The sequence below is a fragment of the Trichoplusia ni genome, chromosome 5 (genome assembly GCF_003590095.1).
Source record: "Trichoplusia ni isolate ovarian cell line Hi5 chromosome 5, tn1, whole genome shotgun sequence".
Taxonomy (NCBI): domain Eukaryota; kingdom Metazoa; phylum Arthropoda; class Insecta; order Lepidoptera; family Noctuidae; genus Trichoplusia; species Trichoplusia ni.
This window is the reverse complement of record NC_039482.1, coordinates 3,495,427-3,556,374: the sequence shown is the minus strand read 5'-3', so window position 1 is coordinate 3,556,374 and position 60,948 is coordinate 3,495,427. Positions and strand designations below refer to the sequence as shown.

General features: G+C 35.8%; 5 protein-coding genes across 6 annotated transcripts in view; 2 read left to right on the top strand and 3 right to left on the bottom strand.

The window, feature by feature from the left end:
• Positions 1-509: 509 nt before the first annotated feature.
• Positions 510-5,352, top strand: LOC113494104 (facilitated trehalose transporter Tret1-like). Its single transcript, XM_026872252.1, has 8 exons — positions 510-627; positions 1,623-1,852; positions 2,277-2,597; positions 2,945-3,050; positions 3,342-3,416; positions 3,709-3,926; positions 4,360-4,542; positions 5,077-5,352. The coding sequence occupies exons 1-8, from the start codon at positions 588-590 to the stop codon at positions 5,320-5,322; spliced, it is 1,419 nt and encodes a 472-aa protein (XP_026728053.1). The 5' UTR covers positions 510-587; the 3' UTR covers positions 5,323-5,352.
• Positions 5,353-10,150: 4,798 nt separating this feature from the next.
• LOC113494102 (sugar transporter ERD6-like 5) lies at positions 10,151-17,232 on the top strand. Of its 2 annotated transcripts, none has more exons than XM_026872250.1 (8): positions 10,151-10,259; positions 12,828-13,057; positions 14,173-14,493; positions 14,855-14,960; positions 15,322-15,399; positions 15,935-16,152; positions 16,459-16,641; positions 16,963-17,232. In XM_026872250.1, the coding sequence occupies exons 1-8, from the start codon at positions 10,220-10,222 to the stop codon at positions 17,203-17,205; spliced, it is 1,419 nt and encodes a 472-aa protein (XP_026728051.1). In that variant the 5' UTR covers positions 10,151-10,219; the 3' UTR covers positions 17,206-17,232. The 2 variants fall into 2 exon arrangements, with proteins under 2 accessions (XP_026728051.1, XP_026728052.1); XM_026872251.1 differs by having other exon boundaries at positions 10,163-10,252.
• Positions 17,233-21,162: 3,930 nt separating this feature from the next.
• On the bottom strand, positions 21,163-27,858 carry LOC113494101 (probable metabolite transport protein CsbC). The gene is made up of 10 exons (XM_026872249.1): positions 27,719-27,858; positions 26,322-26,554; positions 25,631-25,784; positions 24,916-25,085; positions 24,357-24,477; positions 24,040-24,135; positions 23,461-23,519; positions 22,750-22,905; positions 22,040-22,222; positions 21,163-21,454 (listed from the first exon to the last, which is right to left on the bottom strand). Exons 1-10 carry the CDS (start codon positions 27,759-27,761, stop codon positions 21,224-21,226), a joined length of 1,446 nt encoding a protein of 481 aa, XP_026728050.1. The 5' UTR covers positions 27,762-27,858; the 3' UTR covers positions 21,163-21,223.
• Positions 27,859-32,404: 4,546 nt separating this feature from the next.
• Positions 32,405-46,238, bottom strand: LOC113494100 (facilitated trehalose transporter Tret1-like). The gene is made up of 8 exons (XM_026872248.1): positions 45,854-46,238; positions 41,089-41,318; positions 40,227-40,547; positions 39,506-39,632; positions 36,282-36,353; positions 35,717-35,934; positions 34,374-34,556; positions 32,405-34,045 (listed from the first exon to the last, which is right to left on the bottom strand). The coding sequence occupies exons 1-8, from the start codon at positions 45,912-45,914 to the stop codon at positions 33,803-33,805; spliced, it is 1,455 nt and encodes a 484-aa protein (XP_026728049.1). The 5' UTR covers positions 45,915-46,238; the 3' UTR covers positions 32,405-33,802.
• Positions 46,239-51,275: 5,037 nt separating this feature from the next.
• The window catches only part of LOC113494099 (facilitated trehalose transporter Tret1-like), an 11,234-nt gene continuing 1,561 nt past the window's right edge, over positions 51,276-60,948 (bottom strand). The window contains exons 2-9 of the mRNA XM_026872247.1: positions 60,005-60,234; positions 59,323-59,497; positions 58,233-58,378; positions 57,162-57,288; positions 53,600-53,683; positions 52,605-52,822; positions 51,942-52,124; positions 51,276-51,691 (exon numbers count right to left, since the gene is read on the bottom strand). Of these exons, the coding sequence (XP_026728048.1) occupies positions 51,449-51,691; positions 51,942-52,124; positions 52,605-52,822; positions 53,600-53,683; positions 57,162-57,288; positions 58,233-58,378; positions 59,323-59,497; positions 60,005-60,234 (1,406 nt within the window). The 3' untranslated portion in view covers positions 51,276-51,448. The remainder of the gene's footprint in view (positions 51,692-51,941; positions 52,125-52,604; positions 52,823-53,599; positions 53,684-57,161; positions 57,289-58,232; positions 58,379-59,322; positions 59,498-60,004; positions 60,235-60,948) is intronic.

Sequence of the window (60,948 nt, the reverse complement as noted above, 5' to 3'; positions counted from 1 at the left end):
TAATTTTTCAATTTGGACCAGTAGTTCCTGAGATAAGCGCGTTCAAACAAATAAACAAACAAACTCTTCAGCTTTATATATTAGTAAGTAGTAAGTATAAGTATATATTATTAGTAAGTATAGAAGTATAGATGATAGCTAAGCAATTTTTTTTACTAATTTGGGTTGTAATTACTTTACTAATTTAATTTGGGTTGCAATAGAACCACCTATATATTATGCTATGGTTATTAGGTAAGTTTGCCTATAAATTTATTTGTCATCAGACATCCAGAAAAAAATATTTTTCTTAAGTCTATTTGTACGGAACCCACAGATTCGGGAGACAAACTCGCATTAAAATTTTCATAATGTGTACTTTGCTCATATGAGTAACCACAACGCGTAGGTCGTTAAGAAATGATACAAAACATTCGTCAAATCATGGTTACGATCCCAGAAGATTTCATTGCATTTATGTTTGCCTGGTACATAACGTTACTGCCTGATAAGCTATGATATAACCAAAATCTTCATAAATAGGCTGTCAGTCGAATTCTTGTTAGAAAGGGATAACGTTGAATTTTTGTGGAAGATTAACAGGCAAAATGGCGGGAAAACTGTTTCAGATTTTGGGTACAATGCTGAGTGAGTCTCAAATATTTTTTTTTTCTTCCCCTCAATGGAACTTTTTTTTTGTTTTCATATAAATGCACATTCAGTTGTTATAAGTGTGAATTTAATTTGTTAAAAATTGTAGATTTTTTTTTAAATAAATTGTAATTGTAATTTTGTCTTTAGAATGACTTAAACTTTCAAAGTTAGATTAGGCATTTTACTTTTTTTTTCATTTTATTACAATTAGGGAATATGCTACAATGCCAGCAAGTATCAATGTGACGTTTTTCAACGTTGTACGTAATTTTAATTATTCTAAGCCACTACAGACAGGCGCGCCGTAACGGCAAACAGAGAGGAAACCTGGATACAAAATATTGACATGTGACATTGCAAACCCTTAGTGAGCTAGCGTGGTAAACAAACCTTCTCCATAATGAGAAGAAACCCTTGGGCAGAAGTGGGATGTAGATATTAACATGGCGTTTTTGGACTCAGAAACTCATCTTGGAACTAGTTACTTCTCATTAAAATTATTATCAGAACTTTGTACTTCCAGCAAATTAAATATTTATCTCTCGTTCGACCTTGGAACTCTCTCTGAAATTTTAAATTTATGTTATGTGAGTGATTATTAACATCCCCGTGTTTCAGATAGCACCTTTAGAGTCAACGCCACTCTTCCAGACAAGTTTTTGAGTCCAAAAGACTTTGTTGCAATTGACAAATCAAAGCAAATTGTTTTTTTTTTTATTGTTTTTTATAGTTTAATAATGGTGACTCTACATTTTATCTTTATCATCTTTTATATCCCAATTTTGCGTGGTTCCAAAGTCGTATGGAAAATAACGTCATTAAAATCATGGCGCTATACTGGTGATATTATTAATGTTACGACGTCTAAAAAAAAATTGTGCTTCTTATTTCAGTAAATAAACAACAACTGCAGATCATTTTTCAATCTATATGATTGAGTGGGCTGAAGATTTGATAGTAATATTAATATTTTTCCATTTCTTCCTCAGTATGCACCACGACCGTCAACATGGGGGTCATCTTTGCCTGGCCAGCCTTCACGATAATGCTCTTTCAATCCCCGAACACCACTCTACATAGACCCATGACGGACACTGAAATATCTTTGTTCAGTAGTATGGGGATGATAGGAGCCCTAATTAGTATTCCTACATCTGGATACTTGTTGGACAAGATTGGAAGAAAAAGATACTGTTTATTGAACTCTTTCATTTTATCTGTAAGTATGGACGAAATACTTTGAGTGAACTAATTGTGGAATGCAAGGCCCAAGAAAGTAAAAAAAACACAATCTGGTGTAAAATCAAAAAATTGGTTAGGAAATTAAAATGGTTGCTGTGCAGTATTTTTTAAACATCAAATACGATATAAATTGTCCAGCTACGGTGGACAGAGAAACTTAATTACTTCTAAATCAATTCTTGTCTAAGACTTGACTCTCTAAATGTTAAAACAACGGTTGATCTGTTTCCATACACGAAAATTATTTCAGGGTTGACTGAATAAAGGATCCCAAATTCGGGATAATGTAATTCATTATTGGCTCAAAACATTAATTTAGCAGCTGGAGCGAAGTCGGAAAATTCATCATTTTACGCCTGTCAAGAACATTTACATAATTCCGAATACTTTCATCCTTCCAGATGGTCTGGTCTATATTAACGTTCAGCAGACGCGTCGAAATGGTTCTCACCGCGATCTTCCTTTCCGGACTCAGCTTCACAGTCTTCGTGGTGGCAGGAACCTTCATCAGCGAGATTTGCGAGCCTTCTATAAGGGGAACGATGACGGCTACCAACATGGTTGCTTACGGAATAGGAATGCTCCTATCATACCTCCTTGGAGGATACCTACAGTATGAAGTCATGTTGTACGTTGGATTGAGTTTGACCGTTGCTGCTATGTGCCTGTTGTCTATTTTGAAGGAGTCGCCGATTCACCTTATGAGTAAAGGGTTCGAGAAGGTAAATAATTTGAAAATTAATAGTTGATGATGAAAGTAACTGATTTAATTTGTTATCTTGGTACAAAGCCGACCAAAATATTGCTGAGAAAAAATGCTAGGATGATAAAGGTACCATTGTAATTTAGTAATCTTAAAACGATAAAAAACGTATGGATGTTTGTTCTTCTTTGCTGTTTTTACGAGAAAAAAGAACAACGGCTTTGTTTTGAATAAATGGTACACAGATGGTTTGTAACCAGCATTAACACATAGGATAGTTTTGACTATGAGCAACTGCCAGTTTACTTTAAAGGTATATTTAAAAAAAAATTCATTAACCAATTTTATTCGGTGTTTATTTTGCAGGAAGCCATGCAATCAATCGCCTTTTACAAGAATTTGAAGCTCGATTCGAAAGATATCGTAGAAGAAATAAATAGCATAAAACGGTCCCTCAATCCCGATCTGGATGGTAAGAGTTTGAGATACTTTCTAAAATAATTATTTTATTTCTGGTTAAAACTTTCATACGTAAAAATATTTTTTTTACTTGCTCAACTAAATATATCAATGCGAATTCATCATTTTAGTGAATTCTGTCTTAATATTTGAGCAAGCAAAACTATTATTGTAACGTTTCTTTGACAAAATTGTTTGGCATAATGTTTGATGGAACAGACTGCTAAAGCAGAGGTTCGATTACCACCCAAAAGATACATAATGATAATTGATTTATTTATTTAACAATGCTATATATCCTCAGAGACTACACCAGAAGAAGAAAAATTGAAGCCAGAACTGAAACCAGTTGAAAAATTATCTCTATGGAAGTTTATAAGTAAGTTTTTGTTTTTATTCAGTCTCTGCCAGAGTTAAATATGACACTAAAAAGATCCGAAAATTGCTAGTTTTTTAATAAATAAATTTTTCGGTTTCTTTTCCATAGAAAGTACATTTTGAAATGATGCAATCGAATTCATGTTTTTATTTTTTTACATTTTGATACTTACAAACAAACATTATTTTCCGGTTTTCGGGACTATCCTTATGTACCATCTGTTATTGAAGAAACAAATTATACTGGAATTCGTATAAATAACTCAATACTTGAAACAAAAATTTTTTCTCAGAGAAATCCCGATCATCACGCAAAGCATTCTTCACAACTTTCTTCTTGATGACAGCTGCCATCTCCCAAGGTTTAGTTGTAGTACAAATACATGCAGAGCGTTTGTTCCATGATGCTATACCAACTGTGGCACCAACACTCTTGAGTGTTATATTGGCTGTGGCAGTAACTGGATCCGGTATGGTTGCTGCGTTCCTAACTGATCTGGCTGGTAGAAGGGTGAGGACTCTTTTTGTTTTATACTGCCCTGGTACTTACTCATTATTTCAAACTTCATCGTTATTAATTGGTTTTCTATTTCTTTTGTTCATCCCGTTTTTTGAAAAACATCTACCGCTTTATGGATTTTAATTCTTGGGTTTCACAAACATTCAAGTCACATGCACAAAGTCTTGACTCAAAACAAGCATTCAAATGAAAAAAAAAATCTTGTCCTACACGGTGGTCGAGTGTTCAGTGGGTTTGGCGTGATGACCTCAGCCACTTGGCTGATTAAACTCTCGTAAATTAAATTCGTTATTTCTTGTATAGTAATTTATTTTTACAATTCTATGTACTTCATTGAAAGTTTCCGTGAGTTAATCATAACCAGACTAATTTATTCCATTAATATCATTAGTCGCAGTGATGTTTCAAAACCTTTCTTTTTCAGCCTCTGATGATCTACGCGTCTCTAGGCACTGGTATCAGCTGTATGGTACTAGGAACCCAGTTGCAGTTCCACTGGGGCCCGACCTGGATCACGGCGGTGTTCATGTACGTCTACCCAGTGATGTACACGTGCGGCGCAGGGACTGTTCCCTTCGTGCTTCTTTCGGAATTATTCTTACCTGAAGTGAGTCACATTGGCCATTGTAAGAGTAAATACACAAAGAATAAAACTAGAATTCTTTTATTAAAGATCCGCTGTTAGTCAGTCTTTTACCAGACAACAAGAAACAGTCATACATTTGCTGGGTGAAAATTTTTTTTTTCGAATTTGTTTCTTTTAGCATATTAACATGGAATCCTATGTCGCAAAGTCGACTTGCACTTGAATGATTTTTTTTCTGTTTTTGGCATTGCTAGAATGAAATTTACATCTGCTGTCGTTCTCAGTTTAATTAATAAACACAGCATGTCGTTTCATTGCTTATCCATCCGAGACAATAATATACTACTAAAAACAATATCGTTTGAACATTCCACATATTATAAATTCTCACACTTATGGGTTAAAATATTCCAATGGGAGTGTACCCTGTTTAATGAGCATATGTTTCAAACTCTTGTTTAAGCCTGATATACGTAGATCACAAAACTCTTTAATATCCACGCGATTCTGAGGTTTCTTAGTATTTATTAAACTTTTGCCGTTTTCTCTTTTCAGGTCAAAAGCATATTTTCAATGATCTTGGTGGAATACGCCTGCCTTTGCAACTTTGTCATCCTTTTCATCTTCAATCCCCTCCTGAAGGCAGTAGGATGGGGACCCGTCTTCTACATCTTCGCGACCCTCAGTTTCCTGAGCTCTAGCTTCTGTGTTTTCTTTTTGCCTGAGACAAAAGGATTGAATGTCGAAGAAATACAGACAGTGTTTGCGAGAAAAAGGACGCCAAAGAATGTAGCAGCATAGGATACAATAAACCTGTTTATTTTTATACTATATTTGTGTTTTTGTTTCTCTGCTTAAATCATTCAGATGATTTTAAAGGATTCATTTGGGCAAGCTCACACGCTCCTTGCAATTTTTTTAAGCAAGTGTCTGCAATGAAACTACCCAATCCCACAGCGAAACCTAAATTATTTTTGACCAGTGAAACGATTGACAGTTTTGAGACACGCTTCAAAAACAAATATGTGTATAAATCGACAATATAAACACATCCCTAATATATAAGCTAAAAAAATTCTAACATACAAAATCCAGATCTGGAATAAAAATAATAATTACCATACATGATAAATGTCAGACAATGATATAGAAATACCATATTATTATTAGCTGTTGCCTGCGACTTCGTCCCCGTGGGTAGAAGATATAAGTTATGATTTATACCTGTCCTATTTTTTCACATTTTCCTTTGTATCTTCGCTCCTATTAATCGCAGCGTGATGGTTTATACCCTAAAGCCTTCCTCGATGAGAGGTCTATTCAACACAAAAAGAATTTTTCAATTTGGACCAGTAGTTCCTGAGATTAAACAAACAAACAAACAAACTCTTCAGCTTTATATATTAGTATCGAGTATAGATAACGAACTAAATCAATTGCTTCTCCAATTATCAAAATACGTAAAATAGATACATATTAGAAGTAGGTATATAGTTTGGGCAGGAGTGTCTACGCAAGATCCAATTATTTTGCACTATCATCACTTTCTTAATACAACGAAGACAGACAACACAATATAATGATGCGACAGATCCTAAAATATAAATGTTCATCAAAGGAAGCAAACAGACTTAAGAGGATTGAGATTAAAAAGATATTTTATTAAGCAAAGAGAAGGCGAAAATTTTCTCCATTACGTCATTTAAATTCATATTACTGACAGTCGAATTTTCACTCACAATTCAATACGATTTTGCATAATACGAAATGCTAGAGTCTTTTGAAATACTGTTGTTCATAAACATTTCAAGACATCACTAAATATTTAACACAAAAAAAAACACCGAGTTTAATGACCGTTAGACTATCGCTTGCTTAAAACGGTGAAGGAAAACATCATCGGGAAACCGTCACATCTGGGAATCAAGGTCGTTCTAATTTACATTAAAATGTCCTAAACAATGAAGGGTCTGTACATCAACTACACGACTAAAAGAAAGTAACACGGACGTTAAGTTTAAAGAATGAAGATGAAAACTGTGACTAAAACAGTCATTTACAAAGAACACACTTTAAATTGCAGAAGAATAAAAATAGGAAGTTTATCACTTACAAACTGCGACGCTTTGCACGTCAGATGTATTTTCATAGATAGAGCTTTACAACTTCAACGTAAATATGGTGATAAGATTTATGTTGGGGAAACCCATAAATAGCTAATCTCTAGAGATTTGATAAAAATGATTTGCCTTAGGCGTCATAATATACTCGTACGCCTAAGAAAAAGATAGGGCCAATAATTGATACCTCTGATAATCCTATTGAAATAGAAAAGCCTCTTTTCCGGGAGTAAGTCAAAATGACATCAACCCACATTGCGGGCCCAGTGTGGGGATATGTCACACTTCCACAGATTAAAGACATCCCGTCGCCATCTATTCCTTAATCCAGATACTCGTGATCGCTCCCGCATTCTCTGCGCGACGCTGGCTGATCCTGGTCCTTAGAACTTGTTTTTGAGGGATGGGTGTTAAGAGCTTACACCATTCACTATAAGAATGAGTGAGCTGTTAGACTCACCCGTCTTCTTCTTGGTCTGTTAGCTATTCAAGTGACAGGGCTAATAAAAAGGCCTACTCTAAGCGTGATGTCTGTCTAATATTAGAACATTCTTCGACTCGCGATCCCGCCGCGTCTGCTCATGATTAAGGACTCCGGTTGGGTCCGAAACTAGTCGGGCTACCCCGATAAATATGAATGAGTAAACCGTTACATCATTTAATAATGAATCAGTCTCACGATAGTTATTATAAAAATATTAGAACAGTAAAATTTATTATTGAAAAAACAGATCGAGATACAAAAGTTCGCTCCTCTATTTGATGTCCTAAGGACAATGCGACAATATTAAATCGTATTAGAAGAGTTTTCTCGAGGTATGTTATGGAATTTCTAGACGGTTATTCTTCATAACAATGATAATCTGACATTAATATTAGCGTTTCGAGACTGCCCAAAAAATGATCACTTGATGATCATTGAACATTGATTTAGAGAACCAATCAAAAGCTGAAATTGTAACCGAATGCCATTTATAGATATAACTCTTAATTATAATAAATAATAATAAATGCGGACAACATCACATACACTGTTCTGAACCCAAAGTAAGTTGCTAAAGCACTTGTGGTATGGAATTCAGAAACAACGAAGGTACCACAAACACCCAGACCCGAGACAATGTAGAAATGTGAATTTTTACATTGACTCGACCGGGGATCGAACCCGGGACCTCAGAGCTAGCGACACCTTGAAACCAGTGCGTACGCCGCTCGACCACGGAGGTCGTCTTATTAATTATGAATTCATTTTTTTTATTTACGACTCCCGCACTAAGGAATTTAATCCTTGTGTTGCAGAGGGATTTACAAACATACAAATCACATGCACAAACACACCCAGACTCAGAGCGATTAGTCAACTTCAACGCTTGGAAAAATAAAGTAAAGACCTTCGACTGATATTGATAATAAATAGCATGCAGTTATCTGATATCATAGACTTAAAATTTCTCTGGTGATGAGCAAGAATCAGTGCTTTTGATATACTACAGAGCTATTCAGCTACACAGCTAGTCCCAAAATTATAAATTAAAGTCGTTACATAAGTACTGTCTTGAACGCACCACAGAAGAATCTACAGTTTCAGAACAATGTATGTGATGTTGTTCGCATTTATTTGTTTCATTTATTTAAGTAAAGGTAGACTGCACAGATAGCCGATTGCTATAAGTGTCTTTGGTTCGACCCCCGCGCAGGACAAGCATTTTTGAGTGATCCACGAATGTATTTGAATGTTTGCTAATCTCACCACACAGTTAATAAAAGCCTCTGGGCAGGAATGATGAATGGCTTATATTTTACCAAAAAATTGGAAAAGGAAAAAATATTGACTGGACTCACATATTCTTTCCGGACCACCAGACAACTTCGGCGCAGAAAACAATTATGCTACACAGATGTTTTAAAATTTAAATATGTAAAGGTTTTTCCAATCTGAAGAAACTGCTCTATCACCACTATTAAGAATATAGAGCGTAAGATAAATTGTACTTACTAAATGTTTTTATTACTTTGAAAGGGGAAGGCCAGATACCCATAGTAAAATAGGCTTATGGCACATACATGTCCACAATTCTATAAAGACGTATCTATCTACCCTTAGAACTGTATATGTCAGCAGTAAATTATAACAAAATTATTGATGAAGTTCATGAATTCGATGATTTTTTACAAATAGAATAAAATATAACAAATTTTAAAATAATTATTGTTCCCATCCATTACAACCCATCAAATTTATGACCATGTGAAACTTTAATTTTTATTTTTCCCTAGTTTTTTCCCACTTTTTATATACTCACTTTTCTTGTTCGATTGTTTGTCGTTCCAGTTGGATTTTCCAGCAGGCTGAAATTTTCAGGGTCGCTTCAAACTCGATGACAATGCAACTTACAACTATGAAACCGGCTGGACCGATTTTGATAAAATTTGAATGGAGTTAAATTTTAAAATGTGGGATTTATATTTTTAATTCTATTTATTTAGCGGCAACAGATGTACATCAGCTGTGACAATCACAACTGTCTCTGTCGGTTTATGAGATGCAGTCTGGTGATAGGAGGAATGACCGATACACAGCGGTGCCCTCAGTAATGGGGTTCCGTTGTTTACTCTTTGGGTACGGAACCCATTATATGACTGTTCTAATCTTCATACAGGTTTTTGTACAATTTGAATGTGTTAAATACCTCTAACATAAGAATTAAATTACTTAAGGTGGGTATCGTTATAGGCGACTGCAAAAGTAGGAAGTTCTCAATTCGGCCACTATTTTTTATGTATGGACACTGATACTCCAAGATTTGCTTGCTTTGATCCTGTTGATATGTGTGAATGTTTTACTCTTCTTCTTTTAAAAAATCACTGTCTCAAAGTCAAATTCTTTATTTCAATTAGACCAGTATATGGCACCAGACTTCCTTATTTGGTGAGGAAAAGCTCCCATTCAGTCCCATAAATAATCATCGAGTTTAGTGTAGTAATTTTTCTCACGTTTTTATACACTCACTTTTCTTGCAACTCAATTTTGAGGCACTTCCCGAGAAGCTAGCAGGCTGAAACTTTTAAGGTAGCTTCAAACCCGATGACAATGCAATTTACAACTATGAAATCGGCTGGTCTGATTTTGATAAAATTTGAATGAAGGGATATTTAAAAACTTAGGATTTAGATTTTTTAGTATAGTATGATCTTTTTTATCTAATGAAAATTATTGTAAATTAAAGCGACGAAATTTTGAAACCATCATATCAAAAAGGCTTTTTTAGGCAATCCGTATCGGAGGACCTAGATTTGCATGTAAAACTGTACAGCTTAATTCTGGAAGAATTAAGCTGTACAGTTCCTGAAATTCGGTTTTCATTCTAATATTTAATTCATCTGTTATCGTCTAAATGAGCAAATCCTTACTATATTGTATTGATGTTGACATACCGTATTATCTTTAATTGCCTTATTGCTCGTGATAACACGTCATATATATAAGTAAAATGCCTTTTTATTTATTAGTTACACTTTAACGTTGTGGAATACGGTTTGGAATTGTTGAAGTTGGTGAAATACTAAATTTTTGGATCATGGGTAGCATCCTGTATCAGGTGTTTGGGACGGTGATAAGTAAATATTTTAATATTTTTTCCACCTTTTCATTCACTCACTTCTCTGGTTTGTTAGTCGGTCCGATTGGATTTTTGCAACTCGATTTTGAGACACTTCCCGTTAAGCTAGCAGAAATTTTCCGGGTAACTTCAAAACCGAAGACAACGTAATTTACAATTATAAAAACGGCTGGACCGAGTTTGATAAAATTTGAATGTGTTGAAAATTTGACATGTAAAGACGAGACGTTTTTATTTTATTATCATTACTATCTATCCATACTCAAAATATCTTAATATAATCTTACCTCTTAGTCCTAAATTAAATTTGATTAAACCCCTTTAGATTCCCTTACAAACGAAATATGCTTCTCGAAGTAAACAGTTGTATCAGGAAGTTGGTGTGCTTAAATCGAATATTATGAATGACAGTATCAGCCTTATCCATTCCAGAATGAATTTTGCCTGTAAAATATCTATAGTACTTTTACCCTTGGCTTTTAATTACCAATAATCGGTAAAGCCTTTTCCCAATATTGTTCAAACACCACGTACATTTATGCTGTGGTGGGCTTCCAGTCTAACCGGATTCAGCTAAGTACCAGTGTTTTACAAGGAGCGACTGCCTATCTGACCTCCTCAATCCAGTTACCTGGACAACTCGGTACCCCTTGGTTAGACTGGTTTTCAGACTTTTCAAGCTTCTGACTACCTGTAACGACTGCCAAAGATGTATGAATAACAGCCGGGAGACACTTTAACGTACCTTCCGAAACACGAAGGAACTCGTTATGACAAAGATGGTCACCCGTCTAACCGCATTAAGCGTAGGTTAACCTGTGATCGACTCACTGATGCAGTTATAGCTTAGACACGAGCTTCTCTCTAAATTACCTTGATAACGTGATTAAACCACTTATTTAGCCAGATAAATGTTTCACAAATGTTGCTCCTTCAGAATCTAGTCCATCCAAAGGTTGTCTGTAAAAGATCGCTTTTAGCGATAAGACCGCCCATTGTGGCACCAATAACTATATACTTGCATCCAATCCTGTACTTATGTGGTGTGCAATAAAGAATATTCTATTCTATATATTATAATAGTGGTATATGTTCTACAAATATTAGTTGTGGTATCACATGCAGTTTGCTAACCTGATAGTTACATTGAAACATATTTCTTAGCAAGTTTATGGTACTTTGACATGGTTGTGTCTTATCTGTTATCTAGAGAGTAATGAGGACGCGTTTTGACATTAAACTCTTCGGAAACTGCTCGACCGATTCTTATGCAACTTAGATGGCAGGGTAGGTCTTGAACCACTCTAATCATTTATTGGATGAATGAAGCCTTGAATAATTTACGTGGTAATACACCGTTTGCTGGTTCAGCTAGTAATATTATATTTCTAAATTTCAAATATCAATCTACTGCGCAGATGAGATACGTTCACAGTTCCTACGTTTTGGATTTCTATGATTATTCGTTCTAATTAGATTAATATTATTAATATTGACCAAATTTTTGGAATATTTCTTTTTACATTCCAATAAAATTTATTTTGCATTATTAGACTGACAGCCGGAAAATGTTTTTGCCGTTTACTATTTTACTATAGATAAATTTGTTCCGCCATTGTAATTTTACAAAGAGTTTTTTTTTACGTATTTCATTTGATCAATTTCGTAATAAAGCTGAGATAGTCATTTTCTTTGGTAACAGCGTTTTTTGATTTAATATAAATTGCACTTGTTGTAAATTTGTTTGTTTGGCACGGCACCTACACACTTATTTTGTTATTGTTCAGTACAGTGTGCTGTTGGGGAGTTTGTTGCGCCGTTTCTTCTCTCACAGCAAAAGCACTTAGGAAGCGGTGTAGGGTGGGCGAAACTGGGTGCTGTCCAATGTAATCTGACCTTCAAAAAGTGCTACTTAGTGGCCTAATTTGAATAAATGACTTTTGATTTATTTATGTTTTGTTAAAGAGAAACCTCAACCACTGGGTGGAATAGCACGAATGTGCTAACAAAGTGGTCTTAAAGGGATAAATATTATTGTAAAGAGAATTTTTTTTTATAAACCATAAACGATTGTTCAAAGTCTGGATATAATTAGTGTGTTTAAGTAAAGTTAAACGTTTGTTTAAATTCTTACAGTCGATTTAATTCTCAACTGCGGAACTAGTTATTTTTAGAGTTCTGGTGCCTAAGATGTAAAACCTTTTACTAATTCTACGCTGTCTATCCGTCTGTCATCCACTAGGCAGTATTGTATAATCACGATATAAGATGATGTATAAATGAACGTGTAATGAATTTTTTCTAGCGGCTCCGCTTCAACTACTTAAGGTAAGCGATCAGCTTGTTATAGCCTTCCTACGTTAGCTACCCTTCACATTTTTTGAAGGTTTGAGCGATTTCAAGTTGAGGTCATTTATGTACAAGTATTTTTAGATATGTATGTTAAAGATCAATCGAGCCACTTAGAAGTAGTTGAACGTTTGAAAAGATTCTATCTGAGATTATTTACAATTTTATTTTCAAAGTTTATTTTCAGTACCTTAACCCCATTATGTTTTGTCCTCAGTATGCACCATGGGTGTCAACATGGGGATCGTCTTCACCTGGCCAGCCTTCACAATAAACCTATTCCAGTCACAGAACACCACTCTAAACAGACCTATGACAGATTTGGAAATTTCCTTCTTCAGCGGCATGTCTTCTATAGGAGCTCTCGTAGCTACGCCGACAGCCGGATTCTTATTGGACAAGTTGGGACGAAAAAATTGCAGTATTTTTAATTCCACTGGATTAGCTGTAAGTATATACAACTGACTGCACGGATAGCCGAGTGGTGGAGGTCACCACGCCAAACCCACTGTGCGCGTCGTGTCGCGGGTTCGATCCCCACGTAGGACAAGAATTTGTGTGATCCAGGAATGCTTGTTCTGAATCTGGGTGTCAATGTGCATGTGATTTGTATGTTTGTGAAATACCCCGCGACACAAGGAAATAAATACCTTAATGAGGGAGTCGTTTTCTTTAAAAAAAAGTCTATTCTACTACACTTTTTTTAAGACTGCCGCAGTAGTGAATTTATTTATTTTATGGCGGAGGTTTCGACAAATATTCATAAAGATACATATCTTTATGCATATTTACATGCATACAGACACCCAGACGAAGTTTTTGGTTTTCCCGACATTGTCCATAATGGTTCTGTATCACTATATTTTTAAGACCATCATTTACATTATGGAACGCAATATATCATTGAGTATTGAGTATCGACTCAGGCTTGTCCTACGCGGGGATTGAACCCGCGACACATCGCGCACAGTGAGATTCGCACGTGATTCAACCACTCGGCTATCTATGTAGTCAATAGTTGTGATATAAAAGAAGTACAGTAAAATACTCTTATGTATCAATCACGTTTTTACAATACTCAGTTTTTAATTAGTTTTGCGATTTATTTAACTACATTAGTAAAACTATTGATTATTAATTGGCATGAAAAGATTACATCGAAATCATAAAAAAAATACTTTATATAGGTATTGTTACGTGATCTACTAACACGTGGCGTGATCGTCTACAACTCCAGTATTAAAGTTGTCACGTTCGGTGACAATATCTATAGCTTCAAATTTCAAAATTCACCCAAAAAATGAAGAAGTCATACATATAACTAATACAACTACTCTCACGTATTAATCGAGATCCCCGATCCCCGGCACGGAACATGGGTGGGTTTTAGCCAATAGAAGTCACACACCCTTCTACTCAACCCAAAGCGTAATGAGTCCTTTGATGATTTACTATCCGAAAGAACTTAGTGCTGGTACGCCCCACATTCGACTTGAAAGTCAAATATTTACACGAATCCATCTCAAGAAATGATAATAAAATCATATCAATTTCCTTTCCAGCTAGTATGGGTCATACTGACTTTCAGCAGGCAAGTGGAATGGGTCCTCGTAGCGGTCCTTCTATCCGGGATCAGCAGCTCCATATTCCTGGTCGCCTCGGTCTACATCAGCGAGATCTGCCAGGACTCCATCAGAGGCACCATGACTGCCACGAACATGGTCGCCTATGGTCTCGGGATGTTAGTGTCCTATCTTCTTGGAGGAACTTTAGACTACGCCAGCACGATTTATGTTGGATTGGGCGTCTCAGTAGCTGGAGTACTGGCACTACTACTGCTGAAGGAATCTCCAATTCATTTAATGAGTAAAGGATTTGAGAAGGTATTTAATATTTTGTATGCTTTCTTTCATTCTTCATGTTGTTCAGTTGATGCTTGTTAAGAAAGTAAAACTGGTAAAGTTTTTGTCAAAATCGACACACAAGGTTCTGCACAAGTTAGGCTGAAGGAATCTACTGAGTGACAAAAGAAAATAGGATTTTTACTTATTTGTCACTCGACTGAATGACCGTAACATCCGTTGCCTAAAATCGATCTTTATTTAGTGTAATATTCATGAGATTAAGCCCTATGACGGATGTACTGTCAGACAGAAGTTGAGATGGACGTATGGACAGACGATGGATTCTTAGCTTTAAATTGTCATTCCTTTAGTGTCTTAAAATGAAAAATCTGTTTTTTAGGAAGCCATGCAGTCAATAGCTTATTACAGACGCTTGGATATCGACTCCAAAGAAATTTTGGATGAAATTAGTAATATGAAAAGAGCTCTTAATCCTGATTTGGATGGTAAGTTATTACAAAACGTTAAGCCATTATTAAAAACTCATGTAATCTTGATTTTACACATATATCTTCGTTTCAAAGACCAACTTTGTGGTTGAAACGAAAATGTACTTTTGTATGGCACACAGAATACAGGCAATTAAACTCATTTTTGCGCACGTGGCTTTATGAAGGTAACCCCTGTATATATACAGTGACGTTGTGTTACAGCTTTCATTTGTGAGTCACTGTCACACACATTAAAGCTTCAATAATAAACAATCGCTGTCGATCCCACGCACACATAGCAACACGCGCACAAATGAGTTACGCTGTTTGGACTAAACGAAATATAATAAATTCTAAGAAATATTTTGTCTTGTAGGAGATACTTCACCTGAAGAAGAAAAATTGAAGCCAGATGTAAAACCAGCTGAGAAACTATCATTCTGGCAGTTTGTGAGTAAGTATCAGAAATTGAATATTTTTTTTTCGAAAATTTACTTGACCTTATTCAAGCGACTAGGCAGAATCTTTGGTTCCAGAACATTTACTATATTACCCGTATATTGCGCAAAAATAACAACTATTTTACGACGTTTTGATGTATTTACTGAGGTTATTGTGCGGTTAGAGAGTTTGTTGACGTTTATTATCGACAGCATACGCCCTTAGGAGTGGCGAATCAGCATGCCTCCGAAAACGTCGTGTCAGAATATGTGCTGCACGTAGGCCCTGGCGGAGCATTACATACCTATACAAAATTCCCAAGATGCTTATCCACCAAAGATGTTCGTGTATGTGTTTCTAAAGAACCAATAGGATTGCTTTAGGATAATTCTGGTGAAAATGTCTCAACGCGGCTAGATTGTATTGTAGTCTCAGTATTTTAACTTTTAACTTTTGATTTACAAGTCTATTACTCAGTGCCTACAATATGTCTTACAAAATATCTGTAGTCAAGTTACCCACAAAATTATCACAAATTTTATTTCCAGGAAAATCTCGTTCATCCCGCCGAGCGTTTGTCATCAACTTAGTGGTGATGCTAGCAGCTATCTTCCAAGGATTAATTGTTATACAAATGTACGCTGAACCGCTTTTTATGGAGGCCTTACCATCAGCCTCACCGTCGTTCTGCAGTGTCATGTTAGCCGTGGCGATGGCAGTAGCTGGTATTGTGGCTGCGTTTCTGACTGATATAGCTGGAAGACGAGTAAGTTCTTTATCATTCTGATGTTCTGGAATTTGGTTAAGGACTTTAAAAACATAATAAACACCCTTTTTTATTTTGCTCGATGTTGGTCTTGCTTGCTATGCTGCTTGGAATTGGATTTTGCACATGTAAATTAGTATCTCTACATTTGTTTATGAAAATAGAAAAAAAGTCTTCTTTCTGTAAAAATTTTATTATAGATTTTCACCTAATTATTCATAGGTGTTTTTTTAGAATTCCCAGAAGTGACTCTTGAATTGAAAATTTTAAAAAAGCCTTTCAACCTAATTTTGTTTTTTTTTTCAGCCTCTGATGATCTACGCGTCTCTAGGCACTGGTATCAGCTGCATGGTACTAGGAACCCAGTTGCAGTTCCACTGGGGCCCGACCTGGATCACGGCGGTGTTCATGTACGTCTACCCAGTGATGTACACGTGCGGCGCAGGGACTGTTCCCTTCGTGCTTATAGCCGAGTTATTTTTGCCAGAGGTAAGTTTGCTAGCACTTAACAACCTTCTTTATGTGAAAGCCGTTGAGGAATTTAATCCTTCGGCCGCGAAGAATTTCACAGACATTCAAGTCACATACGCAAAGTCATCTAGACTCGGAACAAGTATACGTGGATAGAACAGACACTTGTCCTTCGTGGGTTAAGCGAGATGATTAAACCATTACTTTTGTGGGGGTCAGATATTCAACAGTTTTAAACATGGCTCTTAAAAAATAATCTTCAGTATGGATGAATCCCTACCATATAGTTCCAATCACTCTCCAAAATAAATGAAACTCATAAAAAAACTCTCTCTTCAGGTCAAAAGTATCTTCTCAATGGTACTAATTGAATCGATCTGGGTCTGCAACTTCGTCATCCTCTTCATCTTCAACCCCCTTCTGAAAACTGTTGGCTGGGGACCTGTCTTCTACATCTTCGCGACCCTCAGTTTCCTCTCAGCTCTCTACAGCTTCATCTTCCTGCCTGAGACCAAGGGACTCACTGTCGAAGCGATACAAGGACTCTTCGCTAAGAAAAGAAAACCAAGAAATTCAGCCTGATGTTTTAATAAATTTAGTATTTTGGCAGTGATTTGTTTTATTTTTTATTTGTTTTGTGCTAAGTTGAATCACCTTTGAATACATATTTGAATGCAAGTGCATTTGAAATACCACTATTGTAGGGATATTGTACCATAGGTCTATTTCGGTTTGGCACAAATCGAGTTTATAGAAAAATACTCTGCTACTTTTTCGCAACGCTAACCCGGTTGATGAAAAGAAAATTCTACTTTTTATTGTGAGTACGAGACAAATGGTTGTCGTACTAATAGGTATACTTCTTAATGCAAACATAATATAGAATAATAACACTCGGACACAAAACAAATACAAACGCTCCTGGTTGGGAATCGAACCCAGGAACTCTTGTTCACCAGTCACCACAAACTCTACGCCAACGGGACGATAACGTATACACAATCAAGACGACGTATGCGTTTGTTCCATTCACTATGATTCGATCAATTTATATTTTCGAGACAAAAATATAAATACGTATTCATTATTAAACTCTAAACTACAAAACGGTCACTGAAAAAATATTGTCATCATTACTATTCTAATAATTCACAAGCTACTAAAATAAGCTTTAAACCAAACAAATATGACCTCTTTTAGACTTAATACAAATTCTATGGCCTATGGTCCATTCGGCCCCTTTCGTTGGCAATAAACATGTACAATGGAACGAACATTGTTTGCCATGCCGTATACCATTGGCCTACTACCCCCGTTTAATATAATTTCACCTTTATAAGCTTCGGTTTGCATCTTTGTACGTTTTAAGATTTATGAACGCTTAGGCTTCCATTGGTATACCATTTATTTGAAAACCGTTTAATATTGGTTTAAAAATAATTGAATGTTTAGTACCGTTTTAGAATTTTATGCTGTGCGTGTAAGGTTGCATATTTTAAAAGTAATTATTATGTAAATTGAGGGCTAGAAGTTTACATAATATTCGACTCATTTCCTGAAATTCCCGAATTATATTTGCGATTCCTATACATATTAAAAACGTTCCTTCCTTTCTGCTTATGTCCCAGTTTATTTGTAGCGCAACACGTTTAAAAAAAACTTACAATACCTTTGTAATACCTTTTATGTGTATAAGAATCAACTAACTTCTTTAAAGCTTAACACATATTTTACAAAACCCATGTGTGTGTGGTCATTTCACGACATTAGGTGATATGAAACAATTTGGAGATTGCTATAATCCAAAAAAAGTAAACTAAATTCTACTCGAACATAAAAGTATTCATTTCTCCTATACAACAAATAAAGATAAAACAAAACGTTAATTAACGTCTGAATTTCCCAAATAAAAAAACCAGTCACAATACACACTACACAAGCGCGTGTACTAGGCAAACATAATAAATAAGAATGTCGTGTGACGTTACTTTACGCAAGAGTCGAGCAATAAAGCCTAAGCTTTATGTGTTCTGGCATAAAATACTCTTTATTACACCTGATTTCCTGGTACCGTATGTCAAGTTCAAGTGTTTGTTGTATGGGATAATGTGATGTATGAGTTCAAATAGGCGTATCTGGTTTTGTACATACGACGAACAGGTTCTATCTCAATGGAGACAAAACACTTTTTGGGGGTATTGTTCTGTGTATGAAAATAAATAAAGCGGAAGCGTTATAGGATCGTTATGTAGTTCGTCCATAAGTACGCTTGTCTGTTGGTCAGGATAGTTCTTTCAGCGTTTCTTTCTAACGCGTGAAGGTTTGTGAAATTGATGTTAAATACTCAGGTCTTCCGTCAGTAAAGCTATCAAAAAGTTCAACTAATTAGATAATACATAAAGCTGAAGAGTTTGTTTTTTTGATTGTGTGTATGTTTGAACGCGCTAATCTCAGGAACTATTGGTTCAAATTGAAAAAAATTTTTTGTGTTCAATAGACCAATAATCGAGGAAGGTTTTAGGCTATACAACATCACGCGGAAAATGTGGCAAAAACGGGGAAAAATATTAATCTTCGAGGGCTTTCGTTCAAAAATTCCTAACTTATATCTTCTAACCACGCGAATGAAGTCGCGGGTAACAGCTAGTGTAATATGAAACGACTATGGTTTATACAATTTAAACCATTGTTTATTCTAAGACACTACTGCAAAACCATATAGCTAAGCATGAGAATGCCCAGATTACAGATTCAGAATCTAAAATTACTAAAACGCAGTTAGATATAATCTATTTTGTTTACTTATAAAAGGTCTTTATGTTCCACAACATGGTTTAAAAATAAAACGAGACAAAAAACAATTATAAAGCAACAATAAAGATAATCAAATCAAACATATCAGTTGTTTATTTATTTTACATGCGTTTGTACACTCCAAGATTTAGATTATCTGTTAAGAGTGTTCACCTTTAAGTAAATAAACAATTGTATGGACTAGTTCCCTCTGCTTAGCTGTGACACGTCTAAAGCGAAGTGTTACACAAGCAAAGTCTAAATAAAATTTGAAGTTATGTATACTAATATATAAAGCTGAAAAGTTTGTTTGTTTGTTTGAACGCGCTAATCTCAGGAACTAATCCAAATTGAAAAAATCTTTTTTTGTTGAATAGACCATTCATCGAGGAAGGCTTTAGGCTATAAACCATCACGCTGCGACTAATATGAGCGAAGATAGGTACAATGGAAAATGTGAAAAAACAGGACAGGTATAAATCATAACATATATCTTCTACCCACGGGAACGAAGTCGCGGGCAACAGCTAGTTTGGAAATATCGTGTGTAATATATCATAATGATTTTATACAAATTACTTCTTTTTTATTGACATTTTAGTTTGACATCAATAATGATGTTGCACAACTTACGCACAACGCCATGAAGTTTCAAAATAAACAAAACTTGTACATCTCTACTGATATACAATATCATCTACCCGAGCGAAGTCGAGACAGTCAGAAACAACAGAAGCCCTGATATATTTCTTAGTACATAATATAGATAAACAGCAATTAGTATTTCTGTGTCTGGACACTTCCTAAAACTTCTCTGAAAATTTTGTCCCGGGAGGGAATCGAACCCACTACCTATGGTTTTACAGCTAGGAACACTAACCACAAGACCAAAAGGCTTGTCAATGCAATTGCAAATTTGTCGAATAACGCTCAAATGTATGGAAATTACATTTCGTTTTGATAAATTACTTCACTTTGAGTTGTGGTCGCTATACATTCGAATGTTTTCTATTGACGGAGACGATTATACAATTTATATCACTTTTCAAGGTGGGCTTGTTCTTAATGCGTGCAAAAATAATCTGAAAAACTATTTCAAGTAAATCAGTTTGGGAAATAGACTCACGATAAATTAGGAAAATGAAAATAATTTTACTCGTCTGTATAAATTAACCTTTATTATCCTCTGTTATCTTAATCATGTATTAAATTCGTGTACAATTACCATTACTCATTTAACACAACATCAACATTAAAGATTTTCACACTCTATAAAAATACATTTCATTCTCTAGTCCCTAAATTAAATATTCTTTCTCTATGTTGGCCAAAAGGAACATTTGAACACACAAATTTTAATAGACTACGCAACTTGTCCGTTCTTGGTTTAGAAAGAATGGGGTGAGTTGAAGCTAATCTAAACTCCTTACAAAATTAACCCGCAAATATCTTCCCGCGGGATACAAAATCAGTAATCTTGCAAATATTAGCTGCGAGATTGGAAGAGTCGTGCAGATTAACATTATAATGTAAATTCCAGGTTTTGGGAGCCTATCACCATTTTTTCAATGAACATCTATTGCTGTACATAGTTTGCATTTCGATGCAAAATTGTGCTTTGTGCTCCTCGTGATAAAGTACATATTATTATCATCACTCGACATCACTATATCTGTACAAATTCTAATTATAATCAGGTTTTTACCTCTTTTCAGATACACTTCTTTCAAACATTCATTTCAATTACTCACCCACATAAGAAAATCTTAAATCCACTTTCACACTTTCGCTTGATTAAATTACACTCTCAATGCTTCTTTCTTGATCTTAACACGTCTTGTATCTGTTCATTTGAGAGTCCTTTCGTTTCTGGTACGAAAAAGATGGAAAATATAGCATTTAACAAGCTTACAATTGAGAAAATATAGAAGACTCCGTAAATTCCTAACAAAGACACCAGGAACGGGAAAATGGCGATGATCAGGAAGTTAAGGAACCAGACCCACTCTATGATGATCATGGATGCCAAACTTTGGACCTGAAAACAAGAAAAGAAGACGTTTAAGTAAATTTCATTTATTGAAATTACTCTCCTTAGTACTATTTTTTGGATGTCAAATTATATTGGTGAAACTAAAGATGATCGCAGACGGTGATAAATGAGAATCTATACTAATGTTATTAAAATTTTAGTAACTCTCTCTGTCTACATTCTTCGTCCACTGAACAGTTTCAAAGATTGTGATAAAATTGCTATGAAATCGCTCAAGAAAGGAGATAAGCTTCTTTTTGTCATATAATATGAAGATTTAAATACATTAATGCTGGACAAAGACCTCTTCACCTCACTAATAAAAGAAAACTCCCAAATAGTCGAGTGTTCTCAAACTTAACGTCTATTATCGAGTTAGGCTCTGCGTCCAGCAGAGAGATTGCACTCCGACTGCAATTGAACTACACGTTTGCTTTGCAGTTCCATAGCAGTCGCGTCAACTGCATTCAAACCGCACTTGAACAGCAATTGCGGTTGGATTGCAGTTGAAATGCGATGTAACTCGAGCCTAAGGGTTCGTTTGTTGTTTTCTCGAGTACACATGTCTTGTACCATGACATAAGAACTGACCTCAGTGATAAACATCTCAGCCAGAAGAACGTAGGGCATGGATCCGGCGCCAGTCATGAAAGAGAAGCAGTAGACCATGATCAGGCATATGATGAGCCATGCGGGACCAGAGTTCATCTGAAGAAGCACTCCGAGACCTGCCATGCTGATGCACACCAGGAAGGATGAGGAGATCAAAAGAATCTGGAATAACGAAAAAAAAATATGCATATTGTTTTTCTTTTTATTTTTTAATCGGATATCTATGTGCTATGTGTTTAATTGCTGATTGAAAAATCGTGAAAACTGGTCAATAAACGACAAAAAATAGATTTAATATGATCACTTATTGTTGGCTAATCACAGCTTTGTTTTTTTCATTATCTGCAAATAAGTATTATATTATTATCTTTTTTTGAGATTGTGCTTGCCATTAAAATTCTGCAGAGTTATGCCAAAGCACGTAACATTTATAACAGAATTATTAAAATTATGATTATGATGTTTACATTTTTATGTCAACCAGTTATAGATGAAGACCGACCATCGTGTAGTACAAGCACTTGAGATCTAGTTTTAAGTTTAGGTGCCTTTTGTGCATTTGACTTGAATATTTGTGGATCCTTTAGCGATTTAAATCTTACACCTTATATAGCAGTTCAAAGAATCACTTGGCTTTTCACTAGATTAAGACAATTTGAAATAGTTTTCTAATTCAATAATCCACTTACTTTTCGTCCAGCCTTATCAGCAATCAAAGTGGTGACTAAAGTACCAAAGAACTGCAGTATAGAGAAGATGACCGAGTAGAGGTCGGTGTGCGCCGGGTCTGTCTCTGTGAACACCGTCTTAGAGTAGACCTGGACTGGCACGATCCCCATGAACACCTGGAATCAGATGATATGCTGTTTAACATCGGTCAAGTGAGCGTTAGACTTGCGTTACTGTGAGCTAAGTACAAATAGGCTAGAAAATATGGTCATCTATAAAATTAATTGTTACTTTAACTCTTTTTTGTGAGAATGTCTAGCTATGAGATACTTATTGCCTGGTGGCTAATGGTCAGAAAGACAGACGGCGGAGTCTTATTAATAGGGTTCAGTTTTTTTCCCTTTTGGGTACGGAGCAATAAAACTAAAGTTGACAATTGGAGCCAAAATACGACTGGAGCAAACAGAAATTACTACTAGGTATAAAAAGTCTGTTGATACGATCAGATTCATAATGAGAAAATAGTAAAAAGTATTCTACATAAATGAATGAGCTACTCTATTATTTGAAACGCTGCCTATTGGATATATTCTTAAATTTTGGAGGACCTGAAAAAAAAATCATACATGATTTGCCTGCGTCTAGATCAAACCTAAAACTCGTGCATGCAAATCTAGACATAGAACCACAAGGACACCATGAGACAATGAACAAAAACTAAGTTTATTCACCTGCATTGATATAACAGTCGACACGACAACGAATCCTCGACGAGATGAAGGTGACACAACTGAAGATAAAACAAAATATTTACATAAGGATGCAACTAAAAACATACTATCAATGTTGTGTATTCTATGACTAATTTATTAAAAACTAGTTTAAATAAACTAGCTAAAATAAAAACAATAATTAAAATAGGGCATCAACAAATTCATCGGCATGACTGTCGTCTGGGAGTGTGCCTACAAGGTTGGCAGCATTACCACCCCAAATGCCAATGGTTATCCTCTGTGCGAGGTAAAAGCCAGCCTTTGGGTCACGGGAAGTGTCAACAAGAGGCTTTGCGTGGTGGACGAAACAGTAAGCAACACCTAGTTTTGAATAAACAGGATAGACAAAGCTATGCTCAAATTTATCGGGATGACATTCCATTTGATTTCGTTTTTTGATTTAACATTGAGCTAATTTTATCTTGAGAGAATTGGTGGTTTATCGTTCAAATATATGTATAATATGAACACCAATGAGGTAAGTAAAGAAAATCTGCTTAAATAGACGTAGCCTCTGAACCTCTTTTACAAACTTACATAAAAGTTTAATAGCTGACATCTTCTGGACCTCCGGCATCGCCTCTTCCAAGTTCAACTTCTGTTTTTCAGCTTCTTCTGCTTTTGGGTCCGTATCTGTAAATTTTCATTATTTTATACAACTCCTTGAAACAATAATAGTTACAATATAAGCATCTTTGTTTTTATTTAAATCCAAGGCTGGATAGAAAATAGGATTAAAACGATGACTTAAAAAAAATTAATGCCTGCCGGTCCTTTTTGAATAATTTTCTTGTAAGCAGGTCTAGAATTTCTTTATTTACACAGCTTTAATTATTATAATTAAATGTACATACCGGTTATGGATATCATCTCTACAGCCGGCATGAGCTGATTCCTGATTCTTGTCATTTCTTTTATCACTACCGGTGACGTCACTTCTACGCCTCGGAACTTTGCCATTGATTCTCTTGCCTCCTGAAAAATTCACAAAATCTCAGGTTTAATCCTAACTCAGGCAAAGTTATAATATGATCTTTATTATTTACTTTAAAGCACCACTAATAAACAGTACAGGAAAATGTGAAGGAAGCTGGATTTTAAAATTTTGGGATCCGGAATCGTCATACTGCAGTAAGCTGGCCAGCTGATCAATTTTCAAACAATCTCCACATGAGAAGAGTTAATAAATAAGTCAACTTAATCTTGACTGCACGAATAGCCGAGTGGTATAAGTCACCATGCCACGCGGGATCCCTGACTAGCATTTGTATGATCCACAAATACTTGTTCTCAGTCTGGGTATCTTGTGCTTGTGACTTAAATGTTATGAAAACCTCCTACGGCCAGGTGTCGGACTGGCAAGGTAACAGCAGGGTTTTAAATACGAACCGTAAAAACCGAGTTTGAACTTACTTCATCTCTATTATTCTTGAGCAGATACACAGGACTCTCAACAACTAAAAATATAAGCAGAGTCCCCATTGCACTGAGAAGCAGCTGTATCCAGATGATGTACTTGTAAGTCAGGAACCAGCCAGCCATGTATGAGATGAATGTCCCCAAACAATACAGTAGAACGGCCACTGGAAGGAGAAATTAAATACAGTGTAAACAAACTAGGTTAGAGAAGTCACTGACCAACATGTCACACTTCTTAAGACGGTTTGTAAAGCGGCTGGCACGTACAACCAGGAGTCACAGGTTTAAGTTCGGACATAATTATACTCAATACTTAATTTCGCTACACAATGTATAAAGGTCTTAAATATAACTAAGTAGCAATTGTGAACCCTGTCGGGCAAGAAAATATTAGGATGGAGGTATCTTTGGTTCGCCTTTCCTTATACCTATGCGAAATCTATTAGGGGCTATCTGTGACCGGTAGTTATATTAAAATGTTATATACAAACAGTGGATGGCAAAAGCAATAGACCGGACAGAGTGGAAGAACCTAAGGGAGGCCTTTGCCCTGCAGTGGGAAAGTAATGGCTGAAAAAAAAAAAATAGAAATGCGTAGTGGCCTCGCAACCCCAATCTTTTTCGAGCCATAGTTTCGCTTCACGGACAACTAGTCAGGAGCCCATGCTCTAAGGTCTGGAGTCTTACATCACTAAGCTATTTTCCTCACCTGATGCTAAACCGCCTCGTATACTGTCTTCAGCTACTTCCGAAATGAAAATTGGTGTTAACACGAGAAAACCACCGCCGGCAATACCAGCGAAAAATCTCGATGCCAGGATAAGTTTCATTGAAGTTGATACTCCTATTATGGCCCACGTTAACTGGAAATCAATATTTGATGTTAATGTTATTAATTAAATACTTAATTGAAGAGAATCGTCATTTCATAAAAATGCATTTACCGCTTAAGTATAGGGCGAATGAACTTCTCATAGTAGTTTTTTGTAAGGTAAAATAAAAACATTCACACATTAGAGTGCAATGTCAGTCTATCATTTTTTTATATGGTTCACACCCGTACCATGTTCAAACGGAGTGTTTGGGAAACCTTTGCTGATGTCAAAAGCTTTACCACCGCGTCTTAAATAATATTATTATGGCTGCGGAAGCGTGTCAGCGCAACACTCGGCGCAGATCGGCCTCCCACGCCTCATCCACATCCACGATAACATTACTTTAGGATGAGGTAGTAGATCTTCTGTGTTGCGTGAAGGTTACCTACCTACTTGTGTTGGCTACCTACTGTGTAAATCCTTGAATTCGTTATTTAATTTTACTCCAAACACAATCACCGTATCAAGCTTCTACTTATTTCAAGCACGAAATCAAAATCACTATGAACTTTTAATCGCACTCACCACATAAGGTAACGACAAAATCACTCCACCATTCCGTCTTCCGAAACGATTGATCAAGAATCCAGCTATGGCTGTTCCAATCATTGCGCCTAACGAGGGCAGACTTCCCAGTAAAGCCTCTTCGCCCTTCGTCATAGGTGCTGATAGAGGTGTTGTTGTATTAGAGGAATAGTATTCTGATGTGTATGAGGGCCATACGTTAACGGACCCCATGATCAGTGAGCCGAAGCCACCTGAAAAAATAATCAGTACTGGTACAGTTAAAATTTCAAAAGTAGCATTTATAGTTGATGTTATTCCACTGTTACAAAAATGATGAGGGTAAACGTTTAAACACTGTAAGGGGGCAGATGTGGGGATTTTTTTTTATTAATTTCTTAAATCTCCTAGGACTCAAATGAAAGCGCACAGAAACAGAATATGAATTATTTATCATGAGAGTTCATAGCTTTTGATAAAAGTCTGATGAGAAAATTAGCCGTGGGGAAATGGGATATGGATGTCCTTTAGTCAATTGAGAGTATTAACACCACAAATATATCTTATTCTTTGCTATTCAGCTAAAGATGATTTATCATGTTTGGGTTACTGTCAGGGATTTTTTTAATTTCTTGCTTTATCTTGCCTTGGGTTTTCTATTACTGAACATAAATACATAGATAGATAATAACATAAAATCATTAATTTATTACCTAGAAACAAATTGACCGAGGTTCTTCATATTAATCAATCCTAAGATAGTATGTTTAAAAAATAAAAATCCACTGAATTATTAACCAAATAAAGTGTCAAATCTGGATTATTTTCATGTCCTTGGTTCTCATTGAATAAGATATATGATTTAAATTTTTATAAGCTAGTTCAATTATATTATGTACGGTACTATTTATCTTATGTCTACACTTAAGATAATTGTTGCTCAATCACAATAGAAATCAATAAATCCCAAAACCATTGACCCATACTCCATAAAACCGCTATCAACAAATACTAGAAATTCAAACAGAACTTCTTCCAATTCATCAAATGCTTCAAATTCTAAAATCTAGAAGGTAAGAGAAAATTATTTAATTGATTGGTTCCTATTCACAATGGGATTATGTCATCTTTTGGATTTTAATTTATTATAATTGATAGGACTTTTTTCATTTGCCTCGCAAACATAAATTGATATAATTATATTGAAATGGATTGTGTACAAATTTTACGAAATCGTTGCTTTACAAACTCTCCTAAACTTTAGAGCAGTATTTCTTCGACAAATTTGTTTAAATTCGTGATAGAAAATACATGTATTTTATTGCTATTAGATCTAAATTCGGGACTTAATATTTTTTTACTCTTTATACCAAATCATTATCCCTATCTAACAAAATCTAGTTCTTCAATTCACTTACCGGCCACTGCCACATGGACCTGCCTTAGCCTTCCTCTGTTCATGATGAATCACTCACAACTACTGGCAACGCTAAATCACCCCGCTAATATTAACAACATTTTGGCAAATAGTTTATTACATAAACGTATTAGAATAAATAGAGTGTGCTAACATTGAGATGTGTAAATTTATCTTAAGATAAGAGACACTGCTTCTTATCATTTGTATAAGATTGTTTGTTTGTCCGTGTGTTCGTGTTTGAGATGAAGAGGAATCAAATTTGTTGTAACTTTACCGTGTGTTGCATCGATATGAAAAGACTTGTCAAGTGTGAATTGTACAATTAAGACAGAAACAAATAAACTTTTTAACAAAATTATTCTCCTATTAATTTTGTAACCGTTACCATCGTTGCCTTCTATGTTTATTGTTATTTGCACGAAAAATACATTAGTGTAGCACTGTTGACCTATTAATGAGATGCCTGTTGACCGCCGTACGTACAGACATCCGTGCCTTAGAAATTGGGTTATCGCCCTGTAGGTAGCGTTTTTACCCTGTAAGTACGTAACAATGATGAACTAGTCATCTTCTACTTGGGAAATCTTGCGTACAAGTGAAAGACAATCAGCTAATAATGTAAAAAAAAACTCACTTTTTTAAAGAAACTACTCCCGCAAGGAATTTAATTCCTTGTGTCACGAGGTGTTTCACAAACATATGAATCACATGCTCAATGACACCCATAACAAGCATTCGTGGATCGCACAGTGGCTTTGGCTTGGTGACCTTAACCACTCAACTATCCGTGCAGTCAAAGGCTCAGGCTCAGACAAGCTGAATGTTCAAAAACTTGCAAACAGTGCAAATAAAAAATACGGTCTTTTCTTGTTGAAATAACCCATATTTACTCAAGCCCAGTCACCAACCGAACCTAGTATATTATTGTTCTTGTGGCAATATACAAATATTCGCATACATCTAAATCATTCAAAATTTTTCCAAAGTATAGTCACATGCCCAAAGATTGTTCTATCTTATGTAAATAAATCTCTATTAATAAAAATCGTAGTTTGTCAGTGTCATTGGCAGGTGTGTTGGTCTAGTGGTTGGTACACCTTGGAGGTGTGTCCATCGTGGGACGCACCCCGCCGCACCCTGATGTCAGCGGTCGGAGACGACCTCACACTCCCCAGCGTGATTGCTGCCATGCTGGGGAGTGCGGAGGCATGGGAAGCGGTAGCCTCCTTCTGTGAGGTCGTCATGTCACAGAAGGAGGCAGCGGAGCGCATGCGGGAGGACGACCCTCTCGCGGCGCCGTTCCGCAGACGAAGAAGGGGCGAAAGACGGCGAGCACAGCGCCCGTCCTCATGACTGGCGCGGGGGCGCCATCGCCTGCATCACAACTATCACCCCCCCATGCTCCTGCCATTATAAAGCTCCCTCCCCTCTGGGGGGAGCGTGAGGGGCTTGCCGCAGGCAGGCAGGCAGTCGCCGGTGGGGGACTGGACGACATAGACTCCCAGGCCCCCTCCACTCAGGCGAGGTCGGAGTGCCGCTGGGTCTTTTTAGTGGGTATACCGGGAACGCTGTTCACCGGGGAGTCCCACATACCCCTCTCTCGCCCCCCGGCGGGAAGGGGATACGTAAACAGCATTTTTTCCCAGCGACAAAAAAAAAGTGGTTGGTGATGCTAACGGCTTTACCGAAGGTCGTGTGTTCGATTTCAACTAACGGCAAATGTTTGTGTGATGAGCACGATAATTTTATTCTGTATCTGGGTGTAATTTATGAATTTAGAATTAAGTAAGTATGTTTAAAAGTTGTCTAAAACAAGCTCTACTTAGTTTGAGACAAGATGGCGTTTTTGCACGTATATATGTGAAAACTCTGGAACGGTTGTTAAGATTAGTCTTATTTTGATTTTTATCTTTTTTTAACTATAGTATAAGTAATTTTAATAGTACGGTTGAATCCGTGGGAAAAAGCAAGTTACTAACACATGTCCAATCTAATCATAAAAAAGTCTGAGACTCATGCCGGAATGCATATTTTGGAAATAAACACGTGCATTATATGAAAAACTAGGTGTTGCCCGCGACTTCGTCCACGTGGTTTGAAGATCTTGAACCGTTTTCAGAGCGCACGGAACGGAAACCCTCAAAGATGAATAATTTTCCCCGTTTTTTCCACATTTTTCATTGTATCTTCGCTCCTATTAGTCGCAGCGTGGTGTTATATAGCCTATAGCCTTCCTTGATAAATGGTCTATTCAATACAAAAATAATATTTCAATTCGAACAAGTAGTTCCTGAGATTAGCGCGTTCAATAAATCAAACAAACAAACTCTTCAGATTTATATTAGTATAGATTATATTATTTTTATCAGGTCGTGGATAAGCTATAACCACATAAGTGAATCGATCACAGGTTACGCTATGTTTGATGCGGTTGTGCCGTAGATGGGTGACCATCTTTGTCATAACGAATTCCTCCGTGTTTCGGAAGGCACGTTAAATTGTGGGTCCTGGCTTTTATTCCTACACCTTTGACAGTCGTTACAGGTAGTCAGAAGCTTGAAAAGTCTGACAACCAGTCTAACCAAGGGGTATCGTGTTGCCCAGGTAACTGGGTTGGGCAGATAGGCAGTCGCTTCTTGTAAAACACTGGTACTTAGCTGAAACCGGTTAGACTGGTAGCCGACCCCAACATAGTTGGGAAATGGCTAGGCCGATGATGATTTCTATCAGCAACCCCAGAGGGTATACCTCTGAGGTTGCTAATTGCTGATGCCTGTCATGAAATATTTGCCAACCTTTTCCATCAACTTTCCTTCAATTTGACTCGTGATCAGCGTTAGCTTATGGTTAAGAACTCCGGTTAGATCCGAAACTAGGCGGGCGATATCGATAAAGACGCCTGTTACTCAGGCGTACCACCTTTATTAATTAAATACTTTTCCCTATTTATTTATTTTCTGTGTGTAGTTTATTTAATTTAATTACGCGAATAGTAAATACTAAGTTTTATTACATCTCAGTAGCTATTGCTATTTGTTCAAGTTAGATAAAATGTAACCCTATACGTAATTCATCAGTTAAAATAACACCTTCAACTCCATAAAAACAAGTGAAAATGTACCTTAGACACTGGTGACCATAAGGTTTAAATTACAAAAACAAATTTCATAGTATTTTTATTTTTAGATTTTATCTTGATTGCTATAGGTTTTGTTGCTATCCGGCTAAGAGCTTAGTCTGTTGGCTTTAGAGCAAGATGCTGCTTAACAAAACGTTGCGTGTTCGGAAACGTTTCCATGAAATCTCGTCACGTAGGCTTCAGCTAAAGCCACCGCTTGAAGGTAGTTTGTTGCAGTTATCACTAGTGAGTCACATGCTGTACATTTCTTAAAACAGCGTCTTGCGTCCAAAACTGCAGAAGTGTCATCGTGGTGTTAGGTTATGGATGGACGCTTGAGAAAAGAGGAAACTTGTCAAGTGTGAGTCGGACTCGCAACAGTGAAGTTTTTATACAAATAAATACAGAAAAGCAAATTACAAACTTTATTGGTTGACCGTATCGTACCGGTCCTTAAACTGTTAAGTCACCTGTTTAACAGTAGTATATTATTTTTGGAAATTTCATCTGTCTAGCTTTTACGGTCCTAAGACATAGCCAGGATACGTATGGACGAACAGACAGTGAAACCTCAAAAATTGGGTTTAGTTTTAACACTTTAAAAACATAGTATGTTCCAATTTCATGGTCACTATCATTCTTAGTATTACCAAATTGTATTTAAATAATATTCTTACAACCATTTCTTATCGTTTCCAAACAAACAACCAAAATCAAAATCAAACGTCATTTATTCAAATTAGGCTCCTAAGTAGCACTTTTTTAAGGTCAGATTACATTGGACAGCACCCAGTTTCGCCCACCCTTCACCGCTTCCTAAGTGCTTTTGCTGTGAGAGAAGAAACGACGCAACAAACTCCCCAGCAGCACGCTGTCATTCCATTTACAAAATTATTACAGAAAATTTAACAAAATGAGTATTTAGGTGCCGTCCTATCAACACCTACTAATAATATTAGAACTCCTATTCTCTATCGAGACAATATCAAACAGTAGTATGATGTAACATGTCTACTCTAAATGCAATAGTAAGCCAAAACAAACCATTGATATCGTAGTTGTAAGATTTATAATAATATTGTCACTGTTCTTTATCTTAACTATTTAACATGGTTTTGGTATCATTACTACTGAAATCACATGTGTGAGACGAGCCTTTATGCCTATTTCGTCAGCCATTTCAGAATTGAACTTTCAGGGTTTCGTATACCTTTACAAAATCCTTACTATTTTTTAATTCATAGATTTTCTTACTGGTTCTTGAAACCTTGAACCTAGAGACGTTACTGTAGCGATTAAACAGTGCCTGAAAAACGGCCTATTTGAAATAAAAAGTCTTGATTTTGACAGCGGATTGCGATGGAGGTAACATGTTAAAAGGCGCCTTTTGCTTTGTCCCAGAGGATGGCTTTCAGCATTGTACCCATAGATAAGTAACCATTGTATTATCTGGAATGCATATCTTAGCGTTAGACATCTTTAAAGTAAAATAATTTTCAAATAACCCATATGCAAGGCAATTTAACTAATTTAACTAACTGTTTAGTAAAATAAAATTCAATGTCATATACTTCAATTTATATTTCTTTAATTGCAAAATATATACTTAGTAGGCATTTGACAAAAACATAGCTTTTCACACACATACTCACATTTATTCAAGTGTAGTTTTAATAAAATATCAGATATTAAAACAATTGAATTTAAAATATAAACTTAGTTATGAGACATCTCAAAGCTTATAAATAATAATCGTAAAAATCTAATATTTCTATCATAAACATCGATTCACACAAGTGTTCCCCAAGGCTCTATACTTGGTCCAGTAAATATCAATCGTTTGATATACGACATGAAATAGTTACAAATACTTCTATAATACCGTATGTGTTAGGGGCTCAGATCAATAAAAATAAGACAATATTATATCAAAAAACACAATGATCGCATTTTACACCTAACAATTCGAAGTTTGGTACCGCATTTTTTTTTTTACAAAATCAACATTCCTAAGGAATTTAATCCTTATGTCGGGTTTACAGAAATTCAACTCACCATACTTAAAAACAAGTGTTTGCAGTTCACACTTAATAAGAAGTTTGCCCATGGCGGAAATCAAACTCACAAAGCGCAATATACACTGAAATAACCATGCAGTCAATACATTAATTACCTCCTATTATAAAGTTCAGAGTTTTCCCATAAACTATCCCATCTACACTATCAATTTTGATACCATTAAATAAATCCTGTTTTGTTTTAAAACATAACCTTGCCATAACCAAAAAATATTTTACATTCCCACATTTTTTGAACTTTCATCATTTAATTCTAGTTTCTATGTGCCTCCTGGCTTATTATTCAAAGCGAACTAATTATAATTTAAGCTAAAACGTGAATATATAACATTAAAATCTCGTCTGCTTTAGGGATAGTAGACAAAGGACCAACAATAATTACATTTATATTGATTTTCCCAACCGCAGCGTAGGGTTATGAATTTTAATTTTCACTTGAATATGCATGCCGCATCTTGTTTTACATTATATCTACTATGTAAAATTTACATTCTGTTCAAGAGGTCATTTGTATATTTTAATAGAAGTTTTCATTTAAATAATAGTTTCTCTGTCTTTGAGAAAAATCTTAACTAACCCTTGAATTTTGGAATTGTAAAACTGAATAACGATTTAGTATTGAGCAGTTGATCTTACAAATCAATTTAATCGCAATCATTCAATTACTAATATTCCATTGTTTAAAATTCTAATTCTTCCTTCAAAGTCAAAACAAAGATAGGATAGTTAGGTCAAAGCAGATCTTCATGTTTTCAGCACCGCTATCATAAAATACATTTCAATCGAAATTAACGAATGTGTCAACTACGAATTACATCTCAATCCTGAGAATCAATACCATTTCTGCATAAGAACTTTTCACTTAATTAAAGTCACTTGAATCATTCTACACCTCGTTTTTCCTCTTCGTCTTCTTCACAAATAACAATTGGATGGCATCTACTGACAGACCTTTAGTTTCAGGTAAATTGAAAAAGCAGTACGTTGCTCCTACAAAACCGACGACGGAGAAAATGTAGAACATTACAGGGATTCCAACAACTTCTATCGCTGGTGTGAATAGTAGGACAGTGATGAAGTTCAAGGCCCAACCAGAGGTCATGGTAATACTACCGCAGAGGCCTCGCACCTGAAATATAAAGTTAGGAATCAAGGTACTGTATGAAGTTTAGCATGAAGAAGTAAGTGTTAAGAGTAGAAATGTTTGGGAATAAAATAATAATGCAATAAAGCAGGATTTCAAGGAACATAGTAAAAATTTTAAATTAAATTTAAGACTATTTGATGGTATGTCTGAAGATGTTTTTATAAACGTTTCATGAGCAACATAAGTTTTGTTTGAATAGGAGAAGGAAGTTAAGTCTAATGTGTCTAGTATGTGAATATAAACACAGTAGGATAAAAACACTATTTAAAAAAAAAAATTAGAGAAAGAGAAGAGAGGAATAATTACTCACCTCAGGCAAAAACAGTTCAGCACTCAAAACGTAAGGAATAACAGCAACTCCTACGTTGAAAATGAAACTGTATACATAGATGATGAATGCTGAAACCCACTCAGGAGCCAGGTCGAACTGCAGCTGTACTCCCAATAGGAGCGTGCATACACTGGCGATGGCTGCTGTCAGGATCATCAGTGGCTAGAACAAATGTTTAGATTCGATAATGAATTGCTTATTATTAACAAGATCCATGGTATTTTTGGTCCAATGTGTAATAATGGATATATTGTATTGGTGTGCTCAAAAAATCACAACTCCGCCTGGACAAATTATTTTCTCTTTAATCGTAAAAATACTTGTTTTGCATGTAGTACTTCTGTGTAAATCTACTAAACTGGTACGTTCTATTGAAAAGAAACGGTGTGAGATGATGACCTATTAATTTTATCAGATAGATATCAAATAAGACAAAAAATCAAGATATGGATCATCTGAAATTCCAAAACAGTTCTTTTGGAAGAAATACGATAAAATTTGATATCTCAAAACCAATGTTTTGAGATAGGCATCGTGTATTGTCGCAAGTGTCGACATCGTGTTTTCTACGCACCAATAATACCAACATATGATAACCAATAAAAATCTGTTTGTTACTAAGCGCGTTCACTTATCTTCTGCTTCCTCAAAATCTACACACAAAACAGTTTCAACGATCAATCTCAATTACGAAAAAAGTTTGTGTGCTTGTGTAGGTTTGTAACTTCTTCACACTGAAACGAATAGACCTATTATAACAAAAAAAATATGTGGAGTTAGCTGATAGATAAATTTCATACTAGCCGAGTTACATTCCTAAAATCGCTGAAGTCTATAGTAAACGCTCGAATGTTAGGAGATGATAGGACATAGTCACGTGACTCATCGAAGACTCAGTGTTCGTGGATCACACAGAAATGCTTATCCTACGCGGGGATTCAACATATCGAACACTAGCTGTTGCCCACAAAGTCGTCCGCGTGGTTAGAAGAAGTAAAAGTTAGTAATTTTTGAACGGAAGCCCTGGTAGATGAATATTATCCTATCCTAGCCTATTTTTGCCACATTTTTCACTGTATCTTCGCTCCTATTAGTTGCAGCGTGATGTTATATAGCTTAAAACCTTTCTCGATGAATTTCCTATTAACCACAAAAGTAATCTTTCAATTTGAACCAGTAGTTCCTGAGATAAACGCGTTCAAACCCGAAAACTACCAGTCAACCTTGGGGTCAAATAGAGAAGCAGCTGGAATTATTTATTTATGTTACCAGATGTGGTAACGATACCTGGCTAGATGAGCTGAAATCATTATTACCCTTACCTTTCTCCCAAACTTGTCAATGATGAACGAGCAAATAACACTTGCTAAAAGCAGTATGATGGCTAGGAATACTGAACACTGGTTTGAGTCATACGATGGTACAGCTTCTTGGAACAAGGTCTCCGCGTAGACCTGGAAGGCGATGTTGCCCATCAGGATCATGGTTGCCATGCAGGCGAAACTGGTTGTCAGAGCCCGGATCGATGTTGGAGATTGTTCTGTAAGAAAACAGGTTTTTGAATGAAGGATTTTATTTTCTTGAAGGCCGGAGAAAGGATTAGATATTTGAATTTAGCCAGGTCAGTTCAAGATTAAGGATTCCCATTGGGTCTAAAATTAATGATCGAGAATGAATAAATTACCACTTTCGAAGATGATTCATACTTTATTCAGACACACCGGTTAATCACGCGTATTTATCGGGATTGCCGGACTACTTTCGGACGAAACCGGAGTCCATAATCATAGCCTGACTTGACGGTGGGGTCGCAAGTTGACTAGTGACCCGTATTGCGACAAATACGCCGAAGTAACCCATTGCATCATATAAATATCCGATACTTACTTAAAAATTGCCATTCTGAAAGCTTCTTCTCCTCTGGAGGGTTCTCAATCAATTCCTTAGTTACTGTAGGTTCTGAAAATATGGAAAAAAGGCCATTATTACTAAATAACTTTAATTCGTCAATTAAGTCGGAGAAGTAGGCTAGAGAGACAAATCGGTTGTAAAACTAAATGTGAGGGTATTTATGACCGTAACAAACTGCCTTAAAATTGGTTAAACTGCCCAGCTGCCATGGTTCGTAAGGTGGGCTCTAGACAGACGGACCGCTTTTCAACTGCAATCCAACTTCAAATTGCAGTTCAAGTGCAGTTTAAATGCAGTTGACACAACTGCAATAGAGCGTCTCAATAATACTCAATTTTGTTAATTGTGCATTATCGCTTCCATAATTTCTGTTTGCAGGTGGGCCTATAGATTCCAATATTTCGAATCCAGGTCTTCTTATATCATGTTTTCTTTTAGGTTTTTAGAACAATTAAGTAAGTCGTTAGTCTCAGAAAATAACACACACGTCCTTGCCTTCGTTGGAATCGAACTCCTCGGACATACAAATCAACAAGGCCACCACGACCAACTATAACCCATTACATACTTTTTTTTAATGATCAATTCCTCCATTTGCCTGCAGACCGCATGTCTTTGCTCCTAAGAAAACGCCCACATCACTAAATCAATAGATTACATTATCTTCAGTGAAGTAATATCTATTAATACCATTATTTGTTCCCATTGTTTCGTTAATGATGCAATGAATTTAATTAACGTCACGGAAAGTAGTATTTGTAATGTTTATGACACAAGGTTAATATTTGTGGATGAGTTTGATTCAATTGTTTTGATGTAACTATAGGTTCTTGCTCTGAATTCATTTGTTTAGATGGCTATTCTAAGTTTTTTACTTAAAAGGTATAAAGGAACTACAGCTAAGCTGTCTGTCTTGCTGTCCCCAAACAGTGGAGACTTTCAGAGATAACAAATTTCAGTTGGTGCTACAAAAAATAATGGTTATAACTGCTTTTGTCCGGCGAGATCAGTGTGACCTTGTGTTTTAATGTATGGATTTGCAAGTGCAGGTTCGGTTCCAGTATCAATGTTACTATTCCAAGTTATATTTAAGGTCTTAAATATTCTGAACACACATTTTTCAAATAGTAAAGTAAGAAATTCAAAAATCCTAAAATCCAAAAAATCCCAATTTAATTAGGTCTCTGCCCAGAAGATGGACAGTTATTGGCTGGTATTATTGCAATTATTTCATTCTTATCCATCAGCGCAACTTTTAATAGTACCTTTTGCCAATGATAAATGAGGCACGATTACGAAACAGCAAACAGTAGGCAGGTCTGATTATTACGAATACTAAGTTTCCACGTGTTATCTACTATTTGCACAGTATAACGATCTTTAACGTCATCGCTAAGGCATGTTCTAGCTATATTCGGTGTTCTGTAAATGTCGTGGGAATTCAGAGGTTCTTGACATCTTAAATTATCATCATTTTACGACTTGCCGTTAAAAAGACAAAGAAAAAGATATCTCAATAATTTTATTGTTTTAACAACACAAGCAAATAACCGACTGTCAATAAAAACTACTGAACGAAGCAAATACAACCGACTTTCAATAAAAAAACTACTGAACCAAACCTACAGATAGGACCAAATGACAGGTATCAGGTTGGGTGTTCAGGTTAAATTAAAAAGGTTTAAAAATAAAACTGTTATCCAGCCCAAAGTTCTGGGTAAAGAAACTCAAAAAACCTACACAGATGAATTTTGAAATATCCTCCTCTTTTTTAAATCAGTAAAATGTTTTAGTCGTAGAACAGAAAAGGACGGATAAAGTTCAAACCTATGAGTATGGCATTTTTAGCACGATATGAAATTGGATTTGCCAGATGGCTTGAACAATTTGACATCGAAATAGAAAAGAAAACTCCAAATCTTGGGGAATATATTTTGTTTCGACAAGAAATGTGACTTTTACTTGTCAGGGGATTTATCAGCATTAAAGCTATGACCAATGTTACTTGTCTGCAAGTAAGGGAAATTTTTGGCTATCACTAAAAACAACAAACAAGCAATTTAATGCGCGAAAATCACGTGCGAAACAAAATGTGTATGTTTAATTAAACGATAAAAATAATTCCACGAAGTTAAATATAGGAATAATATAGTTGTGACTTTAGTAAATATGTTTTGATTACATCACAATGAAACAGGGGTTTTATTGTTTTTGTACAACTGAAGTTGGAAATTAAACTCAATGTTAAAAGACCCTATTATAATTACAGTAAATTCTCTCTATCTAATTCTAGTCTTCTGAACAATTTTACACCATAATTTGAGAATACATAGAAAAATAAATTCAATATTTTTGAATTGTTTTCTTTCTAAGTGCAATTTCTTTTTCATTTAAATACCTGAATACTCGAAGCTGCCAGAGGATGGTAGGACTAAACACTGCAAGTGCTAATTGCAATAAATAAAGTAGCACGGGATGTATTTGACGAATAAACTTGCAGAAAGCCTTCTAATATAGAACAAGCTGGCAAGAAAAAAAAAATTTTACGATCGACAAAATCGGCTTTATAAATAATTTTCATTATGGTGAAATCTATATCTATACTAATATATAAAGCTGAAGAGTTGGTTTGTTTGAACGCGCTAATCTCGGGAACTACGGGTTCAAATTGAAAAAATATTTTTGTGTTGTATAGGCCATTCACCGAGGAAGGTTTTAGGCTATATACCATCACGCTGCGACTAATAGGAGCGAAGATACAATGGAAAATGTGAAAAAAACAGGAAAAATTATTCAGCTTCGGGGGCTTCCTTTAAAAAAATCCTAACTTATATCTTCCAACCACGCGGACGAAGTCACGGGCAACAGCTAGGAATTAATAATTGCAGTGATAGTGATAGATTTGACTATTGGACTATCAAGTCAATTTTCCCAGGTTCGAATTTCTGTACGCACTTATCTCCTTGAACGTACGTAAGTAATACAAAGTGGTTGTCACTAGCTAATATGTCGAAGTAAAACATCATGAGAAAACCAGTACAACTGAGATTTCTTTCCAGGGTGTGTTTGGCGACGTCAGAAATGCTAGAACATCTTAAGCTCTGACACCAAGTTGTACAATGAACCAAACGCTAAGGAGAAAAGCAAATAAAACAATCTCACACACTCTAAGGAGAAGGACGAATAAAATAATACAATACCGTCTGATCCTTCCAGCATCTTTTCTAATCTCGGATCCAGCAGGAGTTTGATCTTGGCTATCTCAACTTGCACCTCTTTTGCAGTGACGCTTACTCGTCGGTAAAAGGCAATAGATTCAGCGGCTTCCTGAAAGAAAAACAACAAAGTCTTATAGAGGATCTCTAGAATAATATAAATAAATACTCTTTGGTACTAATACTAGCTGACCCGCCAAACGAATTGAATAAAAAGAACCGTTGTGGAGTATTACGGGAACTAATATTGCCCAGAAGATGTAAAAAAAGATTATTTATACTTAGATAGAGCTTGTGGCGTTGGTGGAAGGTGATATCTAGATATACTGAACCGATTTCAGAAATTATTTCACTAACAGAATGCTACGTAACTTGCGAGTATAAAAATACCGCTAACAAATGTGCTCACAATGATTTAACTTTGGTTTGAAAGGCTCGACTAATACAGTTTCATAGTAATTTTTTAGTATAACTTATTCAGTTGGCTCCAAAACTAGTCGGACAATTCTAATAAATTCAAATAAGCACACCATTTTTCACACAAGCCGTTTCACCTCAAACTAAAGCAAAGTTGTATTATGAGTACTAGTCACAAAACAAATCATCGTGCTGATGTCAAACACATTTGTCCTGGGAATCGAACCCATACAAGCAGTCAATTACAACGCATAGGTACTTAAAAGAAAAACAAATCTCGCATGCTCACCTTCTCTCTACCCCTCTGCATCAAAAACACAGGCGACTCCTTCAAGAATGCCAACAGCACCACATAGAGAACAGACATCGTCAGATCTATATATATAATCTGATAATAAGACAGAACCCCTCCCAGGATGTACGAGATCAGTACTCCGAGGAAGTAGCTTGAGACCACAGTCGACATCATGGCTCCTCTGATGGAATCCTGGACGATCTCGGATATGTATATGGATGAGATCGTCTGTCCTGCCGTCCCGAACCCGGCTAGAGCTACGGCTGTCAGGACCATAGGTATTGAAGTAGTCACGGAGATGATTGACCACGTCAACTGGAATAGAAATAAATATGGAGTTATGTTTGTTGTGTACATCATTTTTGAGATGCAACTCTATAAGGAAACAAAGTCAAATGAGGATTCCGTACAACTGGTATAAAGAAAGGAATGACGGTTGGATGAGATACCAATTTGAGGTTATCAGTTCTAACCGTACCTAATAACACAAATATTTTTTAGTATTTGTTGTAGTAGCAGCAAGAAAAATACTACGATTATAGCAAGTCCTTGACCAGGCTCTATCTCATGATAGAATAGCTAGAGTTGAAATTTTCATATTCTTCATTTTCATTCTCATCATCACTAAGGAATAACAACAAACAATTATGATTAAGTTATGGTTCATTTTAGATACATTAAGGGCCGATTTTTCTATCTCCTTGTACCTTTTATCGGTCAAATATGTTTGACGTTTTGACAGCTATTGTATAGAAAATATCTCAAACAGCCATATTTATTCCTCAGAGAGAGGTTAACAGGTGATTAAAAAATCGGCCCTAAATAGTATTAAAGTGTCAAAGACAAAACAGCTCACCACAAAAGGCAGTCCAAATAACATCGCACTGTATTTCCTCCCCAAATTATTGACGAAATATCCACAGAAGGGGGTCAGTATCATAGCCCCCACATTCGTCAAGCTCCCCAATAGGGACACTTGTAGTGACGTCATGGGCTCTTGGAGGACGGTCCCGTTGGATATGAAGTTCGCGACATTGTAGGAAGGCCAGGAGAAGACCAGGCCTGTGAGTGTGGTGAGGGCAGAAACTGAAACAATAGAACAGATTGTTTGGATATTCTGATTTTAATAAAGTTTGTTTTAAATATGGGAAATACTGTAAAACTCGTTTTTCAAAACGAGTTTTAAGCGCCTGATAACTCTAAAATTGCAAGCCCTCTGTTATGTATAGCTTATATCTGAAGACAATAACATATTTATACATTAACGTGTTTTATGGGTAAGGGGATATAAATTTTTCTGGCCCTCTTGACGACTCAAGCTCAAAAAATGTATTTTACGAATCATCAGGCTAACAAATAGACAAGAATTTTGGTAAAGCGCCTAACTATCTTGTAATAGCAGGTCGTTTGCTATGTGTAGCCATAACCATTTATTAAGGCGTATTATAAAAACGCTATCGTTTTATCGGAATGTTAACAAAAAATAGTATTACTTGGTTGTAATCATGAAATGTTAGCTGTCGGTACTTTCTATGATACATACGATTTCCATTATTAAACCATATTAGTGAAAAGCCAAGTCTTTTGGAACAGCGCCTGACAATTTTATATTAGCAAGTCGTCTATTGTGTTATTGCTATACTCTTTCTAAACGGCGCTATCGAAACGTTTGTAAATAGTAAAATAACACGTTCACACACACTAAGGCTACTACTACATGTGTGAATATGTTACTTATATTGTAACTCTGTACCACTCAAACTCATAAACAGGTTATTTTACTATGCAAGTAAATAGATAAGTCTATAACACATCACAGATAAGATTTTTGTATAGGTTTATATCTATTGAATCAATATTATTATCAGACAAAAATGAATGAAAGTTACATCGATTTGTATAGTTATTAAGGAGACAATTACGTTTGTATTGAATAGTATTGGTGTTCACCTTCACATGTCAATAACCAAAACCAAACTAATAACGAAAATAATATGAAATAAATAATAAAAATAAAAGCACAAAATGCATCTAACTAACTTACGTAACGTGCTAACTTAAAGTTATAGAAGATACAAATCAATCAAAGATTTTGAAAGTCTTCAAAACCAATTTATTTAGAGAACTCCAAGAAATCGCGGAATTACAGAAATTTGAAACATGGGAATCGTAAATAGTAAGGATTTCACATCTAGCAGAAAAGTGGATGAAGCAGGATAACTTATTGCCTATTCATATCAGAATTATCAGAAAATTACATATTAAAACAGTTGCTGGAATTTAGACCTGCAACTATGTGCATAATAATTCAATCTTTGAAACCCTAGTTCACATAAATACCTTTGTTTAGTCCTAGCTACCGCATTAGGTAAGGTAACCTGTAATGGTAGATTAGTGTGATAATTAAATAAATAAATAATGAACACTTAAATATAATCAAAAATAATTGTGCAAAATTTGCTTTTTCCTCAAACTTTTGAAAGTATTTCTTGTGTTTTTTATTTTAAAACTAGCTGTTGCCCGCGACTTCGTCCCCGTGGGTAGAAGATATAAGGTATGATTTATACCGGCCCTGTTTCCTGTTTTTTCACATTTTCCATTGTATCTTCGCTCCTATTAGTCGCAGCGTGATGGTTTATAGCCTAAAGCCTTCCTCGATGAATGGTCTATTCAACATAAAAATATTTTTTCAATTCGGACCAGTAGTTTCTGAGATTAGCGCGTTCAAACAAACAATCAAACAAACAATATTACAAAGTATGTTGTACAAGAGTGCTGCTTATTTCTAAAGAATCTCTACGATAAGTGATTGATATTGGCAGTAAACAGTGTGCGAGTTAATAAAGTTAATAATAGCAAAACAAGCTCTACTAATTATAATATTTCAGCTGCACGCTCAAAATATTAACTTTCGTGAAGCAGATTCGTATAATTTCAAAACGGTTTATTCACGCGTATACATCGGAATGGCCCAACAAGTTTCAGATGAAACTGGAGTCCTTTATCATGAGTGGTCGGGGTCACTCAGTTATACCCGCGCCTGCTGCCGCCTCAGCTCCGCTTGTGTCTGAAATCCGTCTATTACCTTGCACAATTCTAACACTATTGATTTAAAACCTTCTTGGGCAGTGTGACAACCGCTTAACTAAAATAATTAAGGTTGTGTAGAAGAGATGTGGATGGATATAGGGGAAGAGGACGACCAAAGAAACGAAGGATGGATTGTGTGAAAGACGATATGGCTGTAAAGAGTGTTTCTTGTGAGATGACGGCCGATAGGAAGGTATGGAAGAACATGTTGCGCCGACCCCAAATAAAATAATTGGGATAAGGGCAGGGGAATGATGATGATGATGAGAAGAGATGTTTCGACTACTGCAATCCCTACTAATATTATAAATGTAAGTTTGTTTACCGATCGTCACGAAACTTCGCACACATGTTCTTAGAGTCACATAGGGTTGGTTTTTTGTTTTAATAAGTTTATGCTTTAAAGCGATGTGCCACACGGACTGAGCCTTTGCGACCGCTAGTATATAATATTACTTTAAGACGTAACTATAAGCCTAACTATCAAGATCTAATAAAAGCTAAACAAATGTTAAACAACCTTATCCACATTATCTCAAATCTGTTCTGTAACGATTTGTTGAACATATCTGATATGATAATGATCAAATATACCCTAGTTATGATAATTATACTTTGAACAAAATAATAATACTATTATTATAAAAGCGATTGTTTGTTTGTTTGTATGTTTGTTAGTCTTTTATCCTGATGTTGTCACATTACTAAACTTAATATTTGTATCTTTAAAACTATATTAAACTTTACACTTCGATCTTACAGACGTACATATTACAGTCACCTCCACCCGCCACGTTAATAGGAAAGTCTATTCACTAAAATATTGAAGCTTAGATACTACACGATACTCCTTGGTTAAACAACCAGTCTAACCAAGGCGTAGCGATTTGCCCAGGTAACTGGGTTGAGGAGCTCAGATAGGCAGTCGCTCCTTGTAAAACACTGGTACTTAGCTGAATCCGGTTGGACTGGTAGCCGACCCCAACATAATTGGGAAAAGGCTAGGCCGATGATGATGATTGAGGCTTAGATACTAACCTACCGACTACCGACCTCCGTGGTCGAGTGGTTCGATCCCCGGTCGGGTCAATGTAAAAATTCACATTTCTACATTGTCTCGGGTCTGGATGTTTGTGGTACTTTCGTTGTATCTGAATTCCATAACACAAGTGCTTTAGCAACTTAATTTGGGTTCAGAACAATGTATGTGATGTTGCCGCATTTTATTTTGTTTAAAAAGTGAAAAAAAAATGCATTCATGGTCTCACTAATGTTTGTCCCACACGAGGATTGGAACTGCAGCACTCATTACTACTTTTTCATTTACAATTAGGTACTCACTACCTATTAGTGTTATAAAGAATATTGTTATTAAGAATATTTTTAACTGTTATAAACAATATTCTAACCTTAGGCTACATTTAGAGATAGATTATTTTATTTTTAAACAGACTGTCCTTTTTTTGGATCACTCCAAAAAAATCTCTAACTCAAAACGAGTTATTAACGATCCCAAAAATAAGCAACAACATATCAGTGATTAGCCCAAGAACAACTTATTAAGTAATATGTAAAAAACAACTCAAAAAAGCTTTATATTTTTTTAAATTAAGCCTTTGTTGTGACAAATCAAACGAGCTTAAACTCCTTGGTGTTATGACGTTTCATATCAGGGCCCCAATTCTGCTATTTACACCGGTCGATGAATAAATGAAATTTGGCTTAAAATATCAATTTTCGTATTTTCTTAAGCATTTTTTATTACAAAATCATTGTAAATTCAGCACGGGACGGTACACTAATGGTCAACACAATTAACTTCCAATTACTGTATTGGCAAAATGCTACAGAGAATAGGAATAATTTCATATTTAATCCCATTGCCATTCATTCATTGGCCACTGTAAAATAGCAGAATCGGGGTAATGATCTTCTATGGCTATATTCGAGTTCCAGCATCAGATCATCTCAATGTTATTATGATATTAAACTGTCACTCAAAATAAATCAAAAATTACAGCTCTATCTTACAATATTTGATTACAGACAAATTGACAAGAAAAAATCGCTTGAATATAGAAAACAAAACATTTAAAAAGTAACTTTTAAATATTTTTTTTGCTTTCGAATCAATCTCGGAAATACAATTCAAATTAACCTTAACTCAATAGTGTTTTATAGCAGAGCTCTTATGGCCGCCTTCCAGCTCCAGCATCAGATCAGCTCTATGTCTAATATTATAACTAGAATCATTAATGTAAACATTTCGAAAGTGCTTGAAGCAGGCCTACTTTCAATATAAACATTTTAATTTTGATTGCATTGTCACACAATTAACATACGTGTGAAAAATAACAGCTCAATGGGAAACCGGAATATAGTTCGAAAGTAACTCACAACACTCAAAATACCAAAAAAAAATAGTTCAATCAAAACCACGACAGGAAGCGGTTTACAAAATTCGTATTTCAGACGAAGCTACGGGTAAAACTAGTCTAAACAACAGCTTATAATACAGAACCAATACTAACTTGCCAATGCCGCCGAACCTTGCACCAAAAAGGCTTTAACACTCACTTTCTCACTATCCATGATCACGAACAACTAATCAACTAGCACCAACGTTAGTTATTATATGAAAAAGTATTTTCTTAAGCAAATAAATTTAATGCTACGTTAATACAGGGCAGGCGAGATAGTAATATTATATTAAATGTTATTAGTCTTATCTCTGACTTATCTAATATTAGATCAGATGTCAATTTGCATTTTTAACGCTGTTATGGCTGGCAGAGGAAAGTAGTTCCCAAAATGGAGTTGCTTTTTTAATACTAGCTGCTACCCGTGACTTCTTTCACGTTGTTATGGAGATATAATACATAATAGATTTATGCATAATTATTTACGTAAGCAATATTAAGAACTTTTAATCGAAATGTAGCAATTTATTGAAATTACTTTGAAAATCATGTCTTTCGAACTAACTTGACATCCTTTAAGGGGTGATTATCTAAAGGACTTCATACTGAATTTACGTAGTTTTAAAAAGGAGGTTTTTCTTTCAATTGATTTGAGATCTGTTTCAACTTTGGAACCCGAAACTAGCATGAATCAGAAATGGAACGAATTGAAACCACTCTTTATCGCTAGTTAACAACGGTGATAACATTGGATCATTACTCGATCCTGGTTTGTTTTGATAATGCCATATTATATTGGGATTCAAGACCCAAATTAAAAAATAACAGTACAGATCCAATTTTGATAAAAAAACCTGAAGGTTCCCTTTGTATAAGAGTTACATTGATTAAAGAATCGCTCAGTTTATTTATTTAGTAATGCTTTACTCAATCAATCAATGAATTAATTCAACTTATCGAGGTCCACTGCTGGGAATAGACCTCCCCCAACCACCGACCGACCTTGATTTACTTAGGCATAATAATTTGGATGTAGCCCGACCAGTTCGAAACCGCCGTGTAAGTTTATGAATAAGGACTCCGGTTGGATCTGAAACTAGTCGGGCTATCCTGATAAATATTCATGAATACAAAGTTATAAAGTGACCTTTGAGCAAATTGTCAGCGTTAACGTTTGGAGAATTACTTTTTTAGAAGCCCTTTTTTGATTAGGCGTACTACTTCTCATGGACACCTACCTCCTCGGGGGAGAAGCCGAGTAGTATCGGACTCTTACTGACTAAAACTGAACCGCCGTGCTACGACTTTTGGACGATTCGTGCTAACATTCTGTTTATTGTTTGGCAATGAATGTATACCAACAACAACATTCGGACATATTTATTTCATAGTTTCTGGTTACGCTCAGATGTAGAAATAACAGGGATCAAATTAAGAAAAAGCTTTTGAACTATCTTTATCCTCCCTCAAATGGTATCCGGACCACAATGTAATAAGACCGTGCTACTAACTTGGTACTTATTTTCTTTACGGTGCCACTTGTGTACAATAAGTATTATTTAATAATTATTATTAGTTTTGCGACTTCGACCCCGTGGGTAGAAGATATAAGTTATGATTTATACCTGCCCTGTTTTTTTTCACATTTTCCATTGTATATTCGCTCTAATTAGTCGCAGCGTGATGGTTTATAGCCTAAAGCCTTCCTCGATGAATGGTCTATTCAACACTAAAAGAATTTTTCAATTTGGACTCTTCAGCTTTATATATTAGTATAGATAAGTTAAAGTTTTAAATATTGTCTTAAGAACAAAACATTCATCCCACATCAAATCAAAAATTACGAAGCCAACTTGATGAAATTTTGATTGGAGCTCATTTTAACTATTACACCGTTCACAACAAAACGTTTCATCCAGTCCGAGGTTCTAAGGTAATAAACATGAAAAAAACAGACAAATTGAAAACCCCCTCTTTTTTGAAGCCGGATAAAATTACTGGAACTTCTTCGCCAATGAACTATGAGAACACCCTTTAAAAGATTATCTAAGCGATAAACAACACTGTTATAACTGTAGATAAGGTAGACTATTTGCAAGCAGCAAACAGCCTTCCCTTTTACTAAAAACACGTGTTGGAATCTTCGTTATTCGTTCGACATAATTACTCTACAACTTTAATATTTTACAGAATGTTTCAGGTAATTTGAAGAGGATCCTGCGGAGCTTGTGGTTGAGTTATAACTGCACAAGATAATCAATCACAGGGTCACAGGGACTGTGTTTCTGCGTGCTTCGGAACGTTCTTTAAATTGTGGGTCCCGGCTGTTATCCATACTTCTTTGATAGTCGTTACAGGTAGTCAGAAGCTAGAAGGTCTGACAACCAGTCTAAGGGATATCGTGTTGCCCAGATAACTGGGTTGAGGAGGTCAGATAGGCAGTCGCTTTTTGTAAAACACTGGTACTTAGCTAATTCCGGCTTATAGTTGAGAAAAGGTCATTTCGGTAATATAATCTCTTTCTTACCATTATTGGCTGGCTTAAAAGAGGTCGCTAAAGCTAGTGGCCCATTAACGGATAAATCCGCCACGAAACTGTGACTAGCGATGATGAAATCGGTCTCGCACCATACAGCATACCATAGCCTATCTCATTGGTGTAGCCCCTTGCAAATAGTATTAAAATATGTTCAATTTCAGCTACAGCGGAAAGTGACTCCAATTGAAATGAATGGAGAGACATTTGCCGCAAGAACAACATTTTTAAATGCTCTATAAAACATTGATGCTGTGATATTCATTTAGAAAACCAATTTCTGCAAAATTCAATCATTTCGCTTGTTTAATCCAAACAGTTTGACCATCTCAAAGTTAACGTTCATTGTCGGGACTTCGAATAACCAAATAGTGTCTTTTTAACATCGTCAGGCATTTTTTTTTTGTCATTAAAATTATCAACCTGTACGTCGCTTACTTAATAAATTCGGATTTTTATTACACACTACTTAAATGTAATCCCTGTATTAAGATTGCGAAATTCACAATTTATTTAAATTTTTCTTTATTGCTGGACAGAATAAAGATAAAATATGAGAAATTCTATAATTGTCTGGTTTTTACGTTGTATCGTTTAAATCATCCTACGATACATAACAGGAAAAATCTTCTAATATATAAAATTCCCGTGTCACGATGTTAGTTACCGTACTCCTCCGAAACGGTTCGACCGATTCTTATGAAATTTTGTATACATATTGGGTAGGACTGAGAATAGAAGAACATTTACTTTTCATACCCCTAATTGATAACGGTTGCTCACACTAAAAAAAAATTATTTTTTTTATGAACGAAATTGTTTGTTTTTATTTTTTTTATTATGTGGCATTAAAAATACATACATTTCTAAATTTTTACTTTTTTATCACCAACCCCTATTTTTTTAAAGCCATTTTAGTAATTTAATCATTTTTCATCTCGCTCGATACTTCACTGCACTTCGATTAATCTGTTTTTAGGAAAAAGAACATTTATTTTCATTATTAAAGTTTATTCCTGATATTTGCTTAGTCCTACCAATCTTAAGATCCTTAAAATTTGCCACGCCTTTACTGATGAGTTAAATGCCACACTATACCAAAGACTGAAGCCAGTCTCCTGTTTCACTCACACAATAAGACTCCTCTCACTCCCAACACAGTTTTCCACCATCATTAATGTTTTCTGTTTCTCACGATTAGTTCAGATTTATCAGATCAAGATTTAGTTAACCAAGCAATTCACATAATTATACTTAAAACGTACTTTTTTTATTCGTTTTATGAAAAAATCATCACATTATTTATAAATAATTTGCCAAAGTGCATAACTCAACAACAGTTTTTGTCTGTTTCTGTGTGTAAAGTAAGTATACTTTTTTAAATAATGATTTTCTACAATTATTGTGTCAATTTTTTTTCATGCATCTAATATTTTCGCTATTATCCTGGCCGTAACTATAACTATAACATTTCCCATCATTAAGTAATTTCATTGTTCCTATTTAAATGTGAGTTATGAGCAATGCCAAGAAAACGCGAAGGCGCTGATTTGAGCCACAGTACAAGTAGGTCCTGAAGTATGAGAGATAAAAGATCCCAAAGAACCGAAGAACAAGTCCAGCAACAAAATGCTGATGAACGTGTGAGTATGCCGCAATTGCGTCAAGAACAATCAGAAGATATACGAGTTGAGCCCAAAGAAGTTACACGTTTAGAACAACGTCAATCACATCGTTTCATGCGTCCAGCATTCCAGTATGAGCCAGATATTGAATATTATGCTCATTCAAAAGTGGTAATTGGTGCTTTGGATGAGGAATGTCCACATTGTCATTCTCTCAAATTAAAAAATGCGCCACCTGGAATGTGTTGTGCGTCATCTCAGTAAAGTGCGGCTAATTGAAATTGAAACACCACCTGAACCATTGAATGGTTTACTTATCGGCACGGGTCCAGATTGTAACGTAAATTCATGAAGTCAATTCGAACATTCAATTCATGCTTTCAAATGACATCGTTTGGAGCAACAGAAATAGTTCGAAATACTAATGCTAATGGTCAACAATATAATTCTGCATTCAAAATCAGAGGCCAAGTTTATCATAAAATGGGCTCATTGCTACCCATGCCAAACGAACCACATATTTTTTTACAAATGTTGCTATTTCATGGGCGGCGAGGATTCCGAAACCGCACTTGCCAATCGAGTGAAGGCACGTTGTGACTATAATCACCTTGATTCGCTTTCGCATGGTCACTTGGACGCTCTATTGATCGAACACAATGAATCGTTTAAAATATTCAAATCACACATGCACAATTTACAAAGCTAAACCTGATAAAACACCAGCTGGAGGACATATTGATGCACCTGTTGTTAAAGACGTTGCTGGAATCATGGTTGGCGATCGTACAGGTACACGAGAAATTGTGATTCGTAGAAGAAATAATAATCTTCACTTCATTGCTAATACACATCGTTCATATTGATCATCGTGCATATATGATGCTCTACAATATCCGTCATATTAATATTTCATATTCTGGAAGGGGCAAGACGGATATTGCATAAATGTCTATTTGTGGCTTAGATTTGCGTACACCACGTTTTTCACATGGGCAATTGGTTTGTGCTCGCTCAAGATGGGTTAACAAAAAATATTGTTCACGCTGTAGCATTGAAAGATTATTATTGTTTGTTAGTGTTACTGTCATAATTAATATGTGATTATGTAATTAAAAAAAAATACAATATCTTGAAAATAATACTGTTTGGCGTTTGTTATTTTTATAGTCCCTTATCGTTCACAGCGCTCCATGCCTATTTCACGCATATACCACATACTTACAATTTTTTTATAAGTAAGTTACTTTTTGTCAACACTAGAATTTATCTAGAAACTAGAAATAATTTATGAGGCAATAAAACTTTTGCCGGGTTAGCTAGTATTACTATAAAAATAAAAACTCATTTTCAAATACAAAAATAATTTAATTAACATAATTATTAAATAAGATTACAAAATGAATCACTTCATTTCACTTCCATGAAATAACTTAACAACCTCAGATAGACGACATATCTACAATCATTAACCATTACAAAATGATTAAGAATAGTCGTCATCCACGGATTCAACAACATTCTTTTAAGATGCTTGATCATCTTCTATTTATAAATACTCTGTCTTCTGTTCTTCAAGAAGAGACCTTGGATTTCATCAGCTGACAGTCCCTTTGTCTCTGGGACACAGTAATGGCTGTAAATTGCCCCTAAGAAGCAAACTACAGAAAAGAAGTAGAATACTGGTCCAAGACCCACTGCCTCGACCAGAGGGTTGAAAATTATTAGAGTGATGAATGTGTAAAGCCATGTGCAGCCCATCACGATGCTGTTGCAGAAACTTCGTACCTGTAAAGAGACGTTTAAGGTTTATTATCGTTTGGCATTTTATTGGTCTTTACGTACCTGCACAAAGGTTAATAAAATACGGTAAAGTGCAAATAAGAGTCGCAGCGGTGATTTTTTAGTAATGGTGTATCCATCTTCAATTTTTCATATTTACTGAGATAAAATTTCCATTTTAAATTGACAAATCCAAGAGACGTCACTTATCAAAAACAACATTAAATTTAAAATTTCTGTAATTTTTTCTACATACCTCAGGCAGGAAAACTTCCGAAGCTAAGACGAAGGGTATCACAGCACAGCCCACTGTGTACACGAAACTGAACAGGTATATGAGAAGCACGGTGAACCAGGCCGGCGCCCAGTGGTACTGCAGCTGGGCACCAAGCAACACCGTGCACACTCCCGACGCCGATGACGTCACTATTAACAGGAACTGGGGAAGAAATAAAGCTTTATTACGGTAGTATGTTTACATATGTTCGTTTGTACGTGTATGTCACTGATCTCTTCATAAAGGACTGGACCAGTTTGAATGATATTGAGGAATTTTGCATGGTATCCTGGGTTTATCCATGGGTTTCAATTTAGGTAGGTACGAAACTTGCCGGAACAGCTTGTATGAGGTATATTTTTACTGTCTATATTTCGTCTCCGAAACATGAAACTTCACACACTAAGAAATTTAATCTTTGTATTTCAGGGGGTTTCACAATCAAATCACAAACCCAAGATACCAGAAACAAGCACTTATCGGTAACACAAACTTGTACTAAGAGGGTATTTAACCCGCACCCGCAACCACATCGCACGCATGGCGTGTTGATCTCAACCACTCGGCTTAAGCTATCCATTCCGGTAGCTATTGACAAATTTTAATTTTTACAAAGAAATTACCAAAACAAGCAATTCTTACCTTCCTCCCAAACTTATCAATTAAGACTACGCACAATAAACTGGCTATTAAGAAGTCTATAGCCAGGAATATCGCGCACTGGTTGGACGGCATCGAAGGTACAGCCTCCTTGAACAGTGGCTCGGCATAGACTTGCAGCACTACACATCCCATGAGGATGGTGGCTCCCATTATAATGAGGACTGTCACAAGAGCTCTCTTTGAAGATTTTGATTTTTCTGTGGAGAAAGAGTGTTTTAAGTAAAGTGTTGTCTGGTTTTAGAGAGTGTATTTTTTCTTGAAATATGTCTTTTTCAGTTGTGGAACCAAGAAGCTTTTTAAAAATAGTTAAATAAGCACTCTAAATAAAAGAGAAGAGGTACAAAATCCACATTCACAATCATCTTTGTCTTTATAAAGAACTCGCAAAGCGTTTGGTCGACTCTACGCGTGATCAGAAGGCTGGTCTATATTTTGCCCAAAGAATTAGCATTGCCATACAACGTGGCAATGCAGCCAGCCTTCTAGGCACGTTTCCCGACTTTGGCAGGGATGAGGATGTCTTTTTTGACGCTTTGTAAATAATGTATATTCTTCTTTTTCTTTGTCTTTCCGAAACTATATTGGGTACAGCTACAAGTCTAATAGAATGCAGCTAAGCATCAGTGTTGTATAAGGAGCGGTGCCTATCTGAACTTCCTCAACTTCCTCAACCTGGGCAACACGATACCCCTTAGTAAGACTGGTCGTGCTGTCCGAAACACGGAGGAACTTTTTATGACACAGATGGTCACTCATCTGACGGACTGATAATTAATTCTTATTTTTATTATGCCAGAAACTGCCTACAATGCTCCAAAAGTAATGTGTACAATCCTTATGTACCAACCACCCAAGCTGCATTGTAGAATGCAATGAACGTATTGAATATTGAGTATCATGCGCAGCTTTGTGTAGTTGTAACTTAACCACGAGCTCCTCATAATCCAATAACAATAAAGGTAATGTCTACTTACTGAAATGTGACCAGGCTGACTCGCTCTGTGGTGCTGCTTCTATTTCTAACTTCTTCTCCATAAGCATGTCATTCATTTCTACTTCTAGAACAAAAAGGAAAAGGTTTTAATCTTTTAGGATTACTTGCTTATAGGTAACGTCTTTTTTTATATAATTTGGAATTTGTCTTAAATATCTAATTGGTTTATGATAATGATTTCCAGTAAATATCGGACCCACCCATCGAACGATGACAACACAATTGTAAAGTCCCTTATATTTAAACTTCTTATCGACAAGTGACGTTTCTTTGGTCTTCATATTCTTATTTTTAGTAACATAAAAAACGTATCTAGATTTTTTATAATTCTTCCTTACAGACTAATTAGATTTCATTATAAAATTTCAATTCATTATTTCATTAGAACATATGTCCTTTTATCATAGTTTTTTGAAAATAATTCTATCAAAAACCTAACCATACCTTTGCATACTCATAAAACATAAAAGAAGCCGTCCCTAAACAAATATTATTCAAACATACCGAACAGTGTCTCAAACAAATAAATTAAAACGACACATCCGTCAGTCATTCGCCAATCTTAATTACTAGGCGCCCAGATAAGCTAAGCAGATACAACATATGACATTAATATTAAATCTTTATAAATACGGTAATAAAGTTATATCAGGTGCGAGTTGCGTAGTTTTTTTTTTATATAATAAATTATTACGTATATAATTAGCACTCGTACGTCAGCGACATCATTATGTTGTTAACAGTTGATGGTAAAAGTAGCGATGGGTTTTTTTTTATTACAATACTTAAATTTTTGATGGCGGTATAAAAACGTCATTATTAAATATGTATTTAGGCTTGCCAAGGTGTCTTCCGTGCAGTTACTGTCCCGTCATAATATCGGGATAAAATGTAGCTTACTAGCTGTTACTCCTGCTTCGCCCACTACAAATCGATAGTGATCCCACGGGAACATAAAAAAGGGTTAAAAAGATATATGTCTTAATCCTGGTTGTAAACTATCTGTGTAACAAAGTTCGTCTAAATACATTCAGTGGTTTTTGCGTGAAAGAGTAAAACATCCATCTATATTTACAAACTTCCGCGTTGTCTTAAAGTACTTTTGTTGCAGTTGTTAAAGCATTAGTTAATAAAGAATAAAGTTTCTGTAATCTTCAACATTGGCTTGTTTCTTAGACTTGAAAGCACCAAACAAACTAACATTCTCATCAGTTTTTGTACTAGTTACGGTTTTAATTTTGTGAAATATAGGCTAAGGATTATCACAAGGAATAAATAGGAAAAACATGAAAGAGAATTAAATTTTAAATCATTATGAAATATTTTTCAAAAACGAAGATTGCATAACATGTAATGCAAATTGTTAAATCGGATTATCCTTTTGGTGAATGAAGCAGCTTCAAATAATTTTATTTAAAGCAAGATTCTTGTTCAGTAAATATTTGGAAGTCGTTAGCCAGCGGCAGAAAAAGTAAAAATGTTAAAGTTTTTTAGAGGACCACGCACGTCTTTTTTCCCATTTTAAAAGCCAAATTGTAGACATAAAAATCTTTTTTTAAGCTGCAACATGAACAACTGTCTCACGAAATAATTAGTTTTGTATTTCGTAAGTCATCATCTCAGTTATTGTTTACAGAATATCAGACAATAAGTGACCGATATTTTTTAGAAATCCGTTTGACGGACTATTTTGATTAAGAAGGTGTATTACTCTAATATTTCTTAAATCTTTTCCTAAAATAGAGGTAGGGCCTGAAATATACAGCACAAGTAATTTGGGCACAAATGGTTTGCCCATGATGCATCTGTACGCATGTCTGCAAAAAGTCTAAAAGAAGTCAAAACATGTAATAACATATTTACTTTAAGATAAGTTGAGTTTTATAACTACCCATTCATGTCTGTGTACTCAAAAGATATTTATAATAATACTAAAACAATAATTGTCTTAATGTTCAAAAGATTTGCACCCACTTATCTGACGCGTCATAAAATGTGGTGACTTATTTAGATAGCTGTCAAAATAGATTTATAAACAAAAAAACAGCTGATGGAAGCGCTTGAAAGCATGAGTTATAGGATGCCCTTAATTTCATAATCTTGTGCAAGAGGGGTGAAATTGAGCTAAGTGACGTTGTTAAAATTCACTATCTCTTAGTATATTCCATTTGACGAAAGTGGAGATAAAATGACACCTTTTTTTAAAACTTTTATTGACTAAAACCAACCCATGTTCCTTCTTTTGTGCTTTGTGTGCCGGGGCCGCGGTAAGCCATTTAAGCAATCCCGTTGGTCTGGCAGTCATCGGCGTCAATGAGCCTCCTGAGGCTTCTGTCATATATTTGAGGCCTAACACGCCATCCACGGCCTGATCCTGGCGCTGAGTACTGCCTGATAAGCTACCTATCACTCATCGCACGCAAGAACACAACGACGCCCGGAGCTCTTTGACTCGCGTGTTCAGCTGCCTCCTTTGCCAGCATGAGTGGTTCGCAATGGCAACCGCTTTCCACTCCCTTTCACTCCGAACCATGAGTCAATCCTGGGCCGGAGGCAAAAGGTCATCCCCGCCGATCATAGCATGACACCTGAGGTTGCCATTTTGATTAATGTCGTTCTTCAGACCATCATCAAGTTTTTGTCAGCTATCAGTGATATTTGCGCTGAAAATGCTCTTTTCAAAACACGAGGAACAGTAACGTCATAGACATCACGTAGTTTTGGAATGTATAAAAAGCTTTTTATCCGTCATAAAACGTGAGTCATTTAGGTGGGTTAACATACGTGACTTCTGAGTGTTGCTGAGGGAGTTTTTCTCTAGTTAGGTATTTATTGAAAAAGGTTGAATTAGATAGATAGAATACTCTTTATTGTACACCATAAGGAAAAACAATTAGAGACGTTTGACTGCAGGGATAGGCGAGTGAGAGCCAGTGCCAACATGCCAAACGAAGACACTTCAAGCGACGTGTCGAAAATTCGATCCCCGCATAGTAGATGCGTTTGTGTGATCCATGGATCTTCTCCTTATTCTTAGTCTGAATGGTTTTATGCATGTGACTGGAATGTTTGTAAAAACCCCGCGACACATTGATTAAATTACTAAGTGTTAGAGTCGCTTGGGGGACAGGAGCCATTAAAAAGTTACGAAAGCCTAACCTTGGATTTATCATGACCAGTATTTTTTTTAATAACTACTAAGTTTTCTTACTTAGTAGTTATCACTGGATTTGGACAACTTAGTATAAGTAGGGTCTAAGCTTTCACATATTGCAATTATGTTTTTAGCGACCATCATAGGTGCGCAATTGATTAACTCTTTTCAAAGTGGTTTAGTCCAAACATTTTCCTGGAGGTAAGTTAGGTACCTAATCTATCCATGAATTCAAGTAAGGATAGGAAGTAGAACTTTTTGAATGTCAAAAAATCAGGTCTTTTTAGGAGTGCATTTTTAGAAGTAGTAGGCTACTCCTCATCGCTTTCTAAGTGCTCTGGCTCTTAACTTCACAGCATGTTAGATGTTTAAAGGAAATGTTACTTACCATTTTCTGCTTCTAATAGTTTTTCCAGTCTTGGATCCAGTTGCAGTTTTATTTTCGATATCTCAGCTTCCACAGCCTTTGATGTGACGCTGACTCTTCTATAAAACGATATTGATTTTGCTGCTTCCTGTGAATTGAAGATAATATACATATTAGGTACTTGGAATGGAGTGTATTATATCGAGGTTTAAATTATGATGTAACTGTATCTAAATAAAATTAAATGTTTTAAACCGATAGTTACCAGGTTACCAGTTAAATTGGATTAATTTATATTTCCAACAGAAGAAATCAGTTCTATCACCGGAAATACTCTTATGCAGATAACGCATTACATCGAGAACGCTTACACTAGCATGCTAACGCCATCTCTTGGCGGGTGGCGGAACTGTGAAGCTTTACGAACCCAATCAAAAAACAAGTCCGCGTCACTGTCTCATGTCGGTTGGGGGTGTGCCCATAAGGGTGGTGGCATTACCACATTGAAAGGCAATGGCATTTATCCTTTATGCAAGGCATAAGCCAGATTTTGAATCACAAGAATAGGGTATTGTTGTGATTCAAAACATGGTTTTTGCAAAAAAATATCTGTTGCATCCGTCAGTCAGCTTGCCAATAAAGTAAATACGTAAACAAAACATGAAGCGGCGACTTACTAGGACGTTTTCTACTAGCAAGTGATGTCTCTAACCTCTTCTACCAAACTTTCGCTTTCTCTCCTTACTTTTTACACGCTTTTTATTAGCTTTACCTATATGTTTGTTTGTATGTCTGTAACCGACTTCTTAGGGCGCGCTTTTGACCCTCTTTAAACGGCCAGACTTCGTTCAAACTTTGTAGATTCATTGAGGACCGATGATAATACGATATAAAATTATTCCATTTTTTAATTTGCAAAATATGATTTTTAATGATGTGATAGAATGTAAAACACGTATTCAGTAGCTTATGGATATCTGTCTAACAGACTAAACATATTTATATTATTAGATTTAGTCCAATACCCCATTATCTAAAAGACACTTTGGCAGAAGATAAAGTGAAGGAACTACAACAATCTGCCATACTCACTTTCTCCTTCCCAACAAGTACCAGGAAGACAGGAGATTCAGGAAGCAACATGATGAGCAGGATACAAAGCACCGCCAACGTCAGGTGAGTGTAGACCACCTGCATATACGTCAAGTAACCACCCAACGTATATGAGATCAGGATGCCTGGAATTTAATAAGAGGTTCGCTTTAGAAAAGATTTCGATCAATGGACTATTTAAAATTGAAAGATTTTTTCAGAGATTTACAATTTTAACTGAACAACTATTCTTTAGATAGATTTTTTTTTTTTTTTTGACAACATCATATAAATTGTTCTGAACCCAAAGTAAGTTGCTGAAGCACTTGTGTTATGGAATTCAGATACAACGAAGGTACCACAAACACCCAGACCCGAGACAATGTAGAAATGTGAATTTTTACATTGACCCGACCGGGGATCGAACCCGGGACCTCAGAGCTAGCGACACCTTGAAACCGGTGCTTATGCCACTCGACCACGGAGGTCGGTCGATTATTTATTTCTTTCTTTCGACTATCACGTACAATTTTAGTACTTAAGGCAGACTTAGTGTCGTAAGGCATTATCTACCAGTCAACCTTTGGGTCAAATGGTGAAGCAATTGGAATAGGTACATTACAATACTCAAAACTCAATACGTTTATTGCTTTCCACAATGTGGACTTAGGTGGTAAGTAGTTATATATATGGGTGTACGTTAATTTTCTAGCATTGTTGGCATTTCTGCATTGCAAAGCAATTAAAACTACTATATGTAACTATGGCTATTTATGATTAATATAAGATACATATGAAAATATAGGCATATAAGTATTAGTATAGATAACTCGGATGTATATTTTAACTTCGTGTCTTTTTGCTTTCGAGTATTTCATTTCATTTTTTAGCGCCTAGCCGCGAAATGTGAGCAAACTCGCGGTTACACTGTTGAGTAACTTTTTACAAGAATTGACACAGAACAAATGATCATGCTCATCACACAAACATTTGCCCTGAGTGGGAATATAATCCACGACCTCCGGTATAGCAGTCAGGGTCTCTAACCACTAGACCAACAGGCCAATCAAATTACAAGCAAATAACTCACCTAGAAAGAATCCCGACGCGGAACAAGCAGTCAGCCCTCCTCTGATCGAGTCGTGGGCTATCTCGGATATGTAGATGAGAGACACGTTTTGCCCAGCGATGCCCACGCCACCTATCGCCATCGCCACGAGCACCAAAGTCACGTCCGTTGTCAAAGTGACTATAACCCAACAAAACTGAAAAGGAGAAACAATGTCATGGTGAGGAAATTATTTAAAAAAGAAAAATTGTTTTAATACGTTTTGTTTAGGGAGAAAACACTTGCAACGGTGAAGAAAAACATTTAGTTGAGGAAATTAGCACATCTGATTTATTTTCTGAACTTTGACACCAAATGAGATTAGTTATAAATTTTTCCTACTTAGACACACTGTGGAAACAGTTTTGTAGGATTCTGTATCAGAAAAAAATAATCTTGTTTTATTAGTTAATATAAATTATAATCAAGTTTTATATCAACCGTACGAAAATGTTTAAAGCAAAGAAAAGGTTGATCAGCTGATTATTGTTTACCATTTCAAACCGACTTCAAAAGATTCTTAATTATATTTCTTTTTTATGTTTGCTAGCTCAAAAATGTAGACTGGTTAAATCGATTTTCTTTACATTTTTAAAATAGCGGTCTTTGGTCTCGATAAATAAGCATCAAGCTTGACTCAGTAGTATTTATTTCAGATACTCACCACATAAGGTAATCCAAAAAACATGGTAGCATATTTCCTCCCGAACGTATTAAATGCGTAGCCACAGAAGGGACTGGCCAACAATCCGCCAATGTTTGGCAAACTGCCCAACAAAGAGATGTCTATAGACGACATTGGCCGTGATAGTACTGTTTCGTTGGACATAAAGTTGGCCACGGTGTACGATGGCCAAGCCATCACGAAACCGGTCTGACATGCTAGGAAACAGACTGAAACAAAAGAATGTCTAGTTTAGAATTGTTGGGTCACATATCAATAGGTAATGATTGGATATGTTGTCTGTGATTTGACTTAACCTAGATCGATCTTCGCCAAACATTTAAGAACTAGTTTGATGATTTTCCATTTTTATTGTGTGGCATTCTATTAAAAATTACTAACTTTCTCTTGAAAGACCTTTAAGAAGATATAAAAAAATATTTATTTTCGAAATCTTTGTTTGAAAGGTCAAACAATGCTCCCTAGTGTGAAACTTTAAAAAGGCTCAAACGATTTTTTCAAACATGTATAACAATTGTCAAACACTTGCACATATGTCACCTTTAATAGAAAACAAACTATATTAAAATCCCTTAATCCATCCGGGACCTATAAAGTCACAAACAGACAGACAGACACGTCAAACTAACAACATCCCTTCTTTTGCGTCCGAGATTCGAACTTTACACCTTCGACTTGGCCGTCCTGTGCTTTTACCACTAGCCTATCAGAACCTAAGTACGTAGTGGAACAATTAGCAAACATTAGTGTAAATATAAACAGGTGATTGTTGCTGTCACGTGCTTATCAAACCATGCGTCTTCCTCATTGTTCAGGAGTATCTAAAAGTAAATAAATCAGAGCATGTTTCTCCCATTATGAAGTTATAGAGAAACGTGATTAGAAGAAATTCTTCAGTGTCAATTTAGAAACGGCTCTTCCAA

Excerpts from the sequence above, each read along its gene's own strand:
- LOC113494102 (XM_026872250.1), top strand. The coding sequence starts at position 10,220 with ATGGGTAGCATCCTGTATCAGGTGTTTGGGACGGTGATAA. Across the intron at positions 10,260-12,827 it reads GGTGTTTGGGACGGTGATAA|TATGCACCATGGGTGTCAAC; the intron begins GTAAATATTTTA and ends TTTTGTCCTCAG. Across the intron at positions 14,494-14,854 it reads TGAGTAAAGGATTTGAGAAG|GAAGCCATGCAGTCAATAGC; the intron begins GTATTTAATATT and ends TCTGTTTTTTAG.
- LOC113494100 (XM_026872248.1), bottom strand. The coding sequence starts at position 45,914 with ATGGATAGTGAGAAAGTGAGTGTTAAAGCCTTTTTGGTGCAAGGTTCG. Across the intron at positions 40,548-41,088 it reads TATTTGGACTGCCTTTTGTG|TTGACGTGGTCAATCATCTC; the intron begins GTGAGCTGTTTT and ends TTTCTATTCCAG. Across the intron at positions 36,354-39,505 it reads GATGCTGGAAGGATCAGACG|AACCTACAGTAACTAAGGAA; the intron begins GTATTGTATTAT and ends CCATATTTTCAG.
- LOC113494101 (XM_026872249.1), bottom strand. The coding sequence starts at position 27,761 with ATGAACAGAGGAAGGCTAAGGCAGGTCCATGTGGCAGTGGCCG. Across the intron at positions 24,478-24,915 it reads TCAAGAATAATAGAGATGAA|GAGGCAAGAGAATCAATGGC; the intron begins GTAAGTTCAAAC and ends TGAATTTTTCAG. Across the intron at positions 22,223-22,749 it reads CTGATAAGGCTGGACGAAAA|ATTCTTTTGATCTCCTCATC; the intron begins GTAAGTGGATTA and ends TCGTTATTCCAG.
- LOC113494104 (XM_026872252.1), top strand. The coding sequence starts at position 588 with ATGGCGGGAAAACTGTTTCAGATTTTGGGTACAATGCTGA. Across the intron at positions 3,417-3,708 it reads ATCTCTATGGAAGTTTATAA|AGAAATCCCGATCATCACGC; the intron begins GTAAGTTTTTGT and ends ATTTTTTCTCAG. Across the intron at positions 3,927-4,359 it reads CTGATCTGGCTGGTAGAAGG|CCTCTGATGATCTACGCGTC; the intron begins GTGAGGACTCTT and ends TTTCTTTTTCAG.